This window comes from Macaca nemestrina, chromosome 10 (assembly GCF_043159975.1).
Source record: "Macaca nemestrina isolate mMacNem1 chromosome 10, mMacNem.hap1, whole genome shotgun sequence".
Lineage (NCBI taxonomy): Eukaryota > Metazoa > Chordata > Mammalia > Primates > Cercopithecidae > Macaca > Macaca nemestrina.
The window spans coordinates 40,557,260-40,629,348 of NC_092134.1; the positions used below are offsets into that span (position 1 = coordinate 40,557,260).

The window sequence follows — 72,089 nt, forward strand, 5'->3', positions numbered from 1 at the left end:
TTATTCCTTGGTCCTTCACCAGCCTCCTGTTATCTGAATCACTTTTCTACCCGCTTTATTTGCGTCTTACCCATCCTCTGGTGCCAAGCTTCCCCAACCCCTAAAATATGTTCAATTGTCCTGCAATGTGCTCCTGTCACACTGTGTTCTTCTCACTCACCACTCTTTAAGTTTATTATTTACTTACATAAATTCAGTGAAGATGAGGTCTAGTTGGTCTTGTTCCCTGAGAGAACCCCAGTGTTTACCACATAATAGGCTGTTTACACATTTTAGTTGTTATATGATTGGGTCTGTAAGGAGAATGACAATGATGCAAATGTACATGAAAACATTCCAATGACTCAGGCTGAGAAAATCCTATGTAAGGCGATAAATTGTTTTCTCACATGAAGTAATTCTCATTTCTTCTTTATAAATTGCCTAACCTTAAACCAGCTAAGACTTGTAACTATAGAACAATAGACAATGTGGCTTTATGGATTGGGCAACCTGAGTCAAAGAGTCAGTTTTTAGATTTTGCAAATGACCCAGGGCAGCTTTGAAACAGTTGATTAACATCTTGGAGTGTTGACATGGTGGGCCCTGGTTTCTCTAACCTTCCATCTGCAGTACACACGGGGACATAATGTGACAAAAGCAGTGGTCCTCTGACAAGAGAAATCAGAGATATCCATGAAGATTCTGCCCTCAGGGAGCTTCTAGTCTAGTAAGGAAAACAGACCATCAGTAGGTAAACACATACATAAGTATGTACTTGTAGATTGGAAAAAATGGTGTCAACTAGAGACCATATGATGATGGATAATAAAGAGGAAGCCCTACATAAATGGTCAGGGAAGGAGGGTGATATATTTGGCTCTGTGTCCCCACTCAAATTTTATCTCAAATTGCAATCCCCATGCATCAAGAGAGGGACCTGGTGGTGAAGTCGCTATGCTGTCTGGGGTATAAACCTGGGGTTCATCATCATGTGCCAGGAAAATTCAGGACACGGACACACACATGAGGAGTTGAGGAGTGAAGGTTTAATAGGTAGAAGAGAAGAGAAAGAGAAACATCTTCCCCTACAGAGGAAGTGGCCTCTGAGCAAAGAGGACCGGCTGGCGGCAAATACATGAAGTATATTTTATAGTCCAGTTTGAGGACGTGGTGTCTGATTTACGTAGGGCTCACAGATTGGTAAAATCCGGTATTTCATTTACGTAGTGTGTGGGGAAGACTGGCCACCTCACTCTAAACTTCTTATGCAAATGGGCTTTCTAGTTGATCAGCACCATCTTGTGGAGAGGTGACAATGTGCCAGCAGCCCTCGGTGGCTCTCGGCGCCTCCTCCGTCTCAGCTTCGGCTCTGGCCGTGGTGCTTGAGGAGCCCTTCAGCCTGCCGCTGCGCCGTGGGGTCCCCTCTCTGGGGCCTGCCGAGGGCGGAGCCGGCTCCCTCTGCTCGCTGGGAGCTGTAGAGGGAGAAGCTCAGGCGGGAACATGGGCTGTGCGCGGCCCTAGTGGGCCGGCCGGCGCCTGCTGGGCTTGATTGGGTGACGAGCTCCCTCTGGGCTGCCGGAGTCCCCGGGCTGGGTGCTGCAGAGTCCCGCTGTGAGTGCCCCTCAGAGGTGAAGCCGGCTGGGCTTCTGGGATGGGTGGGGACTTGGAGAACTTCTCTGTCTAGCTAAAGGATTGTGAAAGGACCAATCAGCACTCTGTCTAGCTAAAGGTTTGTAAATGCACCAATCAGCACCCTGTCAAAACGGACCAATCAGTTCTCTGTAAAATGGACCAATCAGTAGGATGTGGATGGGATCAGATAAGGGAATAAAAGCAGGATGCCTGCCCCAGCAGTGGCAACCAGTTTGGGTCCCCTTCAATGCTGTGGAAGCCTTATTCTTTTGCTCTTCGTGATAAATCTTGCTGCTGCTCACTCTTTGGGTCTGTACCCTTTATGAGCTGTAACACCGTGAAGGTCTGCAGCTTCACTCCTGAAGCCGGCGAGACCACGAACCCACTGGGAGGGACGAACAACTCTGGACGGGAGGAACGAACAACTCCGGACACGCCACCTTTATGATCTGTAACACTCGCCACAAAGGTCTGCAGCTTCGCTCCTGAGGCCAGCAAGACCACGAACCCACCAGAAGGAAGGAACAACTCCAGACGCGCCACCTTTAAGAACTGTAACACTTACCACAAGGGTCTGCAGCTTCATTCTTCAAGTCAATGAGATCAAGAACCCACCAATTCTGGACACATTGTCTGCTTGTTATAATACATGTGGCCGACAGAGAAGGGAAGATGGAGCTGCCATTTTGAAAATGTCTAGGCCAGCGCGGTGGCTCACGCCTGTAATCCCAGCACTTTGGGAGGCCAAGGCAGGTGGATCACAAGGTCAGGAGATCTAGACCATCCTGGCTAACACTGTGAAACCCTGTTTCTACTAAAAGTACAAAAAATTAGCCAGGTGTGGTGGCAGACGCCTGTAGTCCCAGCTACTTGAGAGGCTGAGGCAGGAGAATGGCGTCAACCTGGGAGGGGGAGCTTGCAGTGAGACGAGATCAGTCCACTGCAGTCCAGCCTGGGTGACAGAGCAAGACTCTGTCTCAAAAAAAAAAAAAAAAAAAGAAAGAAAGAAAATGTCTAGTCCTTAGTTTCTGCTGGCATTCACCCATGCAAACTCCCAGCTTGCAGGCTGCTCTTTGTTAGAAAATGATTTGGGGCTGCTTTTCATTAAAAAAAAAAAAAAAAAAAAATCATTACCAAGGACTCCCATGCCCTTGCTATCTGCCTAATTCTTTCTTAACTCCTATATCAGTGGTAGGTGATTAAATCACATGGGCAGTTTGCCCTATGCTGTTCTCATGATGTTAAGTGAGCTCTCATGCGATCTGATGGTTTTAAAGTGTTGCACTTCTCCTCTTGCTCTCTTTTTCTCTCTCCTGCCACCATGTAAGACATGCCTTGCATCCCCTTTGTCTTCTGACATGATTGTAAGTTTCCTGAGGTCTGCCAAGCCTGCTGAACTGTGAGTCAAGAAAAGAGGTTTAAACCTCTTTATAAATTACCCAGTCTTAGGTAGTTCTTTACAGCAGTGTGAAAATGGACTAATGTGGAAAATTGGTACTGGGAGTGGGGCACTGCTTTAAAGATACCTGAAAATGTGGAAGTGACTTTGGAACTGGCTAATGGACAAAGGATGAAACAGTTTGGAGGGCTCAGAAGAAGACAGAAAGATGTGAGAAAGTTTGAAACTTCCTAGAGACTTGTTGAATGGATTTGGCCAAAATGCTGGTTGTGATATGGACAATGAAGTCCATGCTGAGGTGGTCTTAGATGGAGATGAAGAACTTATTGGAAACTGAATTAAAGGTCACTCTTGCGATCCTTTAGCAAAGAGGCTGATGGCATTTTGCCTGTACCCTTGGGATCTGTGGAACTTTGAACTTGAGAGAGATAATTTAGGATAACTGGAAGAAGAAATGTTTAAGCACCAAAGCATTCAAGATGTAACCTGGCTGTTTCTGAAAGCATATAGGCATACGTGTTCACAAAGTGGTCTGAAATTGGAACTTATTTTAAAAGGGAAGCAGAGCATTCAAGTTTGGAAAACGTGCAGCTAGACCATGTGGTAGAAAAGCAAAAAACATTTTTCTGGGGAAAAGTTCAAGCTGGCTGTAGAAATTTACATAAGTAAAGAGAAGTCGAATGTTAATAGCCAAGACAACGGAGAAAATGTTTCCAGGGAATTTCAGAGATCTTCACAGCAGCCCTTCCCATCACAGGCCTGGAGGCCTAGGAAGAAATGACTTTGTGGGCTGGGCCAGGACCCCAATGCTCTGTGCAGCATCAGGACAGGCAACCTGGATCCCAGCTGCTCCAACTCCAGCTACGGCTAAAAAGGTACAGCTTGGGTCATTGCTTCAAAAGGTGCAAGTCCCAAGCCTTGGTGGGTTCCATGTAGTGTTGGGCCTGTGGGTGCACAGAGGTTAGGAGTTGAAGCTTGGTAGCCTCTGCCTAGATTTCAGAGGAGGTATGGAAATGCCTGAATGTCCAGGCCAGAAGTCTGCTGCAGGGGTGGAGCTCTTATGGAGAACCTCTACAAGGGCAATGCAGAGGGGAAATGTAGGGTTGGGGCCCCCAAACAGAGTCCCCATTGGGGCACTGCCTAGTGGAGCTTTGAGAAGAGGGCCACCGTCCTCCAGGCCACAATGGTAGATCTACTGACAGCTTGCACCAGGCATCTGGAAAAGCCACAGGCACTCAATGCCAGCCTGTAAAAGCAGCTTTGGGGGCTGTACTCTGCAGAGCCACAGAGATGGAACTGCCCAGTTCCTTGAGAGCCCATCTCTTGTGTCAGCATGGCCTGGCTGTGAGACATAGAGTCAAGGAGATATTGGAGCTTTAAGATTAAATAGCTTGGTTTCAGACTTCGTTTTGTCCAATTTCTCCCATTTAAAATTGGAGCATTTACCCAATGCCTGTACCCCCATTGTATCTAGGAACAAAAGTATCAAAAGTAACTGCTTTTGACTTTATAGGCTGCTGGATGGAAGGAACTTCGCTTGTCTCAGATGAGACTTTGGAATTGGACTTTTGGGTTAATGCTGGAGTGAGTGAAGACTTTGGGGGATTGGTGGGAAGGCATTATTGTGTTTTGAAATGTGAGAAGGACATGAGATTTTGAAGAGACCAGAGGTAGAATGATATGGTTTATCACTGTGTTCCCACCCAAATCTCATCTCAAATTGTAATACCCCCATGTTGAAGGAGGGACCTGGTGGTAGGTGATTGGATCATGGGGGCAGTTCCCCCCTCACTGTTCTCTTGATAATTAGTGAGTTCTCAGGAAATCTGATGGTTTTAAAGTGTGGCACTTCCCCCATTGCTCTCTCTGTCTCCTGCCACCATGTAAGATGTGCCTTGCTTCCCCCTTGCCTTCTGCCATGATTGTAAGTTTCCTGAGGCTGCCCCAGCATGTGGAACTGTGAGTCAATTAAACCTATTTTCTTTATAAATTACCCAGTCTCGGGTAGTTCTTTATAGTAGTGTGAAAATGGACTAATACAGAGGGTATTAGAAAGTGTCATTTATAAGTAAAAAGTCAGAGAGAGAGTATTCCCAGCTAAGGGAAGAGCAAGTACACTCTTTAGGACAGGTGTGGTTAAGGTAGTTATGTCTCTAAAACAGCGTGGTTATGTCTAAGATCCAAAAGGAGCCCACTGTGGTTGGAACAGAGGAAGAAAAGGCAGGTAGGCTCCAAATGAAGTTTGAGAAGTAGGCAAAGGTCTCATTATTTGGGGTTGTGAAGCCAGAGTTGCCTAACCTGTGGTGTGCACATGGGATGGTCTGCAACCTGTGGCTTTCTGTCTGTGGTGAAAAGGAGCTTATGCAGACATAAATCAACTATATCACCTAGAACACTTTAGCTGAGCTTACGGACAGACACACACACAAATATTTCATCCTCTCAGTGAAAGAAGGAGTGCATTGATTTACATGTATATTCTGATGTAAGCACCTTACCTTGTTTGTAGACCCTCACTTTGAGCATACAATGGAAAAAACAGAGTGGAATGGGAAGCAGATAGGAGAAGAGATCAGTCAGGAACAATAGTGTGGGAAAGATATGACAAATGGCTGGATCAAGATGGCAGAAATGGAAGTGGAAGATTAGTGTACAGATTGTGGTATATTTTCAAGGTAGAATCTGTATAATTTTTTCAGAGTAAGGTATAGGGAGTTCAGAGAGCAATTCAAGTTTGACCTCCAGGTTTATGCTCTAAAAAACTTTTTACATATTCACATCATTGATTGAGATGATAACGGTGAAGACAATGAATGAATTAAGGATTGGGGCTGTGTTGTGCATGGATATCAGTAGTAGTAGTTATTATAGTGGTGTTTTAAATAACAAGAACCTTTATGAAGAGATCTGTTAGGAGAAATTTTTTAACTCTCCAAATTTATAAGTACTAGTCTATAATGTATAGTCTGTATTTTTGTTTTAATCATAAATTTAAAAAAAAAAAAACCAGAAAGAAAATCCCCCATATTGGATTTCAGACATCAATATGGGGAAGAGTTAGAGTTGTTCATCAGCTGAGGGATCTTTTCATCATGAGCGACTCAGCTATGTGACTAAGCCAAGTTGTATAGCTATCATGATCTTGACGGGCATTTCTGAATGGTTGAAATTATAAATGTTAAATCCATGACTACCTAGTGTACATTCAGGGTGGAGAATAAGTTTCATCTTAAGTGTCAACTCAGATGAATTTTTTTGCAGATGCTCTACAAACTGTTTTGAGGCTGTATCTGGATTTAGTAAAGAGTGCTGTCATCGATGTTCAGTGTCTACCTTAGGTGTAGGAGGGAACTGAGGCAGCAAGCAATTATTTGCTCACTGTCTGCATCTTTCCAGTATAGAGAATGCATCAGAGAAATGTCTCAACATGTGTGGCACTGCGTATATAATTTCCAACACTGCAAAATGGAACAAGCACCAAAGTTTGAAGGGACGGTCTATGTGATTAAAAGTTGGAACGGCTTCCAAGAGCTGAAATACAATGTTGTCAGCGTTTCTCCCTCACCATGATATTTGAACCAAAGCTGTCTGATAACAAATGAAAAGCTTTCTGGGATGTCAGTGTGATTTCATTCTGAGATCCATTAGGTATAGAAAAGCAGCCCAATTAAGACTGGGCAAATTCCACAGGTCTGCATGGGCCAATTGCCATGGAATCAGATCATATGGCTGTATTCAGCGATATGGTGGACCATTCTCAATTTCCCTTATCTTATTCTATGCACAAAGATGGCTTGCTTTCTATTTACTCACTTCAATTTCATGTGGCTGTATCATCCCTCCCCCACCTCAGAGCGTTTTCCAGCAAATGTAGGCCTTTTGTTTTTTACCCTACAGAAGATTCAGGTAACTTTGCAGCATCATGAGATTGCAGACTAGTTGGGATTCATCAGAGTGGCAACATTTTGATGAAACACTGGGAAGAATGCTGCCAACCTCTGCTCAGGTGGTAGAGACAAGAAGGCTTATGTGTGATATTAGAGTTGATTATGCAAGGACTCTGCCATGAATAATAACAATAATAATTATTATCATGATAAGGCAGAAGGAGAATAATGATTTTGGGCAATTAGTAAAACAAGTCACATTAGTTTTCTGGCTGAAAGCCGGTCTTATTTTCTGGTGAAGAGAGATCATTGGTGATTTTAATAAGTTAGACTATTTTGTCAAGGAGTTAGAGGATCTACTGCTGAACAAAGAAAAAAGTGGACAACTTCAAAAGAATTACTTTTACTTTACCCTGAGATATTTACTGGGAGTGTGAAAATGAATTGGGAAGGCAAGTGTATGCCTGCTTATTTGTTAATGATTTCGTGGACTCATAGCAAAAGTTGGGAGGAGATGTTTGAGGTCATCTAATCTATGTGGCTTCAAAATCTTTATTCTTTATAATAGCATACCTTTTTTGAAATACACTCTCTTGTTGAACTCCAATACAAAACAGGTAAAAGTAGAGATGACAGTGGAAGAGATGGAATGGAGGGTCAAGAGCACGATTACTTGTTTGTGCCTCTCTCTGCCCACTTGCTTTTTCCATGAGACACTTCTGTTCTAAAGATTCAGTTTGAAAATCACTGATTGAATCTAACCTCCTCATTTTATAAACAGGAGATTGGGTTACTTGCTCAGAATCATACAATTGGTTACCCCACTGGAGCAGCTCTCTGCAGAAAAATCTCTGCACTAAGCCAAACCTGGAGTATAAATTGTGACCCTCCTGCCTCCTTAGCCCCTCTAGCCCTTCCCACCTCTCCTGTCAACAGTGTTCCACTCATAACCTTATCCCTGCGTGACTCAATAACCTGTGTCCCTATTGCTGCGATTTTCATGACAGTTTAAAGAAAAACACATCTGTCTCCATATACCAGTGAGGGCTCAGTAGGGAACGCTGGTTACATCCTCCACAATGAGGGCCCCAGGGGCTGCTGCTCCCAAACGTGCCCTGGGTGCAAGGGTTCTAGTCTGTAACCAACATGGAGCAAATCTCTCTTTACACATTTTATTGCATTCACTGGCCACAGGACAGGACGGGGTAATAAGAAATTCTGTGCAGGCCTCAGGTTGTTTTGAATTCTGCTTCTCTTTTTCAGAACTGATATTATATCTGACCCTTGATAAGCGATAAATTCTCATATCCTGTTTTGTGAGATTTTTAATCATGTGCAGTTAATAGATAGGCTGTTACAAAGCGTGAGAGTATCCATCACCTGAATAAAAGAAATTGTAGTTTTACACGGACTTGTATTCCTAAATTTCACCAATTTTTAGAGCTAGATACAATCTTAAGAGAATTTATTATTTAATTTTTTCTCTATTAGGAAACTCACGCCTAGAGTAATGAAGGGCTGGGTCTACCATGAATCAGCTGGTTCAAGGTGTGAACTAAGTCTCTCTCACTCAAGGTACATTCCTTAGTTGGGTTGGTTTGATTGAAGAACTATGCATTGAGTGTCCTCTGGGGCACAATACCCATGAGAGACAGACAGAGATTTTTCTATTTCCTTGATGGGGTAGGGCAGACAATAAAGACCCTCCACTAAATATGAGCAGCCATTGTGCACATATGGTACTGAGAATGGCAATGAATCTACACAAATCCATCTGTTTTGGAGAGACGATGTGACGGTAAATGATAACGATGAGGAAGAGGAACTTTTATAGTATTAGCTTCATCCAATAAAAGAGGAAATTGTTATTGTTATTTTTCTATCTTTGAAGGGAGTCTGTTAGAGATGGCAGCAACATGGATGGAGCTGGAGGCCACCATCTTAAGTGAACTAATGCAGGAACAAGAAGCCAACCCCCTCATGTTGTTACTTATAACTGGAAGCTGAGCATTGAGTATGCATGGACACAGAGAAGGGAACAATAAACATTGGGGCTTACTGGAGGGTAGAGGGTAGAAGGAGGGTGAGAATAAAAAAACTAACTCTTGGGTACTATGGTAATTACCTGGGTGATGAAATATGTACACCAAACCCCCTTGACATGCAGTGTGTTTATACAGCAAACTTGCACATGTACCCCTGAAACTAAAAGTTAAAAAATAAATTTTAAAAAATTGGCTGGGTGTGGTGGCTTACGCCTGTAATCCCAGCACTTTGGGAGGCTGAGGCAGGCAGATCATGAGGTCAGGAGATCGAGACCATCCTGGCCAACATGGTGAAGCCCCATCTCTACTAAAAATACAAAAACTTAGCCGAGCATGGTTGTGGGCACCTGTAGTTCCAGCTACTTGGGAGGCTGAGGCAGGAGAATTGCTTGAACCCAGGAGGCGGAGGTTGCAGTGAACTGAGATCGCGCCACTGCACTCCAGGCTGGGTGACAAGAATGACATGCTGTCTCAAAAACAACAACAACAACAAAAAACAAAACAGCAACAACAACAAAGAAAAAAGAAAAAAAAATATCCACACCTGCAAAAAGAGAGTTTGGGTTCTGGAGCTGGACTACCTGGGTCTCAGTCCCTGTCCTGCCTGTTACTGGCTGTGTGGTCCTCATTGAATCAGTTAACCCCACTGTGCCTCAGTTTCCTCATCTGTAAAGTAGGTTAGTATGAGTAAACAGCTCAGGGTTTTGTTCTGAAGATTAAATGAATGCATTCTAGTGCAGCTGCTAGAATAGACTGGTAAACAATGAGCATTTAATAAATGTTACCTATTATTATCCTTATATAGATTAAACGCTAGTTGAACATCGAACTTCTAATTGTTTAAGTGGATTCGAGCAGCTGTCTTAAATGCTCAGGAAGCTCTAAAACATCACGATTCACTGATAGCTTCTTCTGGGCAGGTAGTATTGCTATTGAAAATCAGAATTAGTGGGAGGTCTATTTTCTGCAATTTTATTCATGTAGCATGCATTCTTGGGTGTTACTAACGTGGCACACCCTTGGCCAGGTGAACTGGGGTTGGGGGAAGAGCAGGGTGAGGATGCAAAGATGAACATGGTATCAGTTCTTCAAGGGCTTGGGGGTGTGAGGTGGAGTAGAGTGAGATGCAAAGAAGCATAAAATAGCCTTTGCCTTCAAAGAGTTCACTGTCCTGAGAGAGAGATGATCAGTAAACAAATAGTGACAAAGCAGGGAGACATGTACAACGTGCTAAGGGAGCACAGAAGAGGAAGTGACTAAGACAGCCCAAGGAGACCAAGAAAGGCTTCACACAGGAAATGACATGTAAACTGGGTCACACAGGATGAATAACTGTTGGGTAGAAGAGAGGGGGTGAGTTTCTAGGCAGGGGCACTACATGTGCAAAGGCACAGAGGCAAGACACATGAAAGCCACAATATTTGGCAGGGTGAGCAGTTCGGAAGGATGTTTACACAACACCCTGGTTCAAGGACGTGTCATTGCCCAAGCTCCTTACTGTAGCTGGTGGAGCCTGGCAGAGGGTGGTCCCTGCCCACCATCCCAAGCCCATCTCTTTCTTCCCAACCCTGGCCACGCTTGCTCCTTTTTGTCCCTGGATTACCACGGCAGGGTTCCACTTCAGGGCTGCTGCACATTCTGCTGCTTATTTCTAGAACATTCTTCCCAATCTATTTTCATGGCCAGTCCCTTCTCTATCCTCAGGTCTTACCTCCTCAGGAAGATCATCCATGGCCACTTTCCCTGATGCAAGTCCCCTGTTACTCCCCACACAGCATCTATCACGAGGAATGTATCGTGACCTGTAATTATTTTACCTGTCACCATGTTTTTTACCTGCTTCTCTGGAAGGTAGCATGAGACATGAGGGTCGGGACACTGACTGTCTTGTTCGTGGTGTATCTCTAGTACCCTAGTCAGTCCCTGACACTGCACTCAATCAAAGTTGTTGAATGAAGAAATAAAAGTATCAGTGAATGAATGAATGAAAAATTTGGAAAGAGATTGGTTTGAATATCTTCCGTTGGTTTCTCCAGGTCCACTACCCTTCTCCATCCAATTCTGTGTCATGGAAGGCTTACTTGTGTGGGCCACCTCAATATCTTCCCTCTGTGTTGGATTCAGTCAATAGGGGGCAGATAAGGGTGAGAAGAAAGGGGTCAGGGTGGCCTTGAGCTGACTGCATCCCTTCCCTGAAAGTCTCAGCAAGGGCCTGCTCCATACAGCCTCTCTGTTTCCTCCTTTCCACCACTTTAGGCCTGAGTTCGGGAGGCAGGCACCTCCTCCTGTCTTTCCACATCACTATCCCTCGAAGTTTCTCTAGACTCCACTTACATCTTACATTAATAGTAGTCCTTCTATTAATCTCTCTTCAAACTACCTATGCTAGTCTGTTTCTTACCGGAGCTGGGGCCAGGTTAGAAAGCACCCTATTTGCATGTAAGTAGCTCACACCGTATTCATTTGACAACAGAGAACTGTTAAGGGTAGATCCTTCTGCAGGTACTATGGACTGAATATTCACATGTTGAGATCCTAACCCCCGATGTGATGATATTGGGATGTAGGGTCTCTGAGAGGTATTTAGGTCTTAAGAGTAGAGGCCTCATGAACGGAATTAGTGTTCTTATAAAAGGGACCCCAGAAAGCTAGCTAGCTCTTTTTCCACCTGCAGAGGACACAGCGAGAAGACAGCCATCTATGGACCAGGAAGCAGGCCCTCACAGGACACTGAATCTGCTGGTATCTTGATCTTGACCTTCCCAGTCTCTGGAACTCTGAGGATTGTTTGTTGTTTAAGCTGCCCAGTCACTGGTAGTCTGTGATAGTAGTGTAAGCTGACCAAGACAGCAGAGGTATGGCATAACCCAAAGGCAAGGCTAACACACAGCGTCAGTGTAGAGAATGCCCTCCAAGCTTTCGGTAAGGTTTCCCGTCATGTTGGAGCATGTTCCACTCATGTATCCATATCTCTTTATGTGTAAATTAGTTTTTTTTGTTTTGTTCTGTTTTGAGGCAGAGTCTCACTCTTTCATCCAGGCTGGAGTGCAGTGGTGTGATCTCGGCTCACTGCAATCTCTGCCTCCCAGGTTCAAGTGATTCTCCTGCCTCAGCCTTCTGAGTAGCTGGAATTATGGGTGCACACCACCACACCTGGCTAATTTTTGTATTTTTGGTACAGACGGGGTTTCACCATGTTGGCCAGGCTGGTCTCAAACTCCTGATCTCAAGTGATCCACCCTACTCGACCTCCCAAAGTGCTGGGATTACAGGCGTGAGCCACTGTGCCAGGCTCTGTTTATGTGTATATTATACACATGCATGCTTGTACTGATAACTTTTGTACAGCATAAAGTACATATGTGGATATTAAAAAGGATAAGAGAGAGATAAAATTTGATTTTTAATTTTTATCTCACTAAAAGCCATTGATATGGTTTGGCTCTTTGCCCCCACCAAATCTGATTTTGAATTGTGATCTTCAGTGTTGGAGGAGGGGCCTAGTGGGAGGTGATTGGATCATAGGAGCGGATTTTCCACTTGCTGTTCTCCTGATAGTGAGTTCTCGTGAGATCTGGTTGTTTAAAAGTGTGTAACACTTCCCTCTTCATTCTCTCTCCTGTTCCACCATGGTAGGACACATGCTTGCTTCCCCTTAGACTTCTGAGATGATTGTAAGTTTTCTGAGGCCTCCTAGCCATTCTTCCTGTACAGCCTGTGGAGCTGTGAGTCAATTAAACCTCTTGTCTTCATAAATTACCCAGTATCAGCTAGTTCTTTATAGCAGTGTGAGAATGGACTAATGCAGCCATACTGTTAGTGTTCTGATTGCTTAGTTTTAAAGTCTTACTAAACATTATAACTAATATTTTATTATCTACTTAGGGTGACATTGTTAAGGAGTGTATATGTAAATCCATATTCCAAATCATCTTCTTGAGGTGAACTAATCTCTTGTCAGATCTAATTATAATTATGTATATAGTATAATTATATTATACCATATATTGTAATATGGTGACAAAGTACTTCTACTAAGGGGAGAAAAATCAACTTTTTCTACTCACGTGGCTTGCTTTGTTGTGTTATCTTTGACCCATGACTTATTTTCAGGAGTCTTTAAGTTTCTTACTTATTTTATGAGTTTTCAGCAAGTTAGAATTAGACAATAGTTCCACTTATCCACTCAACTGGGCATGCATCATAAATTATTAAACAAACAAAAATGTTAGGGAACCACTGTCCACTCCTCTGATTTATAGACTCCCATTTTCCCTCAAGACTTCCCACATATCCTATGTGAGGGGTGATCACTAACATAGAGACTGAGAGTGCCATGCCATATTAAATATCAGAAAAGCTTAATCTTTGATTTTATTTGATAAAAGTGGGTATATACAGTAGTTCTAATGCTCTCTTCCATCTCCCCCATTGATTGTTTTGCACACCTGCTTGAGTGCACGTACTGTATTTTGGAGACTACTGGTATAGACCATAGGCAGGATCTAGAAATAGAGGACCAGTTAAAAGACGATGTTCCAGTAGTTCTTATAATTGGTAGGAGTCCTTTTAGTTATGAGATGTGTGTTAGTTTACACTCAAAGCCCTGTTATCCCCATGGCTTCTTCCCTTGCTTATTTTCTTATTCTTGTCCATATCTCTTGCAGCAAGGAAAATAAAGAAATAATACTAACCCCTTATTAAACACATGATTTGACCCATGTTATTAAATATAGATCAAGAACCAGGAGTTTTATGTTAAGTTTAAGAAAGAACTAGGGGCTTAAGAAAGGACTTAAGAAAGGACTAGGGGCTTTTGATATATTATCTAAATAAAATTTCAGAACATATCTATAACATCAGCATGATTTTTACTTTTCTACAATGAGGAAAGTTCCTTGGAAAGATCAAGGAACTTGCCTAGCACCTGGTAAGTGACAGAGAAGGCTTGAATTTAATTCAGGCCTACCTGTGCCCAAAGAACTTGTCCCTAGTCGCCTATAAAATACTGATAAAGAAAAGAAAAATTTGGGAAGCTCTTGTGATTTTTCTCAATAAAATAGAAGGAGAGGATCAGTGGACTTGCACGGCTATATTCAGTTAAAATGGGGTGAAATGTGCTGATTAGCCTGCTTGAAGGCAGAGCACCTTTGAAGCTATTCTTTTTCTCTTTCTCCCCATTCAAACCAAGAATCTGACATTCTCTCCATATAGCAAATTCACTCTTATTTCATCCTGGTTTCCCTGTGCTTTCTTCCTCTCCAGCTGGAGGTATGTTGCTTTTCACCAGTGAATGCTCTAAGTGAGTAAGTGTTTGGATGGGGAAAAAATAAAGAACGCGTGTTTCCTTTACTTGGTTATTTTGGTGTATTGTTCCTGGACGTAAGTTGCAAGATGCTGAAGTGAATGTCAAATAACGTTAAGAGTTCTTGGGGAGAAAATGGCAGGAGATCATTCAAAAACACACCTAAAGGAGAAGCTCACCATTGCAGGATGGGAAAAGCTGTTTTTCCCTTTCATGTATAAACTGATGAGAAGGTCTGTTTTGCTAGCTGGGCTGATGATGATAATCATAGTTCCTATGGAGCTATGGGCACCATCACATTCATAAAAATCTCCTGAAAGTCTTGAGTCTGACCAGTCTCTGTCTTCTTTCACAGAGATGCAGCGCTCCAAAGGGTTATGACTCTTGAACGCAGGGGTGGTGAGAGGAGTGGGAGTATTTTAGCACAGGCAACAGGAAGATAGTCTAGAGAGTCAGTGGGGTGGAGACTGAGGTGGGAACTGTGATGAAAATTAGAAGACAGCAATCACGGGGGTGGGAAATCGACCAGGGGGTCAACCAGACTTTAAGCATAGGCTTTCCTACATGCTGTTAAGTGCTCCTCCAGAGGAGGCTGGGGGAGAAACAAGTGCCTTCATCTTTTGATAAATACACTTTCAAAGATTATAGTGTACAGTAGAAGGGAAAACAGAGAATTTTGTGCCTACAAAGCAATTCACAGTAATCCACTGGGATGCATTGGAAATACAAAACATTATGTTAAGAGTATGAAAAGGTAGTGCTTTTAATATATTTTCTATTATTTCTGACTGAATAGGTCAAACAGTTCACATTGTTGAATACTGGGCATCTGTAAGGGTTTGGGCAATTTTAGAAGGCATTAGGATTCTTTAATAAGCCCATAGAGTAGAATGTTTCTATTGGGACATACGCTTGAGGATCTGTACTCACAAAGGCACGCATATGCTTGGAGCTGGAGACAAAGAGCCACTGCTGTCTTCCCTGCAACGAGCTTCTCAGGCTCCCCACCCCACAACCCCCACAGCAATCAGTAGTGCAATCACTCTGGACCCTGCATTTGGGGGTGTACGGGCAAGGGCTGATGTAGGAAAACCCTGAGTTGTTAAACATTGTTGGAAAAACTCAGTAACCCTTGAGACTTGTCCACTTTTTCCTACACCCGGCCCTCGCCACAGTTCAATATTCCTTCTATTTAACTCCTGTTGATTCCCTCTTTTATTTCCTTTTTGGCCACTGTGAATACTTTTAACTTGACTTTTCAACTCAACAATGCACTTTTTCCCATTTTTCTGACTCTCTTATAATAAAAAAAGAGTATTATTATTATTTTTTGAGACGGAGTCTCGCTCTGTCGCCTAGGCTGGAGTGCTGTGGCATTATATCTGCTCACTGCAACCTCGTCTCCTAGGATCAAGCGATTCTCCTGCATCAGCCACCTGAGTAGCTGGAATTACAGGCATGTGCCGCCACATCCAGCTAATTTTTGTGTTTTTAGTAGAGATGGGATTTCACCATGTTGGTCAGGCTAGTCTCAAACTCCTGACCTTGTGATCCGCCACCTCAACCTCCCAAAGTGTTGGGATTACAGACGTGAATCACCGCACCCGGGCTTTTTTTTTTTTTTATTTTCTTGAGACAGATTTCTCACTCTATTGCCAGGCTGGAGTGCAGTGGTGTGATCCTGACTCACTGACACCTCTGCCTCCCGGATTCAAGGGGTTCCCCGGCCTCAGCCTCGTAAGTAACTGAGACTACAGGCATGTGCCACTATGCCCAATTACTTTTGGTAATTTTAGTAGAGATGGAGTTTCACCATGTTGGCCTGGATGGTCTCGATCTCTTGACCTCGTAATGCACCCATCTCGGCCTCCCAAAGTACTGGGATTACAGGCGTGAGCCACCGCACCCGGCCTGGCCTATTTTTATATATACACAACACACATAAAATAACATGAACTTGAAACATGGCTTTGTTTATGATGATCACAAAAATCTCAGCATACAGAAGCACCTATCTGGTCTATGAGCTCATTTAATGTTTTCTTTGATTCTACAACAATCTAATGTAAGTTTGAATACCTCCAGTAATAGGAAGTTTGCTGTTACACACAGCAGCCCACTTCATCCCTGGATAGTTCTGGTGGACATGAAATTCTTTCTAATACTGTATTGAAATTTGCCTCACTGTAGCTTTTACTTGCTAATTCTCATTTTCCATTTTAGTCTTATAAGACACATGATCATTCTACGACCTGACAGCCTGTCAATATTTTAACACCTTGCGTGACAAACTTGAGCCTTCTCTTCTTCAAACTAAACATCCTTCTGTCCTTCAACCATTCCACATGTGGTGCTTTAAGAATGGAAGGAACTGAAAAAGAGTCAATGAATGATGAAGTGGAGTAGATTGAGTATAAAATATGTGCTTTCTGAAAACATTAGCAGTAAAAGTTGGTGGAGGAGTTGAGATGGTACCTTGAGAAATAAAGCCAAAATTTCAAGATGAAACATATTTTGAGTGAAGGGGAGAACTGAGCATTGTCCACACAGAGACAAGGATTTCAGTGGGAATGGAGATGGGATTACACAATGAATATGACCAAGTCCCCAGGCAGAGGGAAGACAAGCCAAACAGAGGTGTGAGAAAACAGACGGATGTGAGGGGAAATAAATAAGCTAAATGGGAACAAATCTTCCCAGGAAAATAGGTGAACAGTATAATTTTCATGTGTCATTAAATATTATTCTTCAGGTTTTTTTTTTGTTTTTTTTTTGTTTTTTTTTTTTTTTTTTTTTGAGACAGTGTCTTGCTCTGTCGCCCAGGCTGGAGTGCAGTGGTGTGACCTCAGCTCACTCCACCCCTCAGGTTCAAGCGATTCTCTGCCTCAGCCTCCCGAGTATCTGAGACTACAGACATGCACCACCATGCCCAGCTAATTTTTGTATTTTTAGTAGAGACAGGGTTTTACCATGTTGGCCAGGCTGGTCTCAAACTCCTGACCTCAAGTGATCCACCCTCCTCGGCCTCCCAAATTGCTGGGATTATAGGTGTGAGCCACTGCACCTGGCCAGGGTTTTTTTCAATCATTTAAAAATACAAACATCATTTTTAGCTTGAGAGGTACTCAAAAACATGCAGCAGGCAGGATTCAGTTCATGAGCTATCATTTGTTGATCCTTGATATAAATTGTTAGGAAGGATTATTAATCGTCCACATCTTATGTGGAGTGAGCTTCATTAGAATAACCACCGGCCTCTTCCCTCAGATCCTCACTGAATACATACTAGGAGAGGTAGAGTGACCTGATGTGATCGGGGAGGTTAGAGGGCAAAGTGGGCCTGCCTCTTTCTGTTATTTTCCTTGGGAAACAGCTGCCTGCAAGCAGCATGCACTTTTGTCTCCTTCATGAGGATTCATTTCCAGACTAGCACTGCAGGATGGTTTGTCTAATTCTGAGTTAGTATGTGAAAGTCTATTAGTCCTTCTTTAGGCATAAGCCACTTTCTCTAATATCAACTTCATCAATAATAACAGTAATATTTTGGTCTTTAATCTGTCTCATTTACCTTATATCTCAGCTAGTTTAGAACCTCACTCTGTCACTCAGGCTGAAGTGCAGTGACACCACCTTGGCTCATTGCAGCCTCTGTCTCCTGGGCTCAAGCGGTCCTGCCACCTCAGCGTCCTGACTAGCTGGGACTGCATGCACACGCCATCACTCCTGGCTAATTTTTATATTTTTTGTAGAGATGGGGTCTTGCTATGTTGCCTAGGCTGGTCTGAAAATCCTGGGCTCAAGTGATGCACCAGCCGTGGCCTACCAAAGTTCCAGGATTACAGAGGTGACACTGTGCCCAGCCAACAACTTACTATTTCCTACACAAGTTTTTACTTGCATTTTGTTCTTTATCAAGCCATTTTTAAGCCAACATCTTTGCCGACTGAAGTCCTATTTGATCTCCCAAGCCTGACTGAAGAGCCTGCTTCTCTATGAGTGATGGTCTTACACTTTCAGAAACCTTAATCCAGTAGATTACCTCAACAAATGGTGAGTTCTTACTCAGCACTATATGAAGTCCCTGGGACCCTTAAGATCACAATTATGTCTGGGATTCAAAGGAGGAACTGGGGTTCAGGAAGTAGGTATGTGGGAGGAAGAGATTTCAGATTGAGGAAACAGCACTTAAATATAACATGGCATACAGAGTCAGGAATTGTAAATTACTTATTGTGGCCAAAGTGGGAGGTACAGGGAAGTGTGGTAAGGCATGAGGCAGGAGAGGTAAACAGGGATGATGAGATCAGAAGTGTCTTGTATGTTATTTTAGGGAGATTGGACTCATCATGAGGATGTGGGGGGTATTTAATAATTTTTTAGGAGGGAAGCCACATGGCAGTTGTGGGGTGTTGTATGGAGATGAATATAGGAGGGAAAGTGAGGAGAGGTGAGACAAACTTAAAAGAAAGAAGACCACTGAGCTGATTACTACAAAATCTCAGAAGGGAGATACTGAAGGCCTAAATGGAATCATCGGCATTGTGATCTCAATGTCTATACTCATCAAATATTCTTCAAAGGAGTGTATGATTCTGCTCGTTCTCATATTCTTCCTAGATCTGCCTCTTGGAATCTGGGTTTTCAGGTGGGTTCCATACAAAGATGGGTCTGTGGGATTAATGAAGTTTGGATTTTCCTGAAGCAGGCCTCAGCAAAAAGTTGCTTGTGACATGTTTGATAACATCCCTTTGGTCAGAGAAAGTAACATGGCTGGGGTGGGAGTCAGAACCTGGATACACTTCTGATCTCATCATTCCTGTTTACCTCTCCTGCCTCATGCCTTACCACTTCCCTGTACCTCCCACTTTGGCCACAATAAGTAACTTGCAATTCCTGACTCTGTATGCCATGTTATATTTAAGTGCTATTTCCTCAATCTGAAAAAAAACAGTTCATGCGAAAGGTGATCCCAAGAAATGTTATTAGAGGAGTGAAGAAGTAAAACAGTGAAGCGTGGGCTTGTATATTCAGAGACAGCCTTCAGGAAGGGGAAAGTCAGTGCCATTTCTCTGGGTTTCAACCTGGAGCTGTGATCTGGAGTAAATGGAATCTTTGCAATAACCTGGGAAATTTCAAGCACATTGCAGGATTTTTCCAGGTATCACAAGAGTCTTTCTGTTTAGTGTTGGCGATGTACCCCATGGATGCTACCACAGTGCTCCAAACAGCGCACAACTATGAATCATGTGGTGTCTGGTGAATGGAAACTAATAGTGAAGGCATTAAGAAGGCATTTCTTCTAATGAGAGAGATCTGAAGGAAGAATGTGAGGCACAGAAGGAACTCTCATTGATTACATGCTAGTTATGTGCCAGTGATTGTGCTAAATTATTTCATATACCTTATTTAATTTAATGAATTTAATTATGACATCAACCTTAAGAAGTTAATGTATACTCATTTTGCATATGAGAATATTAAAGAAAACTAAAGCTTGTGGGGTAAAGAGATCATCCAGTATCATGTAGTATGTAAGTTATCTTTTGCCACAATAATGCTTCGTAATAAATAACCACAAGACCTGGTGGCTTGAAACAGTAAGTGTTTATTCAGCTCACAAGTCTGCGGGTTAGTGATTTAGACTGAACTCAGCTGGGCAGTTCTTCTGGTCTGAGCTGGGCTCACTGCCATGCCTGGAAGTCAGCTGCCTGTCAGCAGATTAGGATTGTTTAGGATGAGATGATCAGGTGAGATGATCTCACCTATGTTCCAGTTGTCTCTCATCATTCAGTAGACTAGCTCTGGCATATTTTTATGGCAGTGGTTGAGGGCAAAGACACAAATGGAAACTCACAGTTTTTAATCTCTTTGCTTGTGACATGATTGATAACATCCGTTTGGTCAAAGAAAGTAACATGGCTGGGATGGGAGTCAGAACCTGGATACAGAAAGGAATGAGGAACTGGGGAATTAATGCAATCATGCTACCACATTTGGCGAGGAGATGTCAGCTGAGATTTAAACCCAAAGGCCCGTCAGGCCATTCGTTGTGTAGCATGCTGCTTTGCAAAAGGAAGCTCTGCATCATCTGAATTGGGCCTAGAAAATGTCATCATTTGTTTCAAAGAAGGTGCATTTATTTAATCCTCTGCCTTTTTGTATTTTTCCAATTTACCTTCTGGTCCAAGATGGATTTGATCCAATTTATTTATTTTTATTTTTTGTTTTGAAGAGAGAGCTGGTAAGCAGGGAACTCCAAGGCCATTTTTACAGATAGGAAACTTACTTTGTGATCATTGCATTCTACAAACCTCCATAGAAAACATTATCAATATATACAGTTTTGTCTTTTCATAGTCATTTTGATATTTCCAAGAGGAAATTAATAAAATGAGATATCTGTGGCTAATCTGCATTTTAAAGAACTTTCTTAGAGTGGCAGCTCAAGCCCAAGAAGATTGCAAGTTCAGCTTAAAAGGTCAGCAGCATTTGTCCACTAACAGAGATAGTGTAGCTGAGGAGTGCTGTGATTGTTCTCGCTGCCCCAGGAAGCCTTGATTTAGGAATGCATTCTTCTTCTTTTTTTTTTTTTAAAGAAAAGTTGTGACCACCTCCTTCTGTCCCAGCAGGAGAAAAGAATAAATCTTGACCTCCTTTTGTTCCAACAATAGTCTGCAACTGCCTCGTTCCATTGACTCAACGTGTATCATCCGTCAGTCGTCAACCCTCCTTTTAGGACAGAGCTGCATTCTCCTTGTGTTCTCACTTGGCTTCGTAGTGCTCTTTCTCATCTGCCCTCGGAATTTAAAAGAAAAAAAAAAAAGACCATGAAAAATGTGTAAGTTGGATGCTATTCATTCACTTATTTATAAATAAATGGAAACTGACAGGCACCTCTTCAGAAAATGTTTACCCTATGGACAAGTGTTGATGACATGGGCTGAAAGTCACAGTCTGGTGCCACCAGGACCAGCTGCTCCTTCAGTAGTTACCATTGTGCAGCCTTGCTTTCGTTTTGGCTTGGCACACGCATTTCCAGCCTGCCTTACATTGAGTCTCCAGGATACTTTATCTCTAGCACTGTCTGCCAGAGACAATAGATGAGTCTTTTTAACCAGCCCTGAAAGCTTGGGCTTTGTGTGCTCTCGATCTCTGATGCTACGGCTGCTGACACAATGAGTTTCGCCTGATGCCAAGGGATGCATCTGCTGTTGGCCCAGTAACTTTGCTTCATGGAAATGGCATTCGATATTTTGTTCTTCATGCTGCCAGGCTGACATTTACTAAACTGGACAAATGTTTTTGTTTTCGGTGGAGAAGAAACACTGCTCATTGCTTAGCTAGGGGAGCAGTGGATTAAGCTGTTGAATGTATAGTAGATCTCAGAGTGGTTCACATCATAGATCCTGAGTGACTCCTCCTCAGCTACTCCAAGTGGTACCATTTGGGGGCTATTGGGGAATTAGCAGTTGAATTCCTTGAGAAAGTCCTGCTCCCCTGTATGAACTCCAGATAATGCAAGACTGTTACACAGTTATAACAGAGGAGTTAAGTCCTTGTCCATCTATCAACCAACTAATCCACCAACAAGCATATCTTTAGGATCACTTGAATGCAAGGCACCGTGTTGAGTTCCAAAAACACAAAGGGGCATTGGTTACAATCCTTGCTTTAGAGGTGGACAAATTGATTAAGGAAAATCTCTTTCTCTCTCAAAGGTGAGGTTTTGCTTAATGCATTCGGAGGTTGGGGGAGGATTTAAGAAAGGGAGATATCATTGTGAGCTGAAGTGCCTGGAGAAGACTTTCTTGGGGGAAAATAAAATTTAAACCTAATGTGAAAGACTAACTGATACATTGAGGGTTGTGTGAACCCAGATGGATAAAATCACACAGTCATAAACAGAGCTATTCTTAGATGTACAACGGTTGTTTTAGAAACTAAAACACCCTATGCCTTAAAAAAATCACATTTTTAGCCCACAGAATTCACCATGCCATTTGTGTTTATTTGCTGTATCCTCCAGAGACCTCAGTAAGCTGAGAGGAAAGGGGGAGGGACTGACATGCTGTAGCCACCTACTGTTTGCCATGCATTGTGCTATCTGCTTTACACACATGATCTCATTTAGTTCTTACACAGTCCTGTGAGCCATGCATTATTGCTCCTATTTATAAATGAGGAAATTGAGGCTCAGAGAGGTTAAATCTGTGGCCAGATCTCATAGTTGTGCAATGGCCAAGCCCTCTGTGTTACTTACATACTGTCTGTAACTCACTTGGTTTTTAAAGTTCTTGAGAGTAGAAAATTCAACATCAACGTTGTTTACCAAAAACAAATATTTTAAATACTGCTTTTTAGATAAGAACATTGTCAGTAACTACAAAAATTGATTAAAATGACACAAAGAAAAAAACAGTAAAGAGAAATAAAATGAGATAATTGATGTGTGTATCCTTTTGGGACATATCTGTGATAAGATTTGTCACATGGCACAGGAAGAACAAGATCTGTGTGCATGTGTGGTACTAGGGATTATAATCTTCTCAATTTTGTGCACCCTGCACATTTTAGGTACTTACCAACAGGGTCAGTGTCTGATACATTAGGATTCAGTTACAAAATGATGAAGAACATTGAGATTCCTCTCAGGCTCTCAAGGTGACAGATGTTCTATTGCTAAAATATTGCTTTGAGGAAACCAAAATAGACCCACTGCACCTAAAATAATGTGCCAAAAATATAAGGAAAAAAATAGAAAATGGAGACTCACAGCAAGAGAGAACATTATATTTGAGTGATGGTTTTCAAATTTTCCTCTGTGGGTCATACTCTTGCCTGACCCATCTATGCTTCCATGGTCCTCATCTTGGAGAGTCCAGGTGTCTTAATGCTCTTGGCCACCCAACCTCTGCTGTCCTGCACGAAGGGAGTCATGGAGGTTCCTATACACCATCGTCTGTAGGTGTGTAGTGGCCACCATTGGGCAGTGGTCTGGAGAGGCAGCAGGTTAGGGTGTGATGCTGCCACTCAGATAGGCAGTTTTTTGCATACTGTAACTTTGCCTTGTGTCCTTTAGCTATTCTTGGAGATTTTCCGGAAGAATAAACAATCCCTTAAAGTCCCATTCCCTCCATGACTCCTGGCTGGAAACATCACCTAGACCTAAATGACTTGCCTTTGCATTTTGGGTTTATACATGGACCAGTTAAATGAACATCCCTGGGACCTGCCACCAGGGCTAGAAGGCTTTCCCTGATCCACCTGACAAGGTTAAGACAACTGATTGTATAGTCAAACGCTGCCTGCTTGGTTTATAGAGGATGGATTACAATTTTATTTATGGATTTATTCCTATAATCATTAAATTAAGCAACTGATAAAGAATAATGGAAATTACATAATTAATAGAAACTAAATGATTTCTCTTTTATTAAATTGTAAGATTCTTGAGGGAAATGTTAGTACCTTTTTTCCCTTACAGCCATATCCTCAGTGTCTATAAACACAGTGCTGACCTTGTAGCAGACCTCAATAAATATTTGCTGAATGGTTTCGTATATATATATATATATGTGTGTGTGTGTGTTTGTGTGTGTGTGTGTGCATGCAGGGAAAGTCATTATAGCAAGAGGGACAAATAAACAGAATGAACAAGTGAACAGAATCATAGGTGTTGGCCGGGTGCAGTGGCTCATGACTATAAACCCAACACTTTGGGAGGCTGAGGCAGACGGATCACAAGGTCAGGAGATCAAGACCATCCTGGCTAACATGATGAAATCCTGTCTCTACTAAAAATACAGAAAATTAGCCAGGTGTGGTGGCACACACCTGTAGTCCCAGTTACTTGGGAGGCTGAGGCAGGAGAATCACTCGAACCCAGAAGGCAGAGGTTGCAGTGAGCCGAGATTGTGCCACTGTACTCCAGCCTGGGCAACAGAGCGAGACTCCATCTCAAAAAAAAGGAATCATAGGTGTGATTTATTTAATCTGAACTTCATCTTAGTAATGTATAAAATAATGCTCCCTTTTAGATAATGTGCATATCAGCTATAATTTCACATATGCCCTGCTCTTAACCAAAAAGAAAATCTCAGTGGAGATTTCAAAGGATATAGATACAGGGCAAAGAATGTAGGGCAGGCTGGGGGAGCCATTTGGGAATAAGCAAGTCCGATGGGTCCCTGTAAATCCTACTTTTCCTGAGCATGGCCCAGACAAAGGCCCATTGGTGGTTTGGGAATGAAAACATTCAAGACACGTTGGGGAAACACTGTGTCTCAATGACTAGGGACCCTGGACTGGCAGTCAGGTCCTCTGCTCTAAACCAGTCTGAATTTATGTAATAGTTCCTTATATATTTTGGATATTAACCCTTTTTTAATATATATAGTTTGCAAATATTTTCTCCATATGTGTACTTTTATCGTAATGTTTCCTTTTTCCTAATGACAATAAAGCTATCGCTAAATTGAATACAAGTTATAGAATCAAAGTGTCTTAGAAATGAGGAAACACAGGTACTATTTTTAAAATTTCTTCAGAAACATGTTTTGTATAGAATTGAGTCTTAATTTGGTATCAAAAAAAGAAATGTTTAAAGTTGCTACTTTAAATGTTTTAAGGCGTATATAAAAGGAGACTGTTTTGGGGAAGCTTTCCAGAAACTAGTAGGTTATGAGACTGGGAAGTTTTGTGTGTCTCCTATTTAGTCTCTTGTATAATAATTTTTTAAGAAACTTGAGATGTCTTAAGCTGTACAATGCCTGGAAACAAAATAAAAAAGAAAACAACAACAAAAAAAAACCATGATAAACGTACTTAACCAGCCCAGGAACCCATAGGCTGAAATTCTTTTTATAAAGTACCCCTCTTCAAGGAGTTCAAAGTGCTTGGCATAGTTTCTAAGAAACTTACAAAACTCTGGTGCAATATTAGGTCAAGGATGCAGGAGAGTAGAAATGCAGGGGTCATTTCTATTTCTCTGTTTTATGGCACACTTAAGTAACTCCTCAAAGGCCAGCAAATCAGTGACAAAGCTGGGAACAAACTCTAAATTTCCTAACGCCAAAGTTATTTGTCAGCTTACTGAATGCAATTATCATTTCATATATTATTTTTAGATTTTTCTTTCCTTCCATTCTGTTTGCTTGGGAAAATTTTCAATTTTTGATTAATAATTTCTGATTTGTTAACTAGTGGGTGAGCAGCAAATATGATTGACATTCTGTTTATCTCATGAGCTAGGTTAAAACCTAAGCATCAGTCATACACACACACACACACACACACACACACACACACACACATATATATATTTTAAGATGGAGTCTCACTCTGTTGCCCAGGCTGGAGTGCAGTGGTGCCATCTCGGTTCACTGCAACCTTCACCTCCCGGATTCCAGCAATTCTCTGCCTCAGCCTCCTGAGTAGCTGGGATTACAGGCACCTGCCACCACACCCAGCTAATTTTTTGTATTTTTAGTAGAGATAGGGTTTCACCATCTTGGCCAGGCTGGTCTTAAACTCTTGACCTCGTGATCTACCCACCTTCGCCTCTCAAAGTGTTGGGATTACAGACGTGAGCCACCTTGCCCGGCCCTAGACAGTCATATGAATATCAACTTTTATTATTAAAAACCTATTTTATAAATTTAAAATTGGACGCTAATTTTAATGTATTCTCAGACATAGTTTTTAGGCCAGTATTTTCAAAGTGTCTATGTTAACCAATGTTCTAAACACAGAAAAAATTTAGTTAGCAATTAGCAGAATTATGTGGGTCATATAAACTGTGTTTCCTTTGAAATATTTAAAAATAACACCGTGCATCATTTCCACTATTAAAGGTTACAGTTACACAGTGTTGGCCAAAAGAAGAGTCAGTCTTATCCTCATATAGAAGCTGGAAACATAGAAATGCTTACAATCATTCTGGAAGGTAATGTGGCAATGTGCATATTGTTGCAAATGTCAAAACTATTTGATCTAGTGATACCTTTTTTAGGAATCTATCCCAGGTAAGTAAGCATGAACGTACTTTAAGTTTTGGCTAAGGATGTTCCTTGCAACGTTGTTTACAATAGCAACACAATGAGAAACAGCCTATATGTGCCATGCATGTAGAGGGAAGTCTTCCCTTGGCCACTGGGATACTCCGGGTCTCAGCCAATGCCTGGCTGAACTGGGAGTACCAAAGGCCAGTCGCCTTATCTCCAGGTGGGGCTAACTCCAGGGTCATTTATGCTGCAGTTTCCTTGCCTGACCTTTTTTTTTTTTTTTTTTTCCCCCTCCCATAACCTGCTCTCCCCATTCCTCTTCTCCCAGGAGCGCTCCCCCAGTAATTCATTTGAACGAAAAAATCCCCATCTCAGGCTCTGCTCCTGGGAAGCCTGACCTAACACCTCTTATTTTACAAATAAAGAATTTGGAGCTGAGAATGATTGTTTGTGCAAATCATACAGCAGAGGAGGAACAAAAAGTTCAGTATAACTGAACTCTGTCCAGTTATTACCCAATAGTTCCTCCCAATGCTAGTTTTGATTGAGTTTGCCCCTTCCAAAGGAGTGTGGAATTCTGTCAAGATGGGCAGGTAGCTGGGTTCAAGTCCAGAGTGCAGAGTAGGAAGGAGTGACCCAACCAAGGAGGATCCCAGGGTGAATGGGAGCAGCCTTTATAAAGCAGGGCTTCTCCACTGGGGATCTTCCTCCCATGACCACAGAACAGTCTTAACCTTTAATGAGCAAGGCCAGAGATGTTAAAAGGTCCTGCAACACATAGGACAGTTCAGCTTAACAAAGAATTGTTCTGCACCAACGCCCCTGTTGAGAAACACTGCAAAGCGCCCAGGGTCAAAAAGTAAGTGAGCCAAATGCAGTCAGCAAGTCCAAAGGGCAAGGGGGTGATGGGAAGAAGACAAAGCCAAAGAACAGGGAAGCCAGGCAGCTCTGGGGCTCTGGCCAGGCAATCAGACTGGAGGAAGGGGTTCGAGTGTGGCTGGTGTGCCCACAGCATGCTGTTCTCAGCATCCGATACTCCGTGGGGCAGAGCGAGCCTGAGTCCGGGCGCTTTAAAAGTTTAGGACAACACGGAGAATCAAAGTGGATGCCATGGGACCCAGAGGAAAAGAAACTCGGTGGCATTAGATCATTGTTCTTTTTTAAATTCTAATTCCGACAAACAGATATTGAGCACTGTCATTTTAGCGGCTGTAGTGAGCACTAAGAATGTCATTTTAGTGGCTGTAGTGAGCACTAAGAAAACCAAACATCACACAGTTTGGACTCCAGTCAACGCTCAGAAGTAGGTGCAGTAACGATCGGCCGTGTTATAATTCTGGCTGCCCAGCATTTGAACCCTGTCGCATGGAGAAACTCTTTACCTTGTAAGTCTTCTTGGGCAAGAGGCCATCTCCTGGTAGAAGCTGATAGTGTTAGATATCCACATTTCCATTTTCCCCTTGCAGGGAGGCCTGGACACATGCCCTGGATTTTTCATTGGGAGGTAGGTAGTACACAGCAGAGCCGGAAGAGAGAAGGCTGTTTCTTAGCAGCAGCACAGCTGGCTCCTGAGGACAGTCAAGGCAGCTGAGGAGGTGGCGGTGGTGTTGGTGGTGCCAGGGCAGCATCTGTTCTGCAGGGGTGAACCCCTCGGTGTTATTTGGGGCCTTGTTTTTGGCCACACAGATCTAGCTTCCTGGAGACTGTGGGAATCACCCAACATCCTTTGAATACATTCCTCTCTGATAAATTAGCCACAAATAGTCCCTTTTGTGGGCAGATATAAGCAAGCATCTTCTACGTTCCGATTTCTGGGAAAGCAAAGATAAATCTGACCATGGTTTTGTGTTCCCATGGTCGGGAAGACCAACAGGTACCCAGGTCAGACTCAGGGTATGCTGCCACATGGGTATAACTGAGAACTGCAGATGCTCTGAATTGGGAGCAATGGATGATTACCTGTACTGCGCTCAATTTGAGGGGGAGGCTAAGGGCTGGGGAAGTGGGTGTGAGGTCTCTGGGATCATGTAGACATTGAAAAAGAAAAAAAAGAAAATGATGAAAGGTGGGACTCGTGGACATTTTATTACAAAGTGGTCCGGATTTGTGCCACAGGATGAACCTGGTACCAACCTGATCTTAGAATGTAAATGCTGGAACCGCCACTACGTGGTAGGCTAGTGACTATAGTTGGCTGGTTTCCCGGCCAGACTTCCAGAGGAGCACTATGGGTGAGGTCAGACTTCTCCCTGCTTTTCGGTGGAAGGAGAGGACAAAGTGCTGTATGTAATGGGTAAATTTCTGGCCCACTTTATCCGTGACCCTAAATATCTCAAAGATGATCTCATTTCTTCCATAATAGGTTTGAAATCTTATGATTTACAGTACACAACCCAGCTTGCGGTGGTTTGTACTATTCTGTGTGAACTAAATAGAATTTTATTTGGGGGAAGTAATGGTGGGCAATGAGTTCAATGCTCAAATCCCCCTTGGTTATGCAGGTATCATTGATTGAACACCTCTTCTGTGTGCCAGGCTGTCTTCCACACACTCTCTTCCGTCTTCAAAAAACCTTCCCAGCAGGTTTTATGAGCCTAGTTTCACCTGCAAGGCCTAATGATTTGGCCAAGACCACAGAGCTGAGGTGACAGAAAACATGAGCCCAGGTGAGGCTGGCTCCAATGCCATGACTCACACCTAATGCTTCCTTCCCAGACATCCTACGTCAGAGAATCACATGGTTTACCTCAGGGATAATACGCCCATTGTTCTATCTTAGTTTGTAACTCTCTCCTGGCAGGTTGTGGGGCCTACGATAAATATCCCATGTTATTAGGGGATTGATTTAGATCACTTACACAATCAGGAAAGATATCAGTGGTGAATAAATCTTTCTGACTTAAAAAGTATTCTATGAAACACTGGATTGTAAGACCTCTTCCAGGCCTGATTTCCTGAATACAGAGTAAAGTCCAGATATTCATGCCTAGTTAGCTAGAGTGGTAGGAGAATACTGTTATTCTCTCGTTGGGAGAACACTCTTCTGAGGTCAAAAGTATTGAAATGGGACTATTATTTTAGATCTGTCAAATTCCCGCCACTGGGACCAGAGGGGATGTGGGCAAGTCAGTGTGAGTAGACTATTAATATTAAAGGTAATGATAATAATAATAATTAGCATTTATTGAACAACTACTAGGTGTTAGTACTGTAAAGTATTTAGGTATGTCCTCTGCACAAATCTGAGGGCCATTTTTTTAAGATGAGGAGACAAATTCTGGGAGGATCAGCAACTTACTCAGACAGTAAGTAGGCTATTTAAGATTCCAACCCAGACCTTCCCACCTCCAATCCCCAAATCTAAGGGTTCATGTGATATGATATTAACCACAGATGAATAGCTCCAGCTATGCCTATGAAGAGCTACTTTAAACTTATTAACCATTCATTTAGCAATTATTTACCAATACCTCCTTTATTATAGGCAATGCGCTGCTGAACAACAGGCAATGCCTCTGACCTCATGGTGGAGGAGAAAAACAATCAAATAGTTATGCAAATAAACATATAATTACAAACTGTGCTATGTGCTATGATGAGAAGGTACAGAAAAGTGGTAGATCATATCACAAGGGGCCTAAGCTAATCTAGCAGATCAGAAAGGACTTCCTGGAGGCAGTGAAAATTGAGTCAATACCAGAGGGGTGAGTGTAGTTAACTAGGAGGAAGGCAGGGGAAATGAGAGGAGAAAATTCCTGGGAGAATGATGAGCATGTACAAAGGCCCTGAGGCAGGAGGAAAGAACTTTGAGTCTGTGGTAGTTGCACACTGCTGGCCCATGGGATAAGTTTAATTTGTAAATATTTTTCTGTTTTTTTTGGCTCACAGACTCTTTTGTAAAGATTTGAGCCCCAAAGAGTAAATATTCTGATTTCAAGCTCCTCTTGAAACATCAAATGATGTGGCAACTCTGGGTCCTCTGGGCTTCATGGCTGCAATACAAGTGCTTGTATCTGGCCAGTATTTTTTGTTTGTTTGTTTGTTTTGGTTATGAGATGGAGTCTCGCTCTGTCGCCCAGGCTGGCGTGCAGTGGCGTGATCTCGGCTCACCGCAACCTCTGCCTCTCGGGTTCAAGCGATTCTCCTGCCTCAGCCTCTCGAGTAGCTGAGACTACAGGCATGTGCCACCACACCCAGCTAATTTTTGTATTTTTAGTAGAGACGAGGTTTCACTGTGTTAGCCAGGATGGTCTTGATGCTGGGATTACGGACGCGAGCCACCACATCCAGCGGTGTCTGGCCAGTTTAAGTGGGGCACACACTGTCCATTTCATCAGTCTTCCTACTCCTAATTGTCTCCCTAACATCAAAGTGAGGCTTCAGTTATTGTTTATCGTCATATTTGCACTGTTGCTTTTCTTCTAGTGGAGAATCGTTTCTTGATATTGTTGTCTCCACCAAAAATTAAAGATAGACCAAGAGGATCATGTGCTTTTCCTCAAACTCAGTGTGTGCCATTCATGTACTTTATTGGTCGGTGACTGTGGGCATTTAAATTTCCCCCGCTCTTACTTTGGAGGAAACAGAATAAAGGCCCATAGGGTGTCTCGCTATGTAACTGTCTAAAATCTGTTGACTGTTTTCTCTACTACCAATGCTTGGTGAGAATGGGAAGTGAACTCTACCCCCTGGGTAGGCAGGGAGAGCTGAATATCTCATGGATTTTATAGTCAAAGATATAAAAAAACCCCAGCTCTACTCTTCTAAAATGTAAGACTGCATCTGTTTTTATTTGCTACTCAATTTATTATGAATTTATACTATATTAAGCAAAACAGATCTCCAGATCCCCTGCCCTGGAGAACATACTTTACTCATTTTTTTCTTTGTCAGAGAAATTAATCTTGCCATCTCCAAACCCTTGTTTCTTACCTATTAGCAAGACATTAAAAATTAATCGTGAATGTTTCCTAAACACGTATAAACACATCACGTAAGTGCAAGTATCTCTGGTATCATGAAGAGTCCTGGTCTGTGACCTAAGAAACAGTTTGCAGTTAGTTTTGCACAGTTAATATGTTACCCAAAGATATGCCACATATTCAGAGCACTAGAGGAACTCACTGGGGGAGCTTGTGAAGCATTTTGTAAAGCAAAGACCTTGAAGGTAATATGCAAAGTCACTCAATATATTCTTTTTGTAAGAACGGAGTATTCTATTAGGAATTAATACAGCGCCTTTGCATTATATATGTGCTATGATGCCTAAAATGTCAGTTTCCTTATATGTAACCAAAATTACTAATGGATTTCTATTCATGTTTGCCTTATGCATCCTGGTCTACAGTTTTTCCCTTGCTTGCTTTTCTTCTTTTTGCCATGTGTCACAAGCCCTGCTACACATCAAAACTCTTCAGCTTAAACTCAACCAGCAGAGGGTACTGTTCGAGCACTTTAAATGAACTCCTCATCTTTGTCTTCTTTTCCAAAGAGAACAATATCGGAATAATAGGCTGGGATGATATTCAATAGGCAAGATGCTGGCAAGAGAGTATGCATCAGTGATCAGGTTTCAGTATCACTTTGCAGAAAAATCCCTTTGTTCTCTGCTGTACAAAAGGACATTCCTTGCAAAATGCACATACAGTTTCTGGTGATAAATGCATGTGTTTAAAGGTAGATGAAGGGCATGCTGGTGGTAGAGTGGAATCTGCTTCTAAATTTACTAAAGACTTGTATCCCTTTTAGGCTTGGGGTTCTGAATCAAGATATCAGCCCCACGTGTTCTCAGCTTACTGGTAAATGATCATGAATAATTCCGGTAGTAGCAAATGACATAATAAAATAATCAGGCATTCCCTGCCCTTTGTAGATCAATGAGCACAGATGTCTCCAAATGGAAGAGGGTACTGGAGAGAACACTTTACATCTTGTTGGGTTTGAACATTAGAGAATTAAAGGCTGTTTATCAAAATAAAGTGAGCATCTCCCTGTTCTGAAATCATGTTCAGCATTAAACATATTGTAGAAGAACACTTTGTCACTTAAATTTTACATACATTTGATCAACTGTATCTAAGAGTGGATTGCACATATCTTAGGAACATTTGTATACTTGAGTTTTTATATTAACCATTTAAACACTTTATCAAAATGAGAAAATTCCATATGATAACAATAACAAAAGACAAAAGCACTCCAGCTGAAGAGTAATCGTTCCTGTCCCACTCTTCTTATCCTCAATGTCTCTCCACATATGTAACTTTTAATTTTTATAGCATGTTTTGGTTAGCAACCTCTCTGTCTCTGAATAATATGCTTACATTGATAACTCTTGAGTTATTAGTTTTATATATATTTGTTTTCCTACACTGACAGATGAGAATGTAACTTAAATCACTCAATATCTCCTGTTAGTCATATTTCTATTTTAGATCTTTATTGATTATCTGAGGAGAACATTTGTTCCTTTAACAGCAAGCAATTTATCATGAGTCCTCATTTTTTCATTCCGTATCTGCCACTTCCATCTCCCAATAAAAAGGCATTCTCCCTTTTTCTTGAGCATCTAGTATTGCCGACGTGAAATGTAATGCCAGCTTGATCCTCATTCTTTGGCAGATGGTCTGCTTTTCCTTTCTGCTTTTTTCTTGCAGCCATGATCCTAGATGGAGGTCTTCTTACAGCCACTGGCAAGCTCTTCTGATCTGAAATCTTGGCTTTCAGCTATACAAACTCTCCTGTATCATTCAAATTAACAATTTGCTTCCCTCCGTTTTTGCTGTTCCTGTACAATGTTGAGATGATAAGATTTGCCTTCTGCTCTCTAATTGTAATTCCACCATCTTTGTCTGTAACTTTGTAAATCAATAAATAGTGTTTACATGGGGACTCAAAACAGTATTGTTTATCACAGTGTCAAAAAGTATACTCACATATTTCCTGTCTTGTACAGCTTTTAATTTTTCTGAAGTTGCTAGCTAGCTTTTAAAAATTACTATTTGCTTTTGTTACATGCTCAACATTTTTGTCCATTGAGTCAGAGATTTGGTTCAAAATTTTCCAGAAACTTCCTTCTTCTGAAGCTACTTCAGGAAGAGTGCTTCATCCTGTTATTCTTGTCTGTACTTGTTGTCTAGGCCTCCTATACAACTGTCTCTGCTTTGTTGGGTTGCTTTCCTCATTTGTGGAACTCCAGCCTTTTGTTGGAACTCTAGGAGTTGACTAAGAAACTGTATGTGAGATGCAACTTTTCTGATTCTTTGATTGTGTGAAGATCAGTACATGCAAGTGTGATCTATGTTCACACCTGTATAGTAATTTAATTAGGTATAGCGAATGTAGTTTAAAAATATATTTTCCTCAGAATTTTAAAGGCATTATTCCTTTTTCCTGAGCACTTAGTATTGCTGATGTGAAATTTAATGACAGTTTGATTCTCATTCTTTTTCAGATGACATGATCTGCTTTTCCTTTCTGCTTTTTGCTTTGAGCCATGATCATAGGTGGAAGTCGTTTTACAGTCACTGGTGGGCTCTTCCAATCTGAAATCTTAAGGCTTTCAAATGAACAGAATCTCTTGTATCATTCAGATTAGCAATTTGCTTCCCTCCAGTTTTGTTACTTATTTTGCATAATTCCTATTATCTGTTAGTCTTCCTGGTCTTTTTTTTTTTTTTTTAACAGTAAAATAGTAACCAATATTATCTATTTTTAAAAAATACTTTAAGTTCTAGGATACATGGGAAGAACGTGCAGACAGGTTTGTTACATAGGTATACACGTGCCATGGTGGTTTGCTGCACCCACCAACCTGTCCTCTGCATTAGGTATTTCTCTTAATGCTATCCCTCCCCCAGGTCCCCACCTGCCGACAGGCTCTGGTGTGATGTTCCCCGCCCTGTGTCCATGTGTTCTCATTGTTCATCTCCCACTTATGAATGAGAACATGTGGTATTTGGTTTTCTGTTCCTGTGTTAGTTTGCTGAGAATGATGGTTTCCAGCTTCATCCGTGTCCCTGCACAGGACATGAACTCATTGTTTTTTATGGTTGCATAGTATTCCATGACGTATATGTGAAACATTTTCTTTATCCAGTCTATCATTGGTGGGCATTTGGGTTGGTTCCAAGTCTTTGCTATTGTGAACAGTGCTGCAATGAACATATGTGTGCGTGTGTCTTTATAGTAGAATGATTTATAATCCTTTGGGCATATACCCAGTAATGGGATTGCTGGGTCAAATGGCATTTTAGTTCTAGATCCTTGAGGAATTGCCAGACTGTCTTCCACAATGGTTGAACTAGTTTACAGTCCCACCAACAGTGTAAAAGCGTTCCTATTTCTCCTCATCCTTTCTAGCATCTGTTGTTTCCTGACTTTTTAATGATCGCCATTCTAACTGGTGTGAGATGGTGTTTCATTGTGATTTTGATTTGCATGTCTCTAATGACCAGTGATGAGCTTTTTTTCATGTGTTTATTGGCCACCTTAATGTCCTTTTGAGAAGTGTCTGTTCATATCCTTCACCCACTTTTCGATGTTTGTTGTTGTTGTTGTTTTGTTTTGTTTGTAAATTTGTTTACGTTCTTTGTACATTCTGGATATTAGCCCTTTGTCAGATGGGTAGATTGCAAAAGTTTTCTCCCATTCTGTAGGTTGCTTTTTCACTCTGATGACAGTTTCTTTTGCTGTGCAGAAGCTTTTTAATTAGATCCCATTTGTCAATTTTGGCTTTTGTTGCCACTGCTTTTCATTCAGGACATAGGCATGGGCAGACTTCATGACTGGTTTGATCTTTTTGTCTATTTTTTATTTCGTCTTCTGGGTGACTTTTGTGATTTTTTCAAATGTATTTCTCTTTTTTATGTTGGCAATCATATTTTTAAAATCAAACCTTTTAAATCTCAGTTTGTTCATTTTTCAGAGTATCCAGTTCTTGCCTAATGAAAGCATCGTATTCTTGAATCTTTCTAAGGATGTTGGAATTTCTGCAAAAATTTTTTTTTTTTTTGGTAATATGGCTTTCTGTTTTGTAATCAGCTTTTCTTGTTTGTCTTGATTACAGTGTCTCATATTCAGAAGTTTTTCCAAGTGTATGGGAATATTTGGTTTTCTGTTGACATTTTAGGGCAAAGCAAATGCCATGACTGGGGTTGTAACTTACATTGTGGTGAAATCAGCTGTTTCATAAGTAGACTTTTGATGGACTTCCTCTGCATTTTAGCCTTATATCTCACTCCCACTCCTGTGGTATTTCAGTTTTCACATTTCTGAGCATCTCAGTGGTTCTTCTAGGCAACCTGTCTCCATAGGTGTCACTAACCATCCACCCCCATTATTTTGCTCTAAGCTAACCCCTTTGGATGCTTTTCACCTGTTAGCATGTCTCCACTTTGCATCTGGGGTTGTTGAAAAAAAATTGTTGAAATCTTTTATCAGTTTATGTCCATTTCTTATTTTGCCTTATGGATTTGAACCTATTTGTATTCCTTTACTAACATTTTAATAGGCTTTTGGATGGAAGAGAATATAAATACATTTGCATAATCTGCCATCTTTATCTGGAAGTCCCTGTTAATTTTTGAATATACATTTGTCTGACATGAAATTTGTAGACACACATTTAGTATTTATTTATAGTCTACATCATTTGTAAACATGTGTTTTTAGTGCATATGTGTAAGGTGCCTTTTGGCATGTACCATTTCTCTGATAATTTTCTCAATATTTTAAGGTATAAAGAGGTCAAATGTTTTAAAAAAATCCTTTTCAAGGTTGTAACTTACTTCAATTATTATATCTTTTCTAAAAACAACTCTGTAAAATCAGTATTGCCACCATCTCATTTTACAGATGAGAAATTGAGATTCCAAGAGAGTTGAATGATAAGCTTAAGATAATAAAGCTGGTAAATGTTGATCTGGTTAGATCCAAACTTAGGTTCAGTGGGACATGTGCAAATTTGTTATATAGGTAAATTGCATATGTCATGGGGTTTGGTGTATAGATTCTTTCATCACCCAGGTAATAGGCATGGTGCCTAATAGGTAGTTTTCAATCCTCATCCTCTTCCCACCTTCCACCCTCAAGTAGCCTCAGTGTCCGTTGTTCCCTTCTTTGTATCCATGTGTACTCGATGTTTAGCTCCCACTTAAAGGGAAAATATATGGTATTTAGTTTTCTGTTCCTGTGTTAGTTCACTTAGGATAACAGCCTCCATCCATGTTGCTGCGAAGGGCATGATCTTGTTCTTTTTTATGGCTACATAGTATTCCATGGTATACTACGTATATATATGGTATATGTACCATATTCTCTTTATCCAGTCTACCATTGGTGGGCATCTAGGTTGATTCCATGTCTTTGCTATTGTGAATAGTGCTGCGATAAACATTTGTGCATGTGTCTTTATGGTAGAACGATTTATATTCCTTTATGTATGTACCCAATAATGGGATTGCTGAGTTGCATGGTAGTTCTGTTTTTAAGTTCTTTGAGAAATCACTAAACTGCTTTCTACAGTGGCTTAAGTAATTTACATTCCCACCAGCACTGTATACATGTTCCCTTTTCCCTGCAGCCTCACCAGCATCTGTTATTTTTTGAATTTTTAATAATAGCCATTCTGACTAGTGTGAGACAATATGTCTTTTTTTTTTTTTTTTTTTGAGGCGGAGTCTCACTCTGTCACCCAGGCTGGAGTGCAGTGGTGCCATCTCAGCTTACTGCAAGCTCTGCCTCCCAGGTTCACGCCAATCTCCTGCCTCAGCCTCCTGAGTACCTGGGACTACAGGCGTCCGCCACCACACCCAGCTAATTTTTTGTATTTTTAGTAGAGACGAGGTTTCACCATGTTAGCCAGGATGGTCTCGATCTCCTGACTTTGTGATCCGCCTGCCTTGGCCTCCCAAAGTGCTGGGATTACAGGCATGAGCCACCACACCTGGCCCTCATTGTGGTTTTAATTTGATTTTATCTAATGATCAGTGATGTTGAATATTTTTTCATATGCTTGTTGGCCACATGTGTGTCTTCTTTTGCAAAGTGTCTGTTTACCTTCTTTGCCTACTTGTTAATGGGGTTGTTTGTTTTTTGCTTGTAAATTTGTTTATCTCTCATGCTATACTATGTCTCTTAGACAACACTTGATAAAACCAAATAAATACAACAGCATTAATAAATAATTTAATCTGTTTACAGAATAAATTTCTACTTCCACAGGGCATCATGTACACTGCTTTAGTTTTCAGCTTGGTTGTACTTTTTAATAATATTTAAAACTGGTCCTGAATATTTGATAAGGATATGGGAGTCCTAACTTCTCTCTTCGAACTCTATGGATAACTTATACTGATAAAATAAATCATGTTTCATAAAAGAAAAGCTGTTGTTTCAAAAGTAATGGAGACAGGGCCAAGGTACAATCAGACAATTTTAATTGTCTTCAACTATTATGTATCTTACTATATTTTAGGTCAGATAATTTGGCTCATAATATTCAAAACTGGATTAATTATGGGATTTTACAACAAGGTTATGTGGTGTATGTTTGCCAATTGGGAAAGAAAGATAATTATGCTTGAATGTAGGTCACATTTAAGAAACCCTCTTAGGCCTATGGGAACCATGTTTCCTTAAAAATCAAGAGTTAATGATATTAAAGAGAATGGTGCCACCTCTCATCCTGTGACCCAGTTCTTTTGGTCAGAGATGGCTTTTACTGTTTTTGGTGGGTGTGCTTAGGAAGAGAAACTTGCATAATTTCCCTCAGGGCAGCTTGGATCAGTTGTGGTAGCTACTGAATTGGATCATGTTGGTTATAAGAAACTGGTGGATGAAGCATTACTAATGTGGATATTTACAGACACATTTCTAGGGCTGGCTGATGTCATAAGCAGTTAGTTCTCTTAACTCCCCCCAAAGCTGGATACAAATATTGATTTTTATCTGGGCAGATTTTTGTCTACTATGCAGTTGTTTTATTCTTTGTCCATGAAAAATTGATGATACGTTCAAACTCACAGCGTTCTGTTTTGTTTTCCTGAGCTTTTTTTTTTTTTTTTTTTTTTTTTTTTTGGTTTAAGCATTACCAAATGGCAAGTCTAAAGAATTTAGATTTAAAACAAGAGTGAACTAGGAGTTCATATAAGGATCTGATATAATTTTGTAGCATCTGAGAACTCTGTTGTAACTACTTAACCATTTTAATTGAGCTCTTACAAAATGCTCTGCTCACAAATTTCCCAACCTCTGTTCTACCTCACTCAATCCCACCGCTCACTACCAGTAAAAAAGGCTGCAATGGGACAACAGACTGTTTAAAATTCATTGCATGATACAAAAAGAAACATAAGGTTTTCTAATGCTATAGCTGGATGTCCTGAAATTGGGGATAATTTTACAAGATATGTAGCAAAATAGATCTCAGCTCCCAGTATTCAGAGCAAAGCTTTGATTTTGTCACTGCAATTTAAGTGGTTCAACTTATGTTGGGGTTGAGGCAAATTGCTTTTTAAAATACAGAGAGATAGTGAGATATAAAATTTTAATTTATAATTTTAATTGGGCTGGGATTTTTTTGTCTGAAATGTGTGTTTTCAGTTATTATTTTCATCTTTGCCTTATCTTATTACTAATGAAATATTGTAGTTAACTAGTGAACTGATGAAACATTCTGAGGATGAAATTTGTAGCCTATATTTCTCTCTGTCTCTTTTCCAGATTTAAAGAATCAAGGCACTTGAATAAGCTGCTTTAAGGAACCACCAATACTGGAAGACATACTGTGCTTTAAGATGACTGGGCATTTTGCAGTGCAGACACCAATCCTTGGAAGGACGTACAACACACTAAGGTTATTTGGGGCCATGGAAAAATCTAGCTCCTGAAGTAACTGATGGGGGTCCCCCTTTTCCTAGCAAATACTTGGCCTGAAGGACTAAATGCTTAACTAGCCATGCAGTTTAATATTTATTTCCCTATCCCCCTCCTTCCCTTGAGTTTTGTCAAGCTAGCTTTCTCAGACTAGTTTGATTATAAGCCTCTTAAAGGGAAGGAAGCCTTGTATCTTTCTCTCCATTGGCATCTCCATGAAATTTGCATGCTGGTTACTGAAGACAGCAAAGGCTCACAGCAAGCTATAGATGGCCTGGATGAATGTCTTTGCTGGGTCTTACAAATTTAGACCAAAAACAGAGTCCTGGAATCTAGAATTTTATTTTTATATATATATAATTAAAAATATATTTTAATAATATGTATTTTAATAAAATACATATTTTACATATATACATATATATATATTTAGTCCTATACAGGCCCATTTAGCTGTTGATTTCCACTTTAGAATTCTCTTGTGATGATGTCTGAGTGGTATATGAGTTCCTCCGGGCTTTGAGGTTTATATTAGCAAGAACTCTAAGATCAACATTTACCGACAGGTGAGCTGTAGGACGGTAATCCAGCTGCTGCTTGTGTTTTGGGTGTAGTACATTTAGCTAATCCTATTGACTATAATTCTAACTGGGTGGCTCTTGCTAGAACTTTGGGGAAAAGATGTAATCTTTAGGTCCAGGGTATGTGAGTACTCCAGCTATTCTTGAAATGACCCAGATCTCAAAGCAAGAAGTTGATTTATTTTTTTAAAACAAGATTTATAAGTTGCCCAGACTGTTCTCTACTCAAAGGGTATGGCTGTAACCCAACCAAGATAGTAGAAACACTGCCTTCATCAAGCCAGACATTGCTCAAGTTTATAATGCAAATAAAGAAGAAGTAATACATGTCATGTTTTAAAGACATGTCTAATTGCTAGGAGATCACTCAGGTAGCAACACAATAGATCTGCCCCAGTGGTCTATGCAAAGGCATTCTCATATGTTGGAGAAGAGTAAGACTTAGAATAGGGAAAGGATTGTGTTTGGCTCAGTCTGCTTTAAGTCTTTTTAAAGACCTAGGATGACTTTTAGGGTGTGTACATGATAGGATAAATGCAACTGTTTCTGAGACTTGAAGACTCTGTAAATAAGGGGATTGAGGGTAGATCGAAGAGAGTTTGAAGTAGCAGAAATATTGGGAATTGGATAAAGAATATCACAGAATGAAAGTCTAATTCTGATTAAATTAAGAATTCTACCTTTTCCTGTTTGAATAACATTCACTGGTTTTAAATGATAATTATGGAACATCTTAGAGAAAACTTCAGACTCTTGAGCAAGGTGTCTGTTTTAATAACCAACATAGGAATTTATTTCTTTGAGGAGATGAGTAAATTTTGGATGATTCTTGATTTTTAGAGCACTGCATTTGGTAACCCTATTATACAATTTTGGATATATATTTCACCCCATAAAATAGCTACAACAGTTTAGATTTTTTAAATGGCCAGAGCCATTATGTGCTGCCGTACTTGGATTTGGTCCATAATGCTTCACAATCCAGCAGCAATCTCTAAAGCCCAGAGCCCTGGGACTGTTTCCAACAAAACAGTAGGTCAGCACTGACACAGAAAGAAGTGGTTGCCCACATTGCCACAAATGGAAATGAGAGAAGAGATGTGCTTATCAGGGTAAATAAACTCTGTATTATTATTAGAAAAGAGGTGGCAAGTGGGTGGAGGGAAAATAGGCACAGCACTGACATTTACTAAGGACCTGCTCATTGTCTCACACATTATTAGATGCCTTAATTCATTACTTTGTGTAGTCCTTGCAAAATCCTAAAGGTTTGATTACTGTCATTACTACAGATAAAGAAACTGAAGAGAGAGTGTATTAGGCCATTCTTGTATTTCTATAAGGAAATATCTGAGACTGGGTAATTTATAAAAAAAAAAAAAAAAGATATTTAACCAGCTCTTGGCTCTACAGGCTTTACAGGAAGCATAGTGCTGGCATCTGCTTGGTTTCTGGGGAGGCCTCAGGAAGCTTACAATGATGGTGGAAAGTGAAGGAGAACAGGTATGTCACACTGCCAGAACAGGAGCAAGAGAGAGAGAGAGTAGGGGTGGGAGGCACCACATACTTTTAAATGACCAGATCTCCTGTGAACTTAGAGCGTGAGCTCACTTAACACCAAAGAGATAGCCCAATCCATTCATGAAGGACCATGAAGGTACGGTTCCCATGATTCAAACACCTCCCACCGGGCCCCACCGCCAGCATTGGGGATTACAATTCAACATGAGATTTGGGCAGAACAAATATTCAAACTATACCAGCGAGATTAAGAAAATTGACCAAGGTCACACAGCAAGCATGTGGTGAATATGTTTTGTTAACTCAGGTAACCGACTCTAGAATTTATGCTTTTTTTTTTTTTTTTTTTTTTTTTTTAACAGAGTCTCTCTCTGTCACCCAGGCTGGAGTACAGTGGCACAATTTTGGCTCACTGCAAGCTCCGCCTCCTGGGTTCACGCCATTCTCCCGCCTCAACCTCCTGAGTAGCTGGGACTACAGGTGCCCGCCACCACGCCCGACTAATTTTTTGTATTTTTAGTAGAGACGGGGCTTCACCGTGTTAGCCAGGATGGTCTCGATCTCCTGACCTCGTGATCCGCCCACCTCGGCCTCCCAGAGTGCTGGGATTACAGGTGTGAGCCACTGTGCCTGGCCAAATTTATGCTCTTTTTAATCTGACCCAGTTGAGTTTTACTCTGATGACTTGTTATTAGTAGCTGCTGTAGATCTGTAACTGTTTAGGTCATCTCTACTGTACAATGGTCATGGGTGATTGAACCACTAATTAATCATGTGTCTTTGGGTTTATTCACTGATTAAACCATGACTTGTTGAGCCCCAATTATGAGACAGCTACTGAGTAAGGTAATCGCTCTGCAGCAGGGAATAAGAGAGATGCAATTCCTGTCTTTATGAGCTTACACTATGGGAACAGTAAGCAAGTAAAGAGATTAACACGTTGAAGTCTGTGAAGGGATTACTTCAGTGAATAGAACCTTAATGCAATCCAGTACTCCAGATTGCTACAGGAATAAGGTGTACTGGTAAACTGAATAGTCTGGTTTTTTAGGTAGACTTTATCAAGAAGTGGATCTGGACTCACTTCATGGCAAATCTCCAGATGACAATGCCCGTATTGTTTCACCTACCTATTAGTTTCCATAAAACAGTGCCCCTCATTCTTCTGTATATATGCCACTCAAACTGTTACTCCTTTATTTTTTTTCCTAGTTTTTTCCTTTGGAGGACTTTGCTAGGTTTCATTGGCACTAAAAGGGAAGTAATAGACCACTTCAATAGGGTTATAGCATCTCTATTTTGGAGTGAGGGTGCTTTTAAAAAATGGGACTGGGGTTTTCTTCTTTTAAAGGTCACGCAGTTCTGATTTAGAATGCTCTCAAAGACATATAGGTATATTTACAAGATGAAATTTGAACATGATTGCGATAATAACTTTTATTTTTTAAAAAATCTGTCACACTTGGCTAAAGAAAATGTGGTACCTATACACCATGGAATACTATGCAGCCATAAAAACGAGATCATGATCTTTTCAGGAACCTGGGTGGAGCTGGAGGCCATTATCCATAGCCGAGTAACTCAGGGACAGAAAACCAAATGCCACATGCTCTCTCTTATAGGTGGGAGCTAAATGATGAGAACACACGGACACATAGAGGGGAACAACACACACTGAGGCCTTTCAGAGAACAGAGGGTGGGAGGAGGGAGAGGATCAGGAAAAATAACTAATGGATATGAAGCTTAATATTTGGGTGATGAAATAATCTGTACAACAAACCTCCATGACACGAGTTTCCCCATATAACAAACTTGCACATGTACCCCTGAACTTAAAATAAAAGTTAAAAAAGCCATCAAACAATCCTGTATATATTTTAAAGGTACATAGATACACAGAAAAAGATCCAGGAGTAGACATACCTGATCCTGGGAGGAACCTGGAATTGCAGCTGGTGGCCAAATGGGATTTTATCTAATTTATATTATTACTGTATTTGACAGGGAGAAAGTATTCATATATTATTTTTATAATAAAAAATAATGTGAGAAGAAGTAAGATAAATGGAGACTAGCTAGGAGTCTGTTGTAGTATTCCAGGAGAGAGATGGTTCTGACCTGAAATAAGCATGGAGGCAGTATAGCCTAGTGACTGGGAACAAAAGGCTCTGATTCCAGACTGCTTGGGCTTGAATTTCTGCTCTTACACTCACCATCTGTGTGCCAATTGGAAACATTACTTAACCTCTTTTTGTCACGGCCATTTCATCTGTAAATGGCTGTGAGCAGAAGATCACCTGCCTAATAGGGTTTTGGGGATAATTAAGTTATTTGGGACACAAGAAGTGCTTAGAACAATGCTTGGTACATAGCAAGGCCTCTATAAATATTAGCTACTATTTTAGGAGGGATAAACAGCATTGGGTGGGGGGAAATGGGAAGAGTGATGAATAACTGAAGATGGTAATACAGTGGACACCAAATTGATGTTGAATATCTTGAGGGGCCTTGTGAGTCATCAGTCATCATACTTTTGACAATCTCTATGCCCTGAGGTCATGGGGTATAGAACATTATGATGACTCTACTAATTCTGTGACAGATACTGGATGTTGCCTTTCTAGTCGTGAATTCCAATCTGGAATGAGATGGTCACATCCTTAGCCTCTCCATATAGTTCTTTAATGAGTACGTTGGTAACCATGCTACTTATCTTTAGTGCTTAGATTTCTTTTGTAATGAATAAGGTGATTGTACACATTTCAGCAGACATAAAATGCCTCCTGTCCTCTTTGCTTTACTTGACTCTATTGCATTTTCAGTCACTGCAGAGTGTGCTTGTCTGAATGATGTTATGGAAAACAAGAGGAGTCAAAGGAAAAACTTATTACCTCTCGGGGTCTGTTTGTGTGAAAACACAAAGATAAATATCACTCTGGGTGAGGTGGGGAAAGGCCTTAGCACACTGCCTCCTTCTCTGAATTATTTTAAGGATCCACTGAGGCAAAGTGTGCTTTGAGGAAATGTCCAGCACTGCACACATCAGTGTTTAGTCTACTGACTTTCTATTTGTCCTTTAAAAAATTCCATGGGAAAACACTGTAGAGAAAATTCTCGATGGCTGCTTCCTGAATAAACAGCCTTCACCAAGTTAATATTTCTCTTAGCTTTGTCTACTTATCTTATCTTTGAATCTACTGACTATTGAGTAATCGTTGAAACCTTGGCATTTTATTCACCTCAATTTTGAGAACACTGGTAGGACAATAGCTGAACCTTTGGGAAAAGGACAAATATGTTTAAAAAGGAAAAATGTTTAGTTTAGATGTTGGTATCCCTTCTCTATGAATTGTCTCCCTATGTATTTTTTCCCCATTATGGCCCTAAATGAAGTTTTTGTGACATCATCTTTTCAGGAAACTCTTTGGGCTTACCTGGAGGCTTTAATTTGGTTTCAGTTCACCTTAATTTGGGTCCTAACCTAGACCAATGTGGAGCCTCTTAGATAAGTAGTCAGTAATCTACAAATGATAACCAGAATTCCATAATTCTGCTCTTTCCCTATGCTGGCCCATATTCCAGATGATCATGACGTCCTGCTATCTACCATAGGAAAAAGAGTCCTTTTGATACTATTCATATTCTTTTCACTTTTTATAAACCAAGAATATGACTTTACATATTTGTTTCTTTAATATGGATTTTTCTCATTCAGATATCAGGTAATACCTTAATATGTTATAATACATTTGAAATGAAGAGTTATTGATATTTTGTGAAATTCTAAACCATGCTTTTTGAAAACATTTATTGAGATAGAATTGGCACACAATAAACCACACATATGTCAAGTGTACATTTAAAATCCACTTTTGAGTAAAAAAACCCAATACATTTTCTTCAGCAACTATTACTTAGGTACCAGTGTATCTTTCTTCTTGGCTTCAAATCTAAGCTTCTTAAGGGCATTGTCTTAACTTGCTTTGTTTAATTACTCACCTTCCAGTAAAGTCCGTTCTTAATTCCTCTCAGCCAGGCTTCTGTTCTCATTACTTAGCTGAAATTGCTGTGGCAAGGCTCACCTGCCAAATCCTGTGGACATGTTTCTGGTCTTCCTTTACTTGGATTCTTTGTGACACTGGCTGCCATTGGCCATTCTCTCTCTCCTTGAAAATTTCAACTTTCTTGGCATTCTCAGTGACACACTCACCTGGTCCTCCTCCAACCACTGACAAGCTTCCTTCCCTGCCTGCTTCTTCTATCTAACCCTTCTTCGCTCATCTGCCCTTCTTCGCTCATCTCCTCAAGCCTTCTTCCTCCTTTCCCTGAGTGAGTGCATTTTCTCTGCTTGTTAGTCATAGCGTGCATATGTTGATGGGTTACAAATTAATGATTTTAGCTTAGACCTCCTTGCCGACATTCAGAAGTATGTAAATGAACTGTTCACTGAACATTTCTACCTGCATATCCTGTAGACGTAAAATTCAGTATCTTAAAAACTCACTTTGTTATCATCCCACCTGCCCCACCAAAGCCTTCTCTTCCTTCTCTATTTCCTGGCTTAAGATACATGCCTCCCCTGTGGGAAGCTTACAGTGTTGTCTGGGGAAACAAAATACCAATGCATAAAATAATCACAAACATGCTTGTGTTGTTTAGGTCTGCTTGGTATCATGAAGCAGCCAAGGGCTCCATGGTACTACATAAATGTCCAAGAACAGAACTTTAGAGAATGAAGTCCTGCAATGGAGCAGAGCTGGCAGGTGCAGAGTGTTCAGAAAGGCAAGAACAACAAAATTAGAAAGGAGTTGTCAAAAAAACCTTCACAGAGCCAATGCTGCTTCATTTCTTCATCTGTTCAACCACTGCTTGTTGGGGCTTTCCACGTGCCAGGAACTCTAGGTTCTGGAGAACCATCAGTGGACAAAAGCCATGTCTCTTGCTCCCACAAGCTTATATTCTACCAGGAAGAATCGGACAGAGAATATGGAAAACATTCATAGAAATATACACTTAGATAGAGATCATAACTATGAAGAAAATAATAGAATGTAATGAACTAAAAAGTGATAGGAGGCTGGGAAGATTCGTGCAGACATCATGGTGAGGGAAAACTCTCAGAAAAGTGACATTTAAGCTGTTTATTGAAGAAATAAATGAATCTTCCTCTCTTCTGCAGTGCTGGAGAGAAAAGGTTTAACCACCAGATCAAACCATTCAAAGGATTCCACAGAGCAGGTGGGGCACTGAGTTTATTAGAACCACAAGGCATAAGAAACAAATCTTTCTGTTTCACTTTCTTTCTTCAACATTTGAAATAAGATGCAGACTCAAAGACCTTTTCTTTCTGACCCAAATACTGTGGGTGTGCTTGCAATACAGAGAAAAAAAAAATACTCTGAGTGAGGAGACCCTTCTCTGTAGTTTCTACAGTCAAAAATCCGTAGCAATGAAAAATAATTGATGGTATCCTCAAATCCTATGGCTTTTTGAACATAGGAGGGAAAAATATAACAGAATTGTCTTGTGAGTGGCATCCTGAAAGTTTATTCAGGGAACTGAATTCAGGATGTTGGGAATGCAACTATAACTAAGACAAATTTCATAAAGGTCTTATCTTCTAGTTGGAGGAGATAGATAATAAATTAGTAAACAGGAAAATAGATGTATGAGAGTGATAATTACTATTTATAAAATTAAGGGGGTAGGGTAAGGGGATAGAAAATAGAGAAGGAGGAGCAAATTTAGAAAAAGCATCACCTCCTGGGAAGTGATTTTTTAATTTTTATTTTTTGAGATGGAGTCATGCTCTGTCACCCAGCCTGGATGTAGTGGTGCCATCTCGGCTCACTGCAACCTCTGCCTCCTGAGTTCAAGAGATTCTCGTGCCTCAGCCTCTCCAGTAGCTGGGATTACAGGTGCATGTCACCATGCCTGGCTAAGTTTTGTATCTTGAGTAAAGACGGGGTTTCACCATGTTGGTCTCAAACCCCTTACCTCAGGTGATCCACTCACTTCGGCCTCCCAAAGTGCTGGGATTACAGGCATGAGCCACCGCGCCAGTCCCAGGAGGTGATATTTGAGTGGAGACCTGAGAGGTGAGGATATGCCAGCCCCATGAGGGAGGAGCCTCGGGGAGAGTGCCCGTGTAGTGGCTGCAGCATGTGGGAGAACACTGAGTTGAAAATGAGCCTGGTGGGAAGGCCAGTGCGGCTGGGGTGGGGTACAGTGTGAAGGAGGTGGGTGATGAGGCTGCCTGAGAAGAAGGCAGGGCCTTGGACACAGCAGGAAGGAATTGGAATTTGTTCTAAGTGCAGGGGGAAACCAGGGAGAGGTTTGGAGCAGGAGACTGATGTGATATAATGAAATTAACCTTTCAGCAGGATTGCTGACCCTGATGCAGAAAATGGAAGCAAGGGTATATTTGGATCCTGGAATGGTTCTTGACACAGAGAAGGAATTCGAGAAATATTTCTTGAAAGAATTCATCAACCAATAATCCATTAAAAACTAAGACAGTTCTGACCTTCAAAGAGGTTGCTTTCTTATTCCCCAAGATCAATGTTATCCAGCATTTTCAATGGACCCAGCTTGTTGTTCACAAGATATAGGAACAAATGTGTCTTCACTTTGAAGAAGCAGGGAGTCAGTCGGCCGGGAGTGTGGTTTATTCAGCAGAGGCATAATTTCTCACTTCTATACTTTGCTATTTACAGCACACCATTTTTATAAACACAGTATTTAGGCCAGAAACGGAAGTCCATTTGGCCTATACAGCTCTTATATCAGGAGAAAAATTCCTCCCAAGTTTTCTCATCATTCTAAATGGACTAAGGTCCTCAAAAAGTGCACACTCAGTTCTCTTGTTGGACACAAGATTTATAAACAGTTTATGCACCCCACATTTAGTTTTGCTATAGTGGCAGCAGCAGGATAAATAAAACTAGGCCTTTTTGTTCAGTGATTTAAAATGTAAGAAAATGAACGTGCACTTTCATTGTTATAGGGGAGGAAGGAGAACGTCATTCCTGAAGAGTGCTGAGCAAAGTTTCATTTCCTAAGCTCATATCTCTTTGCACCTCTTTTGGAAAGCCCATAACTCCCCTTGGGAGATATAATTTTTCTTGTGGAGTAAGGAAAAAGAACTAAGACTTACTCTCATTAGAGAAGCTGGAAGTCTTGGTTCCTGGTTTTTTGTTATTTTGGGTTTCTGTTTGAAGATGCATAATCTTGGAAAACATTTAATGCTGACCTTGGGACTTTCTGCTTGAAGTTTTCAAATGATCCAGATGACCATGTGAGATAGAAATCCTCTCTTTAAAGAGCATTTTAGGAAGACAATAGGACTTAATGTCAGAGCCTGGGAGTTGAGTCTTGTCGCCATTATACTTATTTTTAGCAAGTCACAGAAGTCATCCTACAGGACAGTGAAGAGTCAGTGAATCTGGTGTTTGGTGATTGCCAGGCACTTTGACAATAGTGATTATTGATCATTGTTCTGATTATCATTGTTTTTACTCTCCTGGTAGATTTATTCTTTGGGGGACTTGTTTTCCCCAACAGACTTACTTATTTGAGGTTTTTGTACCATTCTCATTTTAGAGGAGAATGTTCTAGTTACTGAATTCAATATAACAAATATTTAAATTTTAAAATAAAGAAGATTACATATTAGAAGGGGTTAACAAGATAGGTTGATATTAACTTAATCTCACAAAAATTGAGGAAAGAAGCAGAAAGAAAGTGCATGCCACGAGTTAACAAAGAGTATGCAGCATGAATTCTGTCAGGGGGAGCCATGGAAAGACTCCGTGGGGAAGTAGTGGCAGAGAGAAGAGCTCTGTTACCTGCACAGGGGTGAGACAGGCTGGAAAGGCCCTGGCCCGGAAATAGACTGGCCCCCTGTGAAGGGGCAGGCACAGGACATGTGTGGGTCTGGCAGGAAGTCCAGACCAGCCCGTCCAGACCAGCACATACAATATGCCTCTGGTAAGTGCGGTAGTGGCCAGCGTGGGATTTTCCAGCATAGCTGTCAGCATCGGAGACTGAGAGCAGAAGGAAGGGCAAGTTTCCACAGGCCCAGTGACAGGAGCATGGGAGTGAGTGATAATAACAGCTCCTGACAGCCAGGCAGTAGCTAATCAGGACCAGAAAATCTGGCATGAGTAGCAGGGTCTCAGCTCCCCCACCATTACCTTCTACCCCTACACAGACACACACACACACACACAGACACACACACACACACACACACACACGTCTCCACTCTCTCTTCTGTTATAACTATTTATTGAGCAAAGGCTCTAAAATCAGAATGCCTGTTTAAGTTCTGGTTCCACCATGGAATGGCTGTGTGTCCTCAGAAGAATTCCTCAAACCCTCTGTAAGATGGGTCTGCTGACTCTGTAGGGCTCTCCAGCATCGCCGTGCTGTGAGCGGGAGGGGAAATCATGTGTAGGAGGTGTGGGCCAGAGCCTGGCCCATAATACGTGCTCAACAAATAGGATGAATAGGAATGAAACTAAGAGACCAGTCTTAGAGTCAAAACTGGGCTCACACATGAGAATCAAGATGGCTCTCACAACAGACATATAATGTGCAGCAATGGCAAGCCTTGGCTAGTCGTGGATCTCAGAGGGTGGAGTTGGTTACCTTGACATCTCTTCTGTCTGAATTGGGGTTCATTCTATAGATTGGTGTAGGGTTGGGCTTCAGGTGAGGATCAAGGAGAGGGATGCAGGATCTAGTGGCCTGGCAGGTACTCAGTCCCACAGGGGGCAGAGATGTGACAGAACAGCATTCTGGGATGGTGGCAGGGGCTTCAACAGGGACAAAAACACATAGGCAGGCTGGGAAGTCAGATGATAAAGTGAGTGGGTCACTGGAAGTTAAAAGTAGCCATCCAATCACCTCTAAGAAGCCCTGAGGTCAAATTCCAGAAAGTTGGAGGTTGGCTGAAAGTATAAGCAGGATTGAGTGAGGACTCTTGGGAAGTGGGGAGACTTCAGTAGAAAGCTGGCTGAGAAATAGATGGTGGTAGTGAGGGAGAAATTAAACACGCATAATTTGTGGAACAAGTTACAGAAGAGAAAGGAGGACAGGGATCAAGTGCTGGCATGGAGTTATTTGTGGAATGGAGGAATAATGATTCTTTGATCGGATTGGTAGTTCATGTTTGAGTGTAGATAGGTGGAGGAAGGTTACAGGAGGAAGAAGATCTAGAGAAATGAAGAGATGGAAAAGGGAGAAATGAGGAAAGCTTTCTCTGATGGCCTCATTCTCAGTGAAGAATGACACAAAGTCATTCTGGAAGGGGCAGGGGAGGTGCGAGGTGGAGGCCTGAGGAAAAGGTGTCAGATAGTGACCGTGGGGAATTTTTGAGGGAGCTAACTGGAGATGAATCACTCCATGATCGTGATTTCTGCGTATCTGGAATTTACCTACTCCAGGCTCAGGCTCAAATGGAAACTGAAAGTCGCCCCAACTAATGGCCTGACATAACAAAACCAAGCTCATCCTCCCCCACTCCAGCTCAAACAAATCACCTGCATTGCTTGTCCCCACTTCCTGCCATAAGTTGTCCCCTTATCAGTGTTCTGTCTGTCTCACTCCCACTTCTCCCTAGACAGGGCTGTCAGAGGCTGCCCAGGCAACCTGGAGGCCTGTGACCTTTTCTTAGTCGCGTTTCTGGCCATCTTTGGAGAATAAACACTTTTCTTTTTGAAATGTTCTTCCTTTCCCTCTCTCCTACATTTTGTGTGACAGATTCCTTCTCATTTTGCAGGTTTCGTTTTAAAAGTTACCAACTCGGGCTTTCACGAGACTCTAACAGAAGGTTCATTCCTGTCCTATGTCCTCACAGCATTCACCCCGTCTACCCCTCTGATATGTAAACTGGAAGAAATGGGCAATTGCTTTGCTCATTTTCTGGGTTGCAACTATCATGTAAGCTTCCTGAAGCCAAAATCTGCCCCAGAGGGTAGCACAAAGTAGGTGCTCCATATATATTTGTAGAATGAATGAATGGACAAATAAATGAATTAATTACCATTCATTACCCTTGTTCTTTTCCCATATCTCTTGTTGCTGTGTATCCTTCACTCGTGTGTCTTCCTCCCATGGTGAAATGTGCTTCCTCAGCCTTTTCCACACAGGAGTTATGGCCTCCATAGTCAACCTGGCTTCCCAGACCTACAAGACTGGGACCATCTTCTCTCCATCTGAAAAAGACAATCTAATACAGCTTCACATTAAACATCCAAGTACAACCTTCATGCTGGTCAGTTCTGTTTCTTCACGGGCTCTCTTTCCTTTAGGCCCCTTTGGTGTCCTTTGTTGTCCTGTGTAATCATGCCATCCAATTTAATTCTTCCTTTTTCTGGCTGACCCATTTTAAGAACCTTCCTTCACTGATGCATGCATTATCTCTTCATGAATGGTTATTCTGATGGATGAAAAAAAGTTCTTATAATTTCAAGTTAGTTCCTAGAATAAACTCTCCAGTTTCCTGACAAACACAAATATAGGGCATAATAAAGTCTAGAAAAAGGACCTTATCCAGAGGCCAGCTCTGAAAATTGCAATCATGAAACCCAAGGCAGGAAATAACCTTAGTTGTATTTGTCAAAGTGATGAGTACTAGGTATCAATGAAGTGGGTGGGTCATACCGCAGAGAATGGTCACTGCTCATGAGTCAGGTACTTGCTTTCTGGAACTATTTCCCCCAGCCTCTCAGTAAGTGGATAAAGAGCTTCCTAGAGAAGCATCTGCCTAAGAGTGTGGACTCTGGAGCTAACTGCATGTATTCAATCCCAACATCACCCCTTACTAGTGGAGTGAGTGCAGTGACCTCAATTAAGGCATTTGATCTCTCTGTAGCTTAGTTTTCTTGTCTGTGAACTGGTGGTAATAATCATACTTATATAATAGGGTGATTGTGGCTCTTAATGATTTAGGATATAAAGCATGTAGACATGTCCCTGGCAGATTATAAGTGCTATCATAATTTATCTGTTAGTTACGGAGGCAGAGTCCAATCATAAAGCAGAGGACTGGCAAAAGTGAAACTGGGTACAAAGGCTCTCTGAGCTCCAGATAGTGTTGCACCTGGGGCAGGAGACTGGGGCTCTGTGAAGAGGAGTGTCTGAAATTGACACACCCAGAGATAGTTGTCTGGAGTACAGGGTCAAGGCCCTGAACATATGTATATTCTTAGAGCTAAGGTTCCCACTAATCTTTGCGTGTATTCCCTGTGTATATTGATAAGTTTCCACTTAGTTTCTTCCTTTTTTTATTTTTATTTTTTGAGAGAGAGTCTTGCTCTTTTACCCAGGCTGGACTGCAGCGGCATAATCTTGGCTGTCTGCAACCTCTACCTCCCGGGTTCAAGCAATTCTCCTGTCTCAGCTTCCTGAGTAGCTGGAATTGCAGGTGCCCACCACCACGCTAGGCCAATTTTTTTTTGTTTTTTTTTTTTTGTTTGTTTTTATAAGTAGAGATAGGGTTTCACCATGTTGGTCAGGCTGGTTTCAAACTCCTGACCTCAAGTGATCCGCCTGCCTCGGTCTCTCAAAGTGTTAGGATTACAGGCATGAGCCACCATGCCCAGCCTCACGTAGTTTCTGATGTGCATTCACTTTCATTCTCCCTCAGGGTTGGAGCCCTTCTTGGAGTCCTCATCCCACTGGCTGTCTACATCTTTTTTATCAAGACCATACACATAAGGATAACACATGAGCCTCCTAAGGGCTCTGACAGGGTAAAGAAGGAACTTGAGTTGGGACTGAAGTCTGAGCAATTCTATAGAGAAGTTAAAGATTATTTTTTTGCCATTTAAACTTTTCTCACGTCCTTTTGATTGCACATCTTTGTGTAATTAGGAAATCAGAAATTAGGGTTATTCTGGAACTCAGCTCACACCTACCTTTCTAGAATTTTTTTCCCATGACCATTATACGAGTACCTTAAATGTGTCTAAAACCAGTCTATTTGCCATCCCCCAAGCATACTTAAGAAAACTGTGGGCCGGGCGTGATGGCTCACGTGGGCGGATCACGAGGTCAGGAGATTGAGACCATTCTGGCTAACACAGTGAAACCCCGTCTCTACTTAAAAATACAAAAAACTAGCCTGGTGTGGTGGTGGGCGCCTGTAGTCCCAGCTACTCGGGAGGCTGAGGCAGGAGAACGGAGTGAACCAGGGAGGTGGAGCTTGCAGTGAGCTGAGATCCGGCCACTGCACTCCAGTCTGGGCAACAGAGTGAGACTCCATCTCAAACAAACAAACAAACAAACAAGCAAACACAAAAATTAGTCGGGCATGGTGGCAGGCGCCTGTAGACCCAGCTACTCGGGAGTCTGAGGCAGGAGAATGGCAAGAACGTGGGAGGCGGAGCTTGCAGTGAGCCGAGATCGCGCCACTGCACTCCAGCGTGGGAGACAGAGTGAGACTCCGTCTTAAACAAAAACAAAAACATAAACAAAAAACCCTGGACCGTTTTTCTCCTGAACTTTTGGCCATTCCTCTTCCTCTGCTCTCACATAGCTCAAAGTGAGAGCTTAACTATCTCTGAAGCTTTCTTTTTCTTTTTTTTTCTGAGACGGGCCCTTCCTCTGTCACTCAGGCTGGAGTGCGGTGGCGCGATCTCAGCTCACTGCAAGTTCCGCCTCCCGGGTTCACACCATTCTCCTGCCTCAGCCTCCCAAGTAGCTGGGACTACAGGTGCCCACCATCACGCCCAGCTAATTTTTTTTATTTTTAGTAGAGACGAGGTTTCGCCGTTGTTAGCCAGGATGGTCTCGATCTCCTGACCTTGTGATCCGCCCGCCTTGGCCTCCCAAAGTGCTGGGATTATAGGCATGAGGCACCGCGCCCAGCCTGAAGCTTTCTTCTAATATGTTAGAGCGCCTCCACGAACATGCCATTTTTGTTGTTGTTGTTGTTTGGACCAGTGTTTTTCAAATATGCACACAAATCACCTACTGAATCATGTATGAATGCACATAACGATTCTAGGGGTCCTGTAGAGGGCCCGACAATCTACATTTTGTATCACTCCCAGCTAATGTTGATGCTGTGGGTACTTGTGCCAATTCCATGACTTTCCTCAATTGATCCTATATCACAGTTATCCCTATGCCATTTCTCCAATTATGTCTTGAGCTAGTTGATGGTGGCATTAGTACATATATACATGTTTATATGCTCCCAAATGCCTGGCACATCTTCTCCCATATTGCTGGTACTCAGTAAATATTTGAGGAATTTGCAATAAATGCTTAAATGTTCTGTTTTGTATCAGAGTGGGCTTATAGAGCTTGTCTTCTCCCTTACCTCTCACCTCAACCCTGGACCCCATCTGTCACTAGAAGGATTCTCCTTCAGATTAAAATGTTAATGATTTGAAGTGTTACTCGTATCAATAATATTCGCATAGAAAAAAAGATCACCTGAGAGGTCAGTATTCACACATGATACACCACAGTCTTTGCAATGCTTCTCTTGTTCCCCTAGGTAATTAATTTCACAGCATCTTGCTGAGAGGCTTAGCTCTCCTGGGTATATCTGAGCCAAGGGAGATGTGCTCCTGCCACAGAGTGCTATTTAGAAGTCTCACAGACTAAAAATTCTTTACTATCTGGATATCAGAATTCTATAGAGATTTATAATTCTTTAGCTGCCTTGGCTTCTGAGTAACCAACCTAGAGGTGGTATTACTTTGCAGTACCGGCTTCACAATTTCCTGCTTGTCCTGGAACTTCAGTGGGCATGCTGATTTTAATCATTTCCATGTTGCACATAGCATCACATGATGTGTTCAGTCTTGGAAAAGGAAAAAAAAAAATCCTTCCTAATGCTTCTTGGTGGAATTGCCATCTCTGTCCTCCCTGTGCTTCTCATGAAGCTTGTGCTGTATTCTGCTGCAGTTGCTGCTTTTGAGACCTTGTAGTCATTGCACAACCAGCTCTCTATCCATGGCTCTTTGTCAGTTAATTCTGATATTGCTGGGAAGAGAAGGATGAATCAGTTCACTCTCCACAGAAGGTCACAGATTTTAATTTTCTTTATCATCTGAACTATGGCTTGCTGGAGAGATCTTTCTGGCACATCGGGGACCTCTTTCATCCAATTATCTTTCTGACCACTCAGCTCTCCAGCCTGTACTCCTCTCTGTGGTACATGGCTCTGTTACAGTCTAAACATACAAAGAAACTGGACTCTCATGATGGGATTCTGAGACCTTTGACACTTAAGCAGTAAAGACATATTTGAACAGAGGAGTCTTCCCAGGCTCTTCAGCCTACTCCATGTAGCCAAGTGTTCCCTACACCTATGCCTAGGTTGCACCCTGACCAGATGAGGCCATCTGATTGAATGAATCATAACTTTGGGAGCTACTTTGTCAGAGTGGCCTTACGTAGAAACAACATTTCCAAATGTAGTTTTTTCTCAGCTTACTTAGAGGCTCTCACCTGGAACCACAGACCTTTAGAGCTACATGTGAGACAGCATGGAGGGCAGTTTGCAAATAGACTATTACAGAGTGAGACAGGGAGGCCTTTGGTGCACTCTTCTTTAGATATCCCTTGCCCATCATCCCAATCCTCCTGTGTCAACCTTAGTTTTTATTCTGGCTACTTTAGTCATTATTTGCCCTCATACAAGACACATGCATCTTTGTGTTTGTGGATGAGTGGATCACTATTACACCTCAGTCTCTTTTTTTGGGGTAGCATTAGGTTGTCACTCAGAGTCATTTACAATGACCTGTCTTTAAAAACAACATGTTCAGGTTATGGGCAAAGGCTCATCTGAAACCCTAGAAATTGTAGGTGGAGACTATTTCAGAGGATGTTTGAGAGAGGCCACCCTGGGCTAATTATTAAAAGTCTGGAGCAATAGCTATCATGTAGGGTGTTTCAGAAATTAACTTAATGTGAGAACAGAGGTCACCTGATTGCCGAAGTATAAGGACAGTTGGCATATGGGCCCAAATTTGGCTTCAATTTCCCTTCAAAGTTAATGAGTGTTGCAGGTGCTTATCTAATCATGGCATTTGGATCAGTATGTTTTGTACATTCAGGGCTTTGTAATGAGATGCAATGTTTATTTTCTGTACTCTTCCCCACAGACTGCAAAAATACCCTTTGCTCAACCCTGTCTAATCATTGTAAGTGTCAACAGTCAAAGCTAATGACAGAAGGTAGGTTTATGGGGCAGTAACCCTGCCTACTTGGCATAAAAGATCCATTCCCAGAAAAAAGGTTTAAGCAATCACGTGAACTTCAGTCTAACTAAAGGAGCTTCAGTGGATTGGTGATTTTAAAATAATGATTCTTTGATCAGGTTGGTAGTTAATGTTTGAGTGTAGATAGGTGGAGGAAGGTTGCAGTTGATGACTATTTAATTAAGTGTATAGAACATGAGTCTTAGCCTTGGCTTCTGAGTAACCCCTCCCCCCATCTGGTAACCCCTCACCCCATCTGATTAAGCATAAACCCCCTGTGTGTGTGTCTCCCCACCAAAACACTCAATGGTCAGGTTAAATTAAGTTTTATTTATTAAACATTTACCAAATGTCTGCTAAGTTCCAGGTGTTGCATTACACCTTTGAGAGTCAAAGATAAAGAGGTATGAAATGTATCTTAACACTTGACTGTTGGATTCTGAATTCCTGCATCGTAGTTGGCCTTCAGCATGATTCACATACCTGGCTACTCAGTGCAGGCTATTGCAGAGTTGGCTGCATAAGAATTATCTTGAGAACTTGTTAAATATACAGGTTTGGGGGCCACAATCCCAGATATTCTGGTGTAACATACCTGGCAAGAAACACAGGCATCAATATTTTTTTTTTTAAAAAAAGGTTCAGTGATACTTTTAAAAAAGGTATTTATTTGTATCTTTATTTCATCTCCTTGGTCAGCTTGAACTATCCAAGGTCATAAGCTTTGTACTAAAATACCCTTCTAATATTATAGTTTTGTTCAATTTCCTTATTTTTTTAATAGCTTTTGCTTCACATATATTTTTAATATTTTTTAATTTTTTGTAATTTTCAAGTATATAATATACTATTATTAAATATAGTTACCATGACATAAAATAGATATCTTGAACTTACTCTTCTGTCTAGATAAAAATTTATATCCTTTGACCAACATCTCCCCAACCCCATCCCCACTTTCCCGAGCCTTTGGTAATCACCAGTTTACTCTCTACTTCTATGAAGTCAACTTTTTTAGATTCCACATATAAGTGAGAACATATGGTATTTGTCTTTTCGTGCCTAGCTTATTTCACTTAACGTAATGTCCTTTAAGCTCATCCGTGTTGTTGAAAGTGACAGGATTTTCTTATTTTTAAAGGCTGAATAGTATTCCATTGTGCATTTTGATCACATTTCTTTATCCATTCATCTGCTGATGGACACTTAGGTTGATTCCATATCTTGGTATTATGTTTAAGCCTTTGTTAGATTAACCCTGAGTGCAAGGTAGAATTCTTCAGACAGTTTTTTTTTTTTTTTTTTTCCTGAGACAGAGTCTCACTCTATCACCCAGGCTGGAGTGCAGTGGCGCGATCTTGGTTCACTGCAACCTCTGCCTCCCAGGTTCAAGCAATTCTCCTGCCTCAGCCTCCTGAGTAGCTGGGACTGCAGGCGCATGCCACCACCCCTGGCTAATTTTATTTTATTTTATTTTATTTTGAGACATAGTCCCACTCTGTCACCCAGGCTGGAGTGCAGTGGCAAGATCTCAGCTCATTGCAACGTCTGCCTCCTGGGTTCAAGTGATTCTCCTGCCTCAGCCTCCTGAGTAGCTGGGACTACAGGCATCTACCACCATGCCTGGCTGATTGTTTTTGTATTTTGGGTAGAGACGGGGGTTTCACCATGTTGACCAGGCTGGTCTTGAACTCTTGGCCTCAAGTGATCTACCCTCCTTGGCTTCCTAAAGTGCTGGGATTACAGGTATGAGTCACCATGCCCAGACTCTTTGGACAGTATTTAAAAACAGCTGATACCAGGTCTCCACTCTATAGCAATTAAATCAGAAACTCTAGACATTGGGTCCTGGGCATTGACATTAAAAAAAACCCAAAATTCTCCAAAGCATGATGATTGGGTTTTCATACTAATGTGTGAAATGTGCCTCCCTCAAGCCTTGTTACGACAAATAAAATTCTCCCCAGGTGATTCTGAGTCGAGTTGAGACCCCTTGGAGTACGTGTTTCCTGTTGATGAGATAAAGCAAGGGGAACTGCTGTCATCTGGGACCTAGCATGCGCTTTTTGACATTTCTTCCATTTGCGTGGTTATTTCAAATTTTCAAGTGCATAAAATCTTGCAAGCCCCTGGAAGAGACCTTAGAGACTGGCTACACCAGGAGTCAGGAACCCTATAAAGGGCTAGATAGTAAATATTTTAGGCTTTGTGGACCATATATCATAACTACCTGGCAGCCGTAGAGTGAGAGCAGCCATAGACAATATGTAAATGAATGGGCGTGGTGTGTTCCAGCAATCTTATTTACAAAACCAGTTGTGAGCTGGATTTTTACCCCTAGCTGTTGTTACTTGCTAACTCATGGTCTACACCAACACTCTGATCTCACCCATGAGGAAACTGCCGTCCACTGGGCGATGTCATTTGACTCAGATCTCAAGGCTAGGAAAGGGTAAATATGGGCTTGAAGTTCGGGTATTTCTACTTAAAACAAATAAACAACCTCTCCTCTCCTAAATCTACAGTTGGTGAATAGTGTTCTTAAAAATTAAACCATTAAAAGGAGGGTCTTCTCATGTCTACCCTTTGTGTTTACCTGGCTTTATGGTGCTGTGATGTGCTGTGTACATGTTACCACTCTCTCCAGATTGTAAGCTCTTCCGTAGTAGAGCCTGGGCTTTCTTCAGTGCCACATTCCCACCAGTCTGGAGCAAAGCAGTGCCTGTACCTGTTAGTGTGCTGAATATATTGCAGCTTGAGGATGTGGAGCTCAGTTTCACTTGTTTATTTCAAGACAACAGGGCTGCCTGGGTCATCGATTTCTGGAAGTATCTTTTGTTAATATCTAGCCCACTTGCTTGTGTTCTTTATAACTTCAAATAATATTTATATAATGACAAAGTTTGGGGATTGTGGCAGTGGGGGAAAGCACAGATTAGATGTCTAATTACTTTTAAAAAGTTGACCTTCAAGTTTGGCCAAAAAAAAAAAAAACAAAAAAAACTGAAGAAATCAAGTTTGAACAGGATTCTTTGCAATATTATTTTCTCTTCACTTTTCTTCTGTGCAGGCTTGCAGGAAAGTATATATGCAATATGTTATTGTTGTCTGCCACATTCAGAAACCTGCCCCCGCAAACCCCCTCTTCTCTGCAGTCTCTCCAGTTTGACCTTGAGAAGTACTGTTTACAGTTCAGTGAACCTGGGTATCTCCCTTCTTGCTTCAAGCTCAGCAAATGGACAAGAAAAACCTGCAGAACTCGTTCAGCAATTTCAAACTATAAACAAGCAATCCAGAGGGAATAAGGGAATGACTGCAATTAAAGTCTTCTCTCCCAAGGTTGTCAACACTCTAGGTTGAGCAGTGGCCTGAGAAAGTTGCTTATTTCCCAGGCAGGCTTGCTTAATGCAAGGTGCAGTGGGCTATTATCTAATGTACCTTGCTTTATCAGAACACACGTATCTCTCTGTGCCTCTGTCTGTCTGTTTCTCTCTGTCTCTCTCTCTCTAGCTCTCTGTCTCTCTCTCTCTCTCACACACACACACACATCTTCCTTATTCACATATAAACACACACAGTTGCTATTGTCTCAGGATGGATATAGTGGAAGATAGAATATTATGATCTTACAAGGGAAAAAAGGAGCTTTTAAAGGGCAATTCAGGCCGAGCCCGGTGGCTCATGCCCGTAATCCCAGCACTTTGGGAGGCTGAAGTGGGCGGACCACGGGGTCAGGAGAACGAGACCATCCTGGCTAACATGGTGAAATCCCATCTCTACTAAAAATACAAAAAAATTAGCCGGGCATGGTGGCACTTGCCTGTAATCCCAGCTACATGGAAGGCTAAAGTCTTGGGAGGCTTGAAGTTCAGGTATTTCGACTTAAATCACTTGAACCCGGGAGGTGGAGGTTGCAGTGAGCATACCAGCCTGGGTGACAGAGCAAGACTCCGTCTCAAAAGAAAAAGACAATTCAATCTGGGGAAAAGTGGCTCAAATGCTTGGGAAGTAAATAGAAAGGACAATTTAGGTAACAAATACACGGTGTGGCTGAAATGTCATAGGTTATCATTTTCATATAGCACAGAGCTACATGCTTTCATTTCTAAATTTTGTACTATGATTCTTTCAGAGATACAAAAGAAATAGACAACTTGGTTTCTGCCTTATAGTATTTGCAATTATTTGAGGATAAAGGACAATGAATCTGTATGTTATTGAAGGAATGGATAATGTACCTATTTAAGGAAATGATGAAGACCCCAGATGAATGGAACAGATAACATCTTTTTTTTTTTTTTGAGACGGAGTCTGACTCTGTTGCCCAGGCTGGAATGCAGTGGCTTGATCACTGCAAGCTCCGCCTCCCGGGTTCACACCATTCTCCTGCCTCAGCCTCCCAATAACATATTGCTCCTCAAATAATTGCCAAATACTAGAAGGCAGAAACCATGTTGTCTATTTCTTTTGTAGGACACTTTGAGGCCTGGCTCACCAGACTACATATCACGAGTGAGCACTTGGAAGTTCTAATCTGAGTGATATGATGACATGTTCTCTGTGCCTTTGAATATCTAGTTTCTCATCTATAACACAATCTTTGAAGCTATACAAGGAGAAAATCAGTGTCACCTGACCACCATCTTTCGCCCTTGAAAGGCATAAAATTCTAAGTAAGAATACTACATATCATGCTGTGTATTTTACTGCTGCATGCTAAGCCTTTACCAAATATTTTTAAAGGAAAAGAATAGTAAATTAGGATAGGAGCACTCAAAGGAACCCATAAGATGTCCCCTTAAAGAAAGGATTTATGGATGAGGAAACAAAAGCCCAGGGGGCCGCCATGATATACTCGTGGTCACACAGAGGAGGAAGTCTCCTGAAGCAAACTCAAGGGCACTTTGTACATCATACTAATCCTACTTGTTGATTTATAAAAGTATTAGCTACTTTATTTTCTCCTTAATTAGGACAGAGAGTAATTATCATTACTGGGTCCAGAAAGAATTATGCCAATGTTCCAAGATTATGCATGGAACATTTGTCATGCAAAGCGCTGCCCTTCATACATAGAGAGGCCCCATAGGCTATGGCCTCCTCCCTGGGACTGCCAATGTGTCTGAATTGCTGGGAGCATCTCCCCCAGGCCTATGAACATGAGCTGCTCCTTTGATGGGACTTTGATGGCCATTTGATGGCCATGAAATATCATTTAGGAGAGGGGTTAATGCCTTTTTTGTTGTTGATCTTTCACCTTCAGGGAGCATGAGCCTCTGAGAGATCTGCTTTCATGCCATGTTCACAGAAAGGTTTTGCTCAGCCTGAGCCAGGCGGTTGCTGACTGCCAAGGCCAGCGTGTGCCGACTGCTGCTGTGTTTCCCAGCGCTGCCAGCAGGATCTTATTCTTCGTATCTGCACCTCCCAAGCAATTCTTCCGGGGCAGCTTTGTCTGTGCTCCTCTGCCAGGCTGAAGGGCTGGTGCTTAGGGATGCATGCATCCCACCCTTTGCCCTCGTGTCTGAGCTATTCGAATCTGATTTCCAGGGCAATTGCAGTTTGGCAGCTCCCCGGGGCATCCTCTGGAGCGGCTGCTCTGCTGTTACTGTTTGGGAGGCCTTGGAAACTCCCTTGGGAAGTTTGTCAGATGGTCTGATGAGAATAGCAGGAGCCTACTTTCCATAGTCAAATTGTCATTTTCAACATCGTTTTTGTTGTTGAGCTTCCCTTTTTTAAAAATAAAATAGTAAAACAGACATACTCTTTTCTAAACAAGTGTAGACTTTTACCACGAGGGCTGGAAGGGGCCTCACTGAGTAAATACCTCTTCTCCCACCCTCATGTGATGGCTTCTTTGTTTTGAACCTGGGTGTGCCCAAGTGGTTTTACAACCTCCCTTGGATATCAACAGTCCTTATCCTCTCACCATCTGACCTCCCTTCCTGTTTCTGATCCTCAGAGGGTGCCCAGACAGTGCTCTCAAGAATGGGTTGAGGTTCTGAAGGTGTGTGGGCACCTAAAGATCCTAAGCTGTCAAAATAACTGCTGTCCAGGAGAAACTGACCAGGCCTAAGGTTCAGTCTGGGGAAACCAGACGCAATAACTTTTAGCAAGTACTAGGCGTTTTGCTGTGCATCAGGCCTGCAGATCAGCCATTTACATGAGTGATTTTCACACATTCCAAGAAATAGTTTATTTCATTAATTCCATTTTACAGATGAGACTATTGAGGCTCTGAAAGGCTAAATGACTTGGCTGAAGCCACATACTTAGTGGCAGAGTCAGAACTCAGTCTCTAAGGCTTTTGAATTCCAGAGCCCATACTTCTAGCCATGATGGTATACAGATTTAGTTCTGGGGTCTGGAGACCATTGACATCTTGGAAATAAACTGTGTCTTGATACAAATAAAGCACAGCTATGGGTGTGTTCAGTTCTTGGACACATTCCTTTCGAACTCCAAAGGACAAGGGGTTAACCTCATGACTTTGATAGGAAACAGAAGACAGGTTGTGAGGTTTCTTGGGTAATTCTGGGTATTTGGACACCTGTTCAGTTATTCTTGGATTCTGTGGTGGGGGTGGGGGGAACATGGGGAGGCTGAGGTCATTATTGCAGAAACCATTTCCTGAGCGCTTGACTTCAGGAAATGCTGTAGCATTAAAAATACCCATTGTGTAGGAGTGATAGAAGCATGACTCACGTTTAGCAATTGTGTCCATAGGTCACAAAGGATTTGGGGAACACAGGGGATATTCACACAAGATTGTGTCTGTGGGTGGTTCATTATGAAATTTTTAGTAGGTTGAGAAGCATGGTCGCATTTCAAAAGGAATGACATTTAAGATTCTCCATGGAAGCTATGAGACTTGGCTCATCATTCATACGTTGATTAACAAACGTCAATTGTCCGCCTACTAAGTGCAGGGCCTTGCACTGGGTGCTTTGGGATTTTGCAAGAGGCATAAAGCGTCGTTCTTGCCCTTTAGTACAGTGTTTATGAACTGGTGACAATGAAACAGGCTGCTTTTTAAACTTCCTTTTTTTTCCGCCTTGAAACATTGACAAAAGGAAGACTATCCCTTAAAGAAAGGCATTTTGTTTTATTTTCCAGAACAAATACTATCAAAAAATCAGGTTTGGTAACTCTCAGGCCTTGTGCCTAGGAAAATATGATTATCAGGAAAAAAGATGCAGGGGCATGTCCTGGCTTAGGTACCTTTTGTTCACTGTAGGGTAGAGTACAGTGAACAGTGAATACAGGGTAGAGGGAATAGGAATTTTTTTTTTTTTTTTTTTTTTTTTTTTGAGATGGAGTCTTGCTCTGTCGCCCAGGCTGGAGTGCAGTGGTGTGACCTCAGCTCACTGCAACCTCTACATCCCAGGTTCAGGCAATTCTCCGCCTCACCTCCTGAGTAGCTGGGATTACAGGCACCCACCACCACGCCTGGTTAATTTTTGTATTTTTAATAGAGACGGGGTTTTTACCATCTTGGTCAGGCTGGTCTTGAACTCCTGAACTCGTGATCCACCCACCTTGGTCTCCCAAAGTGCTGAGATTACAGGTGTGAGCCACTGTGCCCAGTCAAGAATTGCTAATTGAATACTCATGGTCTTTTAAACTTGGCCAGACGATTTTTTTTTTTGGGCTTTGTTTAATATTTTGTATAAAACTTCATGCATACTAAACATGACACTAAAATATATGTACGTTATAAAGTCTGATACTGTAATGATCACCTGTGAAACTACCACCCAATCTAAGTACCATAATAGTATCAATGACTTGCATTTCTTTTCATATTCTTCCTCTGTCCTCTCATCTCATCTCTGGCTTACCCTCCTTTGAGATAGCCACTACTTTAGAATTTGCACTTACTGGATAGACTTTAGACAATTATTTTTCTTTTTTTTCTTTTCTTTTTTTTTTTGAGACGGAGTCTCGCTGTGTTGCCCAGGTTGGAGTGGAAAAGTGTGATCCCAGCTCACAGCTGATTCTCCTGCCTCAGCCTCCTGAGCAGCTGGGATTACAGGCCCCCACCAGCATGCCTGGCTATTTTTTGTTTTTATATATATTTTTAGTAGAGACAGGATTTCACTGTGTTGGTCAGGCTGGCTTGAGTTTAGACATTTCAAATCCGTACATGATGCTGTGCATGATGTGGTATATTCACAGAGAGATAGCTTAGTTTTCAGGGTTTATTTTGCTGTGGCTGATAGACCTAGACATCTGTGGCTATGTTTGTTTCCATACACGGGCACGACCTACACAGAAATGGAATTCCTCCTGAACAGGCTGCAGAGCACGGGGTTATGTGTGTGGGTCTGAAGTCAGGTAGATCTGGCTTTAAATCTCACCGCTTTGACTAGATAAAAGTAAAATGTGTTGTGTCTGCCTTGAGTGCCAGGCCCTTTGCAGGTGATATCTCAGTTATTCCTATGACACTGTGAGATGTATTCATATCCTCATCTTCCTGGTGAGGAAACTGGGATTCAGGGAGGTTGTGGAATTTGTTCTGGATTTCTAGCTTGTAAGAGACACCATCAGCGTTAAGCAATCTTCAAGTCTTATTCCAAAGCCTCCTTTTCTTCCTCCTGTTAGAAAGTTTCTGTTTCAAATCGGTAAGAAAACCAAGGCAATCATTCTCATATGGGTTTGATCAATGCATAGATATATGACCGCAACTTTGGAAGTTGTGGTCAATGCAAGAAAATATTTTTTAAAAACTCAGAAGAATTAATACTGGAAAACAAAATTAAAATATCATTTTTAGATGTTATGATTGTATACTTTTAAAAACTAAAAGAAATAATCTAAAAAAAATAACTATAGGCATCAATAAAATGGACAGATGAATGCAGTATATACAAATATATACCAGGAGTCCTTTTATTTATACCAGAATAACATAATATTATCTAAATTATTTAACGATAAGAATTCTTATGAAACAGTTGCATGTCTTATCTAATAGAAACAAAATATAAAACTTTACTGAATAATATTAGAGAAGATGAATGGAAAGGTGTACTATTGTCCTTGAAAATGATGATCAATCAGAAAGCCTTCTATCTCATTCAACAAATTTATAGGTTGACTGTTGTCCACCTCAAAAATCTTCCTAGGATATTTGAACTTAACATAATTGTAATTTTTATTTACAAAAATAGATGTCATTTATTTAGCACTTGCCACCCCCATGCTCAGCTAAGAGCATTAACTAGTATTTTACAAAGAGAACAATAAATGGAGGTATACCTTCCCCCAATAAGCATATAGTTAAATGGAACAGCATAGTCCAGAAGTAAACATATTGTACATAAGAATATAACAGATAACAAGAGGCATCTTTGAAAAACAATGAAATAAAGAATTATTTAATACCCATTGTTTAGTATTCTTATCTAGATCTCTTTTCGAAAAAATCAATTTAATACAGCAATTTAATACCTCATGATCAAAATAAATTTTATATGGCTAAAGTATTAGATAATAGGAAACCTTACAGGAAATATAAGCTATTGATTGTCAGATCTTTGGAGAAAACACTGTCCTTTTTGTAAAAAAATTGTACTTCGAAGTGTCAGAAGAAGAAATCACAAAGAAAAAGACGGACAAATTTGGCTACATAAAGGATTGCAAACACATGAGCAACAACAAGAACAGAATAACTTAGGTCAGCAGATGGGAAAGAATCACATCAAACATGACAAACAGAGGCTATCATCTGTGGTGAAAACTCTCACTGGAGAGCTGAAAGTAGTGGACCAGTTCTTCCCAAAGTGCAGGCTATGGGAAGGACAGAGGAAAGTAGTGGACCAGTTCTTCCCAAAGTGCAGGCTATGGGAAGGACAGAGGAAAGTAGTGGACCAGTTCTTCCCAAAGTGCAGGCTATGGGAAGGACAGAGGAAAGTAGTGGACCAGTTCTTCCCAAAGTGCAGGCTATGGGAAGGACAGAGGAAAGTAGTGGACCAGTTCTTCCCAAAGTGCAGGCTATGGGAAGGACAGAGGAAAGTAGTGGACCAGTTCTTCCCAAAGTGCAGGCTATGGGAAGGACAGAGGAAAGTAGTGGACCAGTTCTTCCCAAAAAGTGCAGGCTATGGGAAGGACAGAGGAAAGTAGTGGACCAGTTCTTCCCAAAGTGCAGGCTATGGGAAGGACAGAGGAAAGTAGTGGACCAGTTCTTCCCAAAGTGCAGGCTATGGGAAGGACAGAGGAAGACCAGCTTCTAGGAGGAAGCAGGGCTGGCATCTTCGGGACCCGCTTGGGCACAGGGAAAATGGGGGCTGACCTCACTCCCACCTAGGTCTGGTGGGTTTCTGGGGACTGGAGAGTCACCATGATCGTAGGATATGGCAGGATGTGGTTACCCAGGACTTCTATCTCTCTCTAGGAGGGTCCTCTACTCCAGGAGGTAGAAAGGAAGAAAACACTGAGGGAGGAAACAGCCCTGGCTATAGAAAGGATTGGAAGAGTTGTCCTAGAAAATCAACCTTAGTGATAAGGAGGGAAACTGCTTCTGCAGGTAAAGGAGAAGATGGAGACAGTGTCTCCCAAAGAGCCATTAGAAAATAGAAGTTCTCCCCTTAGGGAAAACAAGATCCCATGGCAGGTGGATTTTTCTTGGCTGTGAGTACATTTTTTTGCATGACGCTTATAGAACGTGGTGCTTAGGACCATCATTCCAGGACTCAGGAAGCCACATGGGAACTTGGAGGGAAATATGCGAGGAGTGTCTGGTCATAGTAGATAGTAGATACTCAATAAATATTTGTTAAATGCAAAAGATAAAACCTAGCTGTCTAATCTGTGACAAAATCTTGATAACTTTAGCATTGCTGATGGCATGCTAAATTGCTTCAATGCTTTGGAAAAACTACGTGACTGTGTCTAGTGTATCACTACACACAGGCAAATGTTCAAATCTTTTGAGCTTGTCAGTGTATGCTCTTGGGAATTTAAGAAAACAATCGAGCATCAAAACAAAGCTATACATATGAAGTTCTGTAATAGTAGATGCTGTGGCCTGAATGTTCAGGCCCTGCCCCCTGAAATTCATTTGTTGAGATCCTAACCCCCAAGGTGATGGTATTAGGAGGTGAGGTCTTGGGAGGTGACTAGGTGACGAGGGAGGAGTCCTCATGATTGGGATTAGTGCCCTCAGAAGAGAGGTCTCAGAGGGTTCCTTGCCTGTTCCACCATGTGAGCACACAGAGAAAAGACAGCTGTCTATGAACCAAGAAGGGTGCCCTCACCAGACACTGAATCTGCTAGTACCTTGATGTTGTCTTTCCCAGTCTCCAGAACTATGAGAAATAAATTGCTGTTGTTTATAAACCACTCAGTGTATGTATTCTGTTATAGCAGTCCAAATTAACTCAAGCAGTTAAAAAAAAAAAACAGATGAGAGGTTAATAAATATAAATACGCATATATCAATAAAATAGTATTTATTCATTAAAAATGACAGATAAGACCATAGAAATGGAGAGAAATGTGTAATATTAATGTCAAGTGAATAAAGCAGAATGTAGAGGGGCTTCCCTCTGCCTCCAATATACTTTGCTGAGGCCCAACCCCCACTGAATGCCCCTGAAATCCCACTATGCTGACACCCTCTTTAGTGCCACACTTTATGCAGGTCCCCAATTTGCTTTATCTTGCCTCCTCAACATCTCAGAGATGTTTTTGTATGGAGCCTATCAGTTCAATTAATACAACTGTCCCTGGTCCTAGAACTCAGGCCTAGGGATTGGGTGGAAAAACATTAAATAGTAAGGATGTTTACCTTTTGTCTTTATGCTGTGCTTAAAATCATGCCACCCCTTTCAATACTGTTTGACCAAAAACATATGTCCAACTCTAACTAGTTTAAGATGAGATTTTCTTAGGAGGCTCCTTAGTCTTCCCTCATGCAGATCAACCCCCAGTGGGCCTGATCCTTTAGCCTCTACACGTGTCCAGACATGTCTGAATCCTATGGTGGCAGAAACTACTCGGGTGCAAATTGACACCTCTGACATGAAAGTAATTCTTTTGTTAAGTAGTGAGATGTGATATGTGCTTTCATTTTAACAATGTTCCTATATATTATACTTATATAGAAAAATGAGAATGGATCATCGCTGGTATCTGCTGTTTTCTTGACAGTTTGTGAATTATCATTTCATGCTTTAGTCTTGTATTTTTAAATTCAATTTTTAAAAATTATTAATGTGAAGCATGCTTTGAAACCAACCTAAAATTTATAGAGAAAAAGTTGACAATCTTCTCTTACCCCATCCAATCCATTTTTACTCCTTTTAAAAACAAATTTCCTAAAAGAAGATGGCAATTTACAGTCCCATCAGCCATGGTTTGATCTACGGTCCTATGTCTATTTTTTCTTCATACTCATACAACGAAACATAAATGCATGTTCCATATGTGTGTTGATGAAATCACCTAACACACATACATTTGAAACTTGTTTTCTTTCACTTAATATTTCTTCTGGGTGTCCCTCCAGGTCAACTAATATAGAGCCCACCAATTATATTTATAGTAGCACAATGAAACTGCCTTTGCAAAAACTGTAACTGAGAAAATTATGATGGTAAAAGAAATTTGACTTAACCGCCCCCATCTTGCTTCTAACCTCCAAGCTGTCCTTGTTCATTCTTGGGCATAGGCTGAACTAACTTTGGGAGGAACTTAGTTTATAGTTCAACTTTGAGACAAAGGTGATAACAACCCTTTGCCAAAACAAACCTCCTTCCTCCCTGGGGACTAGACTGCCTTTGCGGGACTAATGAATTAACCACAAGATGAGAAATTATGGTTTAGGAGTTATGCCGCTGGAGGCTGCAAGATTCTAAACTCCTCCAAATGACTCCTCGGGATAACATCCTATTGTAAAACCTAAAATCTGTGCTTGAGATGTTTTGCAGACCTTGCAGTCGGTGGATCAGCTGGCACCACCCAGATCGCTACGTGTGGCTCCCACCCAGAAACTGACTCAGTGCAAGAGGACAGCTTTGACTCCCTGTGATTTCATCTCCGACCCCACTAATCAGTACTTCCCATCCCCTGGCACCCTACCCACCAAACTATCCTTGAAAACTCTGATCCCCAAATTTTCAGGGAGACTGATTTGAATAATAATAAAACTCCGGTGTCCTGTACAGCAGCTCTGTGTGGATTAAGTGCTTTCTCTATTGCAATTTTTCTGTCTTGATAAATTGGCTCTGTCTAGGCAGTGGGCAAGGTGAACCTGTTGGGTGGTTGTAATAATATTCTGTTGTATAAATGTCTTGTAGTTAATTCAATTATTTCCCATTTTTGGACAATCAGCCTATTTTTGTGATTTTTAAAATAATGCTACAATAAAGATTCTTATATATGCATTCATGTTATAAGTATATACATACATACTTATATTTACACATACACACATAAATGTCGGTGCTTTTGTTTCTCTCAAACATGATATTGGTAATGCTTCCTCATATGTGTTTTACCCTTCAGTATATGTTGCTATTGATTTCCCAAAAGAGAATGGCAATTTCCAGTCCCATCAGCCATGGGTTCATTTCCTCACCTTCTCACTGAAATTGTACATAACCTTCAATTTTTGCCAATTTGATGGGCAAAAAATGGAATCTCGTCAATATTTTAATTAGCATTTCTCTAGCTATTTGTTAGGTTGTGTGTATTTTCATATATTTATTATCCTTTGAATTTCCCTTTGTGATAACATTGTTTATATATTTGCCCATTTTTCCACTGAGATGTTAGCACTTTGCTTATTCATTAGTGGGAGCTCTTTATCATATGCACTGCAGCCTGTGTTTTGCCTTCTAACTTTGTTTAATGGTGTCATTTATTTGCTTCGAAAAATTTTTCAAAATGCACATAAATTAATTTTATGCATGATTTCTGGGCATCCTGTTTTGCTTTTAGGAAGACCTTCCTTCTCTAGATTATATAAATTATACATTTATATAATCTATTAAATTATACATTTATATAACTATAATTATACATTTCTAATTATAATTATACATTTATATACATTTATAGAATATAATATAAATGTATAATAAAAATTATACATTTATATAATTATACATTTATATAATCTTCTTTTAGGAAGACCTTTCTTCTCTAGATTATATAAATTATACATTTTCTATTTTTTTTGGTCTTATTGTTTAAGACTTTAAACTGTGGAATAATGTAATACATGTAATATAATATGTTATATACATTTTATATGTGATATGAGGACATATTGCAGGTTTTTTCTTCCAGATGAGCATTTGGAGCAATCCATTTCCTAAAGATTCAGCTATTCTTGGTGGTGAATGGATGTGGTACCACTTACTTGGGAGGCTGAGGTTGGAGGATCACTTGAATCTGAGAGGTCAAGGCTGAAGTAAGCTATAATTGTGCCACTGCACTCCAGCCCGGGCGACAGAATGAGATCCTGTCAAAAAGAAACAAACAAACCAAAAACAAAAAACAACAAAAACAAGAAAAACAAAAAATATCCAACTTTCTCAAATACTTAACTTTCCTGCTACATTGACTGCCCATCACACTCACCTGGCAAAAACCAAAGTCTTGATCAATCTGACTATTAATCTCCTGCATATGTGTTCCTGGGTTGCTGAAAACTTCTGGGGGGAAAAAAAAATGGCGTAAGAGCATTTTTATCACTGACCATTCATGATCTCCAGCTTCAACTGTGTTGTCAATGTCTCCTGAAGGCCGGGCGCGGTGGCTCAAGCCTGTAATCCCAGCACTTTGGGAGGCCGAGATGGGCGGATCACGAGGTCAGGGGATCGAGACCATCCTGGCTAACACGGTGAAACCCCGTCTCTACTGAAAAATACAAAAAACTAGCCGGGCGAGGTGGCGGGCGCCTGTAGTCTCAGCTACTCGGGAGGCTGAGGCAGAAGAATGGCGTGAAACCAGGAGGCGGAGCTTGCAGTGAGCTGAGATCACGCCACGGCACTCCAGCCTGGGTGACAGAGCGAGACTCCATCTCAAAACAAACAAACAAACAAAACAAAACAAAACAAAACAAAAATCTCCCGAAAAGAATTATCTGGGCTCCAATCAGGGCCACTTAAAAACTTTCACTGTCGTAGGGCCTTTGCCTTTCTACTTTCTTCTCACTCTCCAGATTGTTCCCTATTTCACAGAAACAATAAAGGCAAACAGAGGGAAATTCTTTGAAAGTCCTGAGTCCCTCCCAACATTATAAAGCTATCCTTAAGGAAAACCTGTTCAGGAGATTCTCTGTACCCCATTCCCTCCTGTTTCCCTGTTTCCTTGCTCTATCTGTTAGCCACTTCCAAATATAAGTTCTTTGTTGGATCTTCTTGTCGTCATTTAGGCACGTTCTAGCCTCTTTCATCTTTTTTTTTTTTTTAAAAAACCAAATCCTCCATTAATCATACATTCTCTTCTAATTACTATCTCTCTCTCTCTCTTTTTTCAGCTAAGCTGCTGACTTCACTTTGCACTACCTGCTCACTCATAACCCTTTGTAGTCTGTTTTTTTTTCCCCCCAAGATTAAATGATTGTTATAAAAGTGTATCACACTGTATGGAAATCAACATTTTCTGACACAATTTTGTGCA

The 72,089-nt window shown here is 41.2% G+C and overlaps 1 long non-coding RNA gene and 1 other non-coding gene across 3 annotated transcripts; both read left to right on the plus strand.

The window, feature by feature from the left end:
- The first annotated feature begins 3,747 nt into the window (after window positions 1-3,747).
- Window positions 3,748-41,427, plus strand: LOC105483722 (uncharacterized). Of its 2 annotated transcripts, none has more exons than XR_011608978.1 (3): window positions 3,748-3,888; window positions 38,976-39,108; window positions 41,123-41,427. It is a non-coding gene; the product is annotated as an uncharacterized lncRNA (long non-coding RNA). The 2 variants fall into 2 exon arrangements; XR_011608979.1 differs by lacking the exon at window positions 3,748-3,888 and adding an exon at window positions 31,366-31,419.
- A 16,902-nt stretch (window positions 41,428-58,329) lies between these two features.
- LOC112427070 (small nucleolar RNA U13) lies at window positions 58,330-58,432 on the plus strand. The gene has a single exon (XR_003018524.1). It is a non-coding gene; the product is annotated as a small nucleolar RNA U13 (small nucleolar RNA).
- Window positions 58,433-72,089: the final 13,657 nt, after the last annotated feature.